This window comes from Epinephelus lanceolatus, chromosome 7 (assembly GCF_041903045.1).
Source record: "Epinephelus lanceolatus isolate andai-2023 chromosome 7, ASM4190304v1, whole genome shotgun sequence".
Classification (NCBI taxonomy): domain Eukaryota; kingdom Metazoa; phylum Chordata; class Actinopteri; order Perciformes; family Serranidae; genus Epinephelus; species Epinephelus lanceolatus.
In genome coordinates, this window is record NC_135740.1 from 7046923 (window position 1) to 7119011 (window position 72089).

At 41.2% G+C, this 72089-nt stretch overlaps 1 protein-coding gene across 4 annotated transcripts; it reads right to left on the reverse strand.

The window, feature by feature from the left end:
- Nucleotides 1-33356: 33356 nt before the first annotated feature.
- pcdh10b (protocadherin 10b) lies at nt 33357-55290 on the reverse strand. 4 transcript variants are annotated; one of them, XM_033633745.2, is made up of 5 exons: nt 52260-55290; nt 51520-51578; nt 51236-51342; nt 37866-38023; nt 33357-33518 (listed from the first exon to the last, which is right to left on the reverse strand). In XM_033633745.2, exons 1-5 carry the CDS (start codon nt 54771-54773, stop codon nt 33465-33467), a joined length of 2892 nt encoding a protein of 963 aa, XP_033489636.1. In that variant the 5' UTR covers nt 54774-55290; the 3' UTR covers nt 33357-33464. The 4 variants fall into 4 exon arrangements, with proteins under 4 accessions (XP_033489636.1, XP_033489634.1, XP_078025302.1 ...); XM_033633743.2 differs by having other exon boundaries at nt 37661-38023; nt 52260-55288; XM_078169176.1 differs by having other exon boundaries at nt 52425-54924.
- Between the last annotated feature and the right edge of the window lie 16799 nt (nt 55291-72089).

Here is a 72089-nt window from a genome sequence, read left to right on the forward strand (position 1 = left end):
ACTGCCATCTGCTGGTGTGGAGAATTATTTCTTCTCATGCAGACGCATATCGTACGTGTTTGTTGGTTGTTGGCTGTAGTCTTTGCGATGTGCTCATGCACAACTTTTAGGCCGAGACACAGCCGACATGAGGCAACAAACAGTTGGCTTCTGTTGCGGCTAGTTCTTTGAAGTCAGTTTGTTGTGTCTTGGCCTTAAGACTGCATGGGACTTTTGGATTGAAAGTCCTAGTTACATTTCTAATGTTCCTTTTCACTTTTATTTCTGCGGGAGGGGATTGGTCTGCAACACTCACCATCATTATTATTGTATTTAACATTGATGAGTGTGGGAGTATGCTACTGTTTCGTTATTGTCCGGGTTGTCTTTGTTGCTTATTTAACCTTTTTTTTTGCATAACTGCCCATACTAATATAGCAAGGAAGCTAGCTAGCTATTTAGGGAGATGACATCCTTATTAATCCTGTCTACAAAGGTCTGAGTGGTGGACTGTTTCTTTAACTGATGCAAATAGCCGTCAGTAAGATCTATTTGCAACAAGTCAGACACGTGGGCGGCGATTCAGAGGTCTGGACCCAGGCAAACTCATAAGTTGTTTGTTGTGTAAATTATGTGGATAAATTACTACATGTAACTTTATATGCTCCTAAAAACACGTCCAGACCTTGTTCTTTCCTGTTAGTGCTAGCCTTAAGCTAATGCCACTGCTGTTTTTTTATTGTAATGTTAAAAGTTTTGACCACTTTTGTTTTTAAATTTGGGTCAAACGTTTATTTATTGTGGATGCTTCTGTCTCTGCCAGCGGGGAAAGTAACAGGATTGTGTAGAAAACTGGATGTAACAGGCTCAGGCAGCAGCTCAGGCCGAGTCACTTGTTGACTTGGTATTTGTGGTTTGTTTTAACAACAGAACATGCTCTGTGACGTCTTTTAACATCATTTGAGTTCTGAGCTGAGCCAGGAACACTCCCAGGTGTGAACAGGCAAAGCTTTGATCCAAAGCCAAACTTCACAACATTTGGCTTTGCTTCCTGATGAATAATTTGAAGCAGCAATGGACCATACAAACTGCTGCTCTAATGTACTTTTACACCACAGTAAGGTGGTTCTTTAGCCTTAATTTCCATTTTTGATGGGAACAGGGCCACTGCAGCAGTAACTGATTGGATACAACTGCACAAATGGAGAGTAGCAATTTAATATGCTGAAAGCTAGGTATTTATTTATCATGGGAAAACAAATAATGAATTTACTGCATTAGTGCTGGGTGTGCAAATACAGTGTTCATGCAATACACATGAAAGTTGATAAAAGAGTAGAAAACCATAAACATATAGCCTTGCTTCTCTCACACGATCAGTGGTTGGAGTTGAGGCAGGGGTCGTTCAGGGTCAGGCCTAATTGCTCATCCAGGGGAAAACAAGCAAACATTTTCCTTTATACAAAAAAAAATTGTCTTTTTGTTGTTGTTGTTTGACCCAACATAACACTAAAGAGTGTTATCTCAAGGCAATTGAATCGAACGCAACTGGACTTGGTTTTGTCTTAGAAGACGTTTCACCTCTTATCCAAGAGGCTTCATCAGTTCATGCTTGTCTGACTAGGCTGGAACTAGTCTGACAAACTGGTGTGGAAGCACCCAGGTATTTAATCTCTGGGGAGGTCTTCACAAGGCCAATGATGTCACTGGTTTGTTAGTGCTCCAATGGTGTGTCAACGACAGTCGTTAAAACTCCTGCTGCAGCGGTTGTCACTGGAGTCGTTAGAGTCACATGAGGCCATTTGTGAACGACCGTTGTTTTTAGAGGTTAAGGAGTTAAGCCTCCTGGGCAAGGATGAAAGGACAGCATTATAGGTGGGGGATAGGTGGTGTCGCAGACCTCCTCCTCTATTGAGAGATGGCTTTTCCAATTTCACATAGATGGCTTCTTTTACACCTCTTTCAAACCATCGGTCTTCCCTGTCCAAAATGTGCACATTGCTGTCTTCGAAGGAGTGTACTTTCTCCTTGAGGTGTAGATAGACAGCTGAGTCTTCCCCTGACGAGTTAGCCCTTCTGTGTTGGGCCATGCGTTTGTTTAGTGGTTGTTTTGTTTCACCAATGTACAGGTCTGGGCATTCCTCACTGCATTGGACAGCGTACACTAGGTTGCTCTTCTGAGTGCGTGGTGTACGGTCACTAAAGAGTGTTATGTTGTTTTGAACACTTTCCTCCTACTCATATCATTTTCAAGCACATTCAGGGTCTTTATTTTTTATTGTCGAAGATACTTTACACATCTAGCAGCACAGATGTAAATTCTGCTTTTCCAGGGAAAGTAGGAGTACTAGGTCCTGGTAGAATTTCCCAGAATGAAGACGTTTTCATTCAAGTGTAAATTATGCCTTAAATTCAGTGTTTTGCATGTAAATGACCAGCCCACTCTCATTCCTAGGTTGTCAAATACCAACGCTTTGTCACAGATCTCGATGTGTGATACGGATGCTAATGGCACTCTTTAGTGTCTTTATGAGACGCACTGGGCTTTTAAATCACTGGCCCATCATTAAGCGGGATATGCACAGATTTTGGTGCATTACTTTTTGTAGAGATTCATACAAACAAGGCATGAGAACAGCCTAAAGACCTTTGCATACAGAATCTGTTTTTTTTTTTTTTTTTTGTCCAAAATCATCGCATATGTAAAAATAAATATGACCTCACATTGGGTCAGTCATGTTTGCACACTAAGTCCGACACTTTGGTCCGTCATAAAAGTTTTCTGAACAGCTTCAATTTCTGTGTTTTTTGCATCTGCCAAAATTCTTTAGAGATCTGTTTGACCAAGGATCAGTGAAGAAAATGTAGCAGCAGGACACATCCATGACAACAGAGAGGAATGGGCCACGGTGTACTTTCATACCTCAGATAACCTACGTTCAACAGGTCAGATAGTAATATTCAGGTGGATAATGATGTTATGGAGGAGGATGTGGACCACACACACACACACACACACACACACACACACAGAGAGAGTGAAAATGTGAAGATGGAGAGGGAGGACAGCTCAGCCCTTTTAGCATGGTGGGGAGAGTCTGGCAACAGATAGGCAACACCAGTGGAGAGAAGGAAAAGTGTCAGGGACAGTAATATGCACTCAGTGTGCAAGTTTTCTCCTTAACATTTTTTTTCTTTCTTTTCAGATGACGGATCAAAAAAAAAAACAAAATGGACTTAGTGTTTAAAGGCCTTTACATGCTTAAGGGTGGCCTGTGTGTTGCACTTGAAGATGCTGAAGTGTATTTGATCACCTAGCAATGAGATCAGTCTGCAAGGACATGTTGACTTAAAGTACTCATGCATTCACTGTAATTTCATAAGAATACAGCATGAAAAAAATCACAGCTTGAAAACTAAATATCAAAAATAAATACCAGAGGGTGTGCTTTTTTCTTTCTCCCTGAGCAGTGTGTTTAGGCTGTGTCCAAAAAAAAAAACCCACCAACCCGAGGGCAGCTTGTAATGTTGTTTTCCAGGGCAGCCGTGAGCTACCACAACCATTTGTGAATGGTTTTCCACAGGACAGCACAGCAAGGTAACAGACGTTGTTTATCACGATGAGAGCTTTTTCCGCACAAACCACAGTAAAAGCCTGTCAACAGCAGCTCTTCATCCAACAGCTCACTTATTTGATTGCTTGCGAAGAGCCTTGCTTCTCTCACAGGATCAGTGGCTGTGGTTGTAGTCGAGGCAGGGGTCATTCAGGGTTGGGCCAAGTTGTTTACTCTTCACTTAATGAAGGTCTGTGGAAGAAAGTTCACCAAACAGTAAATACATAAATGAATCCCTAACAAAGCTCTACTAACTCAGAGATATTGCACTTCTTATAGCTGCTAATAATACAATAATTAAAATTAAACCTAGTCCGTGGAGAACAGTGAATGCATTCTGATTGGAAGTTCTGCCTAAGGGTTGAAACTCAGGTTACTGTGAAGGTTTTTGAGTGTAAGTTAACTGCTGAATTTAGATTGCATTCTCTGGTGGGTTATGATAGCTTGAAAGTAAGAAGACACTTTAATTTCACGACTAACAGTTTTGTGGTTTGTGGGTCTCAAAAACTGGTCTGCAGCTTGCCGGGTGTCTCGCCTAGGTGCCACGCCATCCACCATTTCCTCCACCTCCCAATTACAAAGTCAGCTCATACACAACGTCACTTTAGAAACATTGATGTGATACATATGAAACATACAAATGTAATGTATCCGTAGTTTGGGGAAACATACAATGACAACATTTTCCTCTGGTATCTGGATTTTAATGATTCCCTTGACCTCTAAGTATAAAACATAAAACAGGGGTTGTATAAAGTGGAGAGGACACGTCCCCACATTCTTGGGGGAAATTACACCCCTGTTTTACACCCTTGCTATTAGCATATGACACTGACCCATTTGTCCTGTACTGTATATAGGTTGGGTCAGCTACCTCATACTCAGATTCCATTAAGAGTTGGTCGCTCTGGAATCAGTTGTGTATGTAAAATATTCGTCTTTCTCTTTGTCTGGTTCGAAAGACATTGGTAAAATGTGGGTATTAACACTGAATGGTCTCAGTGAACCAAATAAGTTGGATAATGGTTTTAGTCTCCTGGGTCAGGGTTGGGGTCAGGGTTAGGGTCCCTCTTTCTTCCTTTTCCCTGATCACTGTCATTGGGCGTCAGAAATGTGGAAAACTGCAAAATCTGCAAATACTGTTTTGACCTGTTTGTTTGTGTAAAGATGTTTCTAATATTTTGCCCTCCTACATCATGTAAACTGAGTGGACTCATAGAATTGTTGCGTGTGAACCATTGACAGGAGTGAGAAAAAGTAGCTGCTTGCAGTTAGTAAACTAAAAGAAGAAGAACAGCAGCTGAAAATGTTGGCAAGTTGGAAAATGTTTGTTATTGCCATGTTATGCCATTGTTACTGTTTATATATAGCTGCCGAGGTGTATGTTATATGTCACACTGATGCCGCTGTTGCTTGGTCCTAGGAGGCACAAAGAAGGAACTTTGTAGCCACCCTATAGCGCAATCTCTTTTTAAAAAGGGCAAGTGAAAGCACAGATGTCTAACGGTGCCCTGGGTCTACAAGCACTGCAGCTCTGGCTGTTGGTACACCTTTCCATACATCTCCTAAAACCTTGTAATACACCACTGTTATACCATATGAAAATAAATTACAAAACTATCAGCTGTGCAAACAAAATCATCAAGCTACCAGACTTCAGGGTTCTAATGTTAGAAAGCTGAAGTTAGCAATTATGATTTTATAAAATGGTTTTACAAAGTAGCCAATATGTTTTGTCATCTGTTGAGTTTTACAAGATAGCTTCGCTGCCTTACAACAATAAATACTCATTTTAAGTTAGCAAACGATAAAAGTGACAGTCTTGCAGAGGAGCAAATGGTATTGTTTGGACTGCCCCCCCTCCAATCCCCTCTTCACACTACCTACCACTCCACACACACACACACACACACACACACACACACACACACACACCTCCTCTAGTGTCTTTGTTTATGGATCACCTCCACAGTTGTAGAGTGTTGTTCTTGGACTGTAGTCTTTTGTTTTGGTATGTTCTTGTGTGTGTGTGTGTGTGTGTGTGTGTGTGTGTGTGTGTGCGTGAGTGTGTGTCTTACTGGTCCCACTCCTCCAAATGGCTATGAGTCCCTTTTGAGTACCCTATGTGAGTCCCTATGAGTACCCTCACTGTCTGAGAGCTGAGAGGGATCCACACAGAGCAGGCTTACTTTCACTGAGGTCCTCCTTTACTCTGCTGAAATACATGTACCCTTTCATTTTTATTGTCATGTTTGTGTGTGTGTATTCCCAGTGTATGTACATCCTTAAATCTATAACCACCCACACCCCTTTATCTCTGTAGGGAATCTATCAACCTGAAACAGAAAACAGTAGCTGTAAAGGGCTTGGTACGGTCCATTAATGTTTATACAGCCTGTTCAGTGATGTCAGCGTCAGACACTGATGCACAGAGTTACCTTCCATGGTGGTACGATCGGCACTAGCAGTTTGCAACGCCGCCCGCAGCTACTGTAATATAAAAACCAAGAAAGGGTGTAGGGTGGCTGAGAGTGATGTTGGATGGGTCAAACAGACTCAAGACTTTAGCGCAGCAACCTGCTGTTTGTTTCCTATGTTAATTCAAAGCCAAACCATGATATTTTTTCTAAACCTAACCACGTGCTTTTGTTGACCAAACATGAGGAAATAAACCTAGAGTTTTTTTACATGACCACTGAACACCTTTGATTTCCACTTAACTACATAAAGAACAGTTCTTGCATTGGTACCACACATTGGCACTGGACGTGAATTATGTTGTACAGAATTGCCCAATATGATCACCGAAGTTTTTTTGCCTCCGTGCCGGCAACAGCCATGGCCAGATGCATTTTTGGGCTTATTCTTAGGTTGTCTGTCCATCCATACATAAGTATGTCAATCCGTCCATCCATCCCATTCTCTTGAAGGCAATATCTCATAAACGTCTTGAGGGAATCTATTCAGATTTGGCACAAACGTCCACTCGGACTCAACAATGAACTGACTAAATTCTAGTGGTCATAGGTTGAAGGTCAAAGTCACTGTGACCTCATCTTTTTCATTCTTGTGAATGTGATATCTCAAGAACACCATGAGGGATTTTTTTTCAAATTTGGCACAAACATCCATTTGGAGTGAACAATGTACTGATTAGATTTTGGTGGTCAAAAGTCAGTGTTACTGTGACCTTTCATCCATCTCACTCTCATGAATGCTAAATTTTAATTCTTGAGGGAATTTCTCTCAATTTGGTACAAACATCCACTTGAACCAAAGAATGAACTGATTAAGATTTGGTGGTCAAAGGTCAAGGTAACTGTGATGTCACAAAACATGTTTTTGGACATAACTCAAGATTTCATATGCTTATTATGACAAAAATGTTATACAGATTTTTAGTAGGTGATGAAGTAATGACATTTTCGATCCAAAAGGTCAACTTCACTGCAACATCATAATGTTCTGCATGAAACATTTTTCTGGCCGTAAGTCAACATCATATCTCAGGAACAGAACGGGAGACATTTGGTCAGATACCGAGTTGGTGACACTAATCTTGGGTGCCCACCCTGAAACTGCACTAATTGTAAAGATCTTCTGTGTGAAGCATTTATGTTTTCACAGACATGGATGTAAACTGGAGGTGCAACTGAATGGTTCATGAAAGCATAATTCTAGTTTTAAAGAATTTTGGATTTTCTCCTCATTTTTGTATTCATCCTCTTTTGTTGTTGTCGATTTCTTTGTTTGTCTGCCCTCATTCCTTTTCTGTATATGAATCTCTTTAATAATTCTTGGAAATTAGATTCTTTGTTGTCTTCTTCCAAATGCAAATACAGCTATTTTAAAGATTTTTATAGAATAATGTCCTTGATACTTTAAGCTGATCTGATCATATTTTAGTAACTTGTGAAAGGAATGTGCTTTGCAACTTAACATGGGGGAATTTTGTAAAGGTTACACTGCCTGTTTTTTTCCCCTGCATTAATAAAGAGTAATTTTCCAAGTAAAATCTGCCCTTTCTTTAAAACATCTAAGGTGATGAGGCCGAGTAATTTATGTTCAGGTTTTGATCCAGAAACAACCTGCTTTAAAACCATCACAGACAGCATTTACTGTTGCAGACATATGAGGTGTAAAATACCCAATTTTAATTTCTCTACAAACTGTGAGCATCGATCAACAGAATGATATTAAGTGAAATGAACATTGGCTATGCAAGTCATTTATTTTCTCCACCCATCTTATTACTTTTCAGCTGTGTTAAACACATCCCATTAGTTTTATTCTTTAAACAGCAATGGGAACAGCACATTTGTGTCATGAGGGGGAGAGCAGAGAAGCTGAATTTACTCATTCTTGTCCTTAAAAGAAGATGAACAATCTGGCTGAAGGAACTTATGTACTTTTACTGTAACAACTCCCACTCAGTCAGTCAGACACCACCAACTGCAAAAAGTCAGAAAACACATTAGATTACAGCCTGTAAATTACAGTGTAATTATTTTTTTACGTATGGGGTACCAATGATAAACTTACTGTGTACCACCTGGTAGGTACAAGGGACATCAGGTACAGGGAAGTGGGTAACAAATTATGCTACAGAAAATGATACTGTGTGTATTTTATTTTATTTTATTTTATTTATTTTTTTTTTTTTTCCCATGAAATAAATACTTACAGGGTACAGAAATGGTGGAGGGCTTAGAATATACTGGATATCTTTCAGTAATCATTATAACATGAAAACAATGAGTAGCACTTTTACAATATGTTAAAAAAAAACTGGGAAAAGGTCAACAATCTTTTTTTTATTGACTACTATTTCTGGTATGTGATGAGGTCGGAGTGAGAATGTGTTGATATAGTCTGAATTTTGCTCTTTTTTAAGGCATGCATCAGGAAAAATTAAAATTGACATCTCATTTGTTGTATTTATGGATAGCACACTATTCTATACACTATAAATTGTCCAGTAAATCTTAATTTAAATAAAAACTATTAGCCATAGCTAAAGGCACACTTTCCCAGGCCTATCCTTATGTGTTAATCCCCAGCAACAGCCATAATGCACTGTTATAATGATAAGTGCACCATATTTGGAAAGCTACTTCTTTTGTAAGTATATCAGAATTTTAAATGAATCAAACAATACCATAAATAATCTAATTCATTTATCAACTCTGTCAATTTGTTCTGCCTTGTTATCCAGTAATTACTTTATTAAAGAGGTTTGTAATGTCATAATGACTTACAGTGTTATTTATAAGACTCTCAACGGTGTTGCCCCCCTTTTCCAACATTTTGTCTTCTTCCATTCTACTTACATTACCTTATAAAGTATTTATTTTTACACCATATATTCCACATAATGACACTGTCATCTATGGGGTGTAATCCTATGAATGTATAATAAAATCACAATTTTAAGAGCAGAACAAGGTACAGCCTTTAAAATGACCATAAAGGTGAATTAACACCTCACTAAAACACTTTCAATACAACTTCCATGAAGGGAAGATTTACTGCAGGGGTGTTGTATTAGACTGTTGCACCTAATAAACTGGAGACTGACCAAAAAAAACCTACATGTTTTGTTCTTGCAAAAGGTTTCACTCTATTAATTATTTAATAATTAATTTCAGGATCTGTCATAACGGACATTAAATATTTGTCCGTGTTTGTTGGACCCACTTAGCACACCTCCCTCCCAACCAACAGTCTTTCGCCGCATTTACTTTTGTTGTTACTGCTTTTCCCCTGATGCCAACGAGTGCTGTTTAACTATAATGGTGACCATCCACATATCACCTTTTTAAATATGCAGACCTTACTTTCTTGAACTGGATTTGAAATTAGTATGCTAAATTTATCATATTAAAAGTTTATGTGTAAATTTAGTTGAAGTAGGGATCACAGGAGTTGTTTCAAATAAAATGATCAAACCAATGGACATCAGGATCAGAGTTATAACAAGGTTGCTGATGGTATCATTAATCTAAATGTTTAGCACTCAAGTCATAAAACATGTTTGTTTTACAACATAGTCATTTTGGATGATGCGCTAATATTAATGTCATCCAGTTAATTCTGAGATATATCACTTCTAAAGGCCATTAAACCATTATAGCCTACTAGGAAAGGTTGACAGACTTTTGATGTGAAAACACCTGTTGAGGAGTTTTTAGACATTAACATAGACTAGTCCATACCCATTGGTAGCTTTGTCACCTTCTACCTATGCCAATCCTCAGTGCCTATGTGCAGTTTCACATAGACTGACCACGTCAGTGAGTAGAAAAACGTGGGACAGACAGAATGACTGACGGACAGAATGACACACTGACAGTTTACATGATTATGTACAGCATACCATACCATGACTTAGTCATACCAAAAATTAGAAAAAAATCATCAACATTGGGCCACAGGGGGAGCCACAGCGATCGGTCGCATTTTAGCCATTTTGAAGCATTTTTCTGTTGTTATAGCTCCACCCAGTTGCCAATTAGAGTTAAATTTCTCCAGTCACCTTGAGGCGTCCTGTTCTACATATCTACCAAGTTTAGTAAAAATCGATACGGCGGTTAGGCCTAGATAAGAAATTAGCTCTCTAGCGCCCCCTTTTTGTTTGATGGGGTCAATAATGGAGGGGTCCCCTCAGATTATGTGTGGTCATATGCCTACAAAGTCGCGTGGTGATCGGTGAAACCCTTGAGATGTTATACACCTTTATGTGATGAGCCACGCCCTCCGCAATATTCATTGCCTTATAGAAGCTCAGTTTTAGTAAGTTTTCCAACTTTTGCCAAGAGGGAACTTTAGATATTGGTCCCTAGATTATGTTCACCGAGTTTTATGCAGATCGGTCAAACTTCCTAGGAAGATATCATCTCTGTGCAAAGTTTCATGTCTCTACGACATACAGGGCATGAGATATACCCATTCAAAGTTCGCAATTTTAATCGGTTGCTATAGCGTCCCCCTTTGGCCAATTGATGTAATATTGCTTCATTCGCATCCTCCCATGACCCTCTACCACTGTGCCAAATTTCACATGGATTGACCAAGTCAGTGAGGAGAAGAACGTGGAACAGACACACCCACAGACAGAGTTTTCGTCATTATATGGTAAGATACAAAACTTCACCGAAGCTCGCCTCAGACATGCATCCCTTAATGTTAATGTGATTTTAACATGGCAGTCTCATGTCTGAATAGTGACTCTGATCTCTACTATTAAAAAAATGAAAAAACTTGTGCAACCACAGTAATGATTTGACCACAGCTCTCTCCATATATTTTCTATGTCCCTTCATGCCGACGACTGGATGAATCAAATGAATATCTGGGGCAATGCTTTACATATAGCATGAGAGCTAAAAAAGAATATGCAAGACGTCATGGCACATTGCATTCTGGGAAGTAGCATTCATACTTAGGACAAACCTCCTAAACAGAGACACAAAACAAGAATGGATCGGTTATTTGAGCTGAACAAGGAAGCAAAGGAGCGCTACTTTGCAAAATCAAAGGAAATAAACTGCCCCGTAAGAACAAGTGATGTGGTTGGGGTGGTTTGCGTAAGCTTGTTAGAAAATATCGCAGTTTTCAGGCAGATAGGTCCTCAAGTCATAAAGCAGTGTTCTGAGTAAGATATCAATAATTTGAGAGCTGTGCAATAATCCAACTTCGACCTTCGAAGATCATTTAATAGACCTACAGTTAAGTACAAGCAACAGAAAATAGCAACAGAAAATGGTTCCTGGATTAAAAGTACAACCTTTCTTTACAAGACCCTTTCAGTATCATATGTCACAAAGCGCTTCACAATAATTGACCTAATGAGGACAGTCTCCCAATGGCAGGAAGTGAGGCAGAGGGACTATGGGGTGTGTTAGCTGGCTAATTCTTGTCTCATTTACTGTCTGATAAACAGTAAATTCATCAAATTCAGAGCCCCATATATCTGTTTTTCAAGCTACTGTAGCTGTCTTTTGTGGGACCCATGTAAGTGCTGCCTCCATAATTTAGCTGTTGAGGGCCTTCGTTATACAGGTACAGGCATGGTGTCACCTAAAGTAAGTTGGAAAAACTATAGACTCGAAGTGGGCTATTTGCATTGTTTTTTTAAACGTTTAGCTTAACATCTGACCACCTCGCTTAGAGGTGTCAGATGAGTTAGATTTACATTTACGTTCAACATGTCGATACAGGTTCAATATTTAGATTTAGATGCAACTGTTAGATTTAATAGTTAGATTTAATAATTGATACTTGGATTTAACAATTAGATTTACATCTAATATTTAGATTGAACATTAGGATTTAACTTTTTTTTTTAAATTTCGATTTAAATGTCATATTAAGGTTAACATTTAAAATTAAGATATAAAGTCTGAATTAAAATTAAACATTTAAATTTCAAATTAATATTTAATTTACAAAAAAATATAGATTTAGATTCAATATTTAAATTTACATTTTTTTACATATAAACATATTGTCAGAAATTACATGTAACATGTAACATGTTCTCTTACATGAGTTTCTGGCTTAAATGTGAGGAAAATGACCTAAATGTGAGAAAAGTGAGTGTAATATTGGCTAGAAAATTGTTCCCGAATTTTTACATTCGGTGGCACATATGGGATGACTCTGTTGTTATATTGTATAATTAAGTGAATTTCTTAGGACAGGAAAACAGGAAAATAATCAAAGTACTGTTGAGTTTGTATTAATCAAGGAAGAGGGAGAACTTAAAATAAAGGGCTATCTCTATAATGGGTTATAACACATTGAGTTAAATGTGTCACTGACATAAAAAAAAAGGCTCATTATTTGTAAACGTGTAAATACCGTGCAATCAAAAATCTTGGTGAAATGCTTTTGCAAAAATGTAGCTGTACTGCATAAACCCTTCACAATTTATCTGCTACACATAACCATTCTCTGGAAGTCAGTGCCTTTAAATGAGGAATGTAAAGAAACGGAGATGAATTTTGCTAGCTACAGCGTAAACCCTACAATAACACAGCACACCGGGTTGAAACCTGCCTAATTTGCAGTAACAGTAAATGGATCTTGTTAACATCCAGGCTCCATAAAAACCCAATGTGTTCCTCTCTACAGTGTAAGGTTGAGTGTTTTTTTAGCTGCTTATTTCCACACCATTTCTTCCTGCAGCATCAACCCCCCCCCCCACCCCCACACACACACACACACACACACACACTGCCTTCAACTCTGGCCAAATGCTTCCCCAACTGTTGAACCATATGGCGGTCAGTCCTGAGGAATGACTGTGAATATGTGTGTGTGTGCATGTAAGGATTGTTTGTTTGCAAAGGCCTACTGACAAACTTGTTAGCAATTAGATGCTGTTTCTTCGCAGGCATGTAACTGCATGCATGCCTGCATGTGTATATGCATAGGGGGGTCTGTGTTTGTGTTGAGCTGCGGAGGAGAGCACACTGTGACTGATGACAACTCATCAGATCGTCTGTTATCAGAGAAAGAACGGAGGGAGGCAGTAACGGCTGATGGAAGCCAGACTCTATGGCATGAAATGAAGAAAGACAGCGAGATGGGAATGCGATGGAGTTACAGATGGAGAGGACAGAGTGTTCTGAGGTGAAGGACACCTTGCTGAGCTGTGAATCGTTGCTGAGATCTTTCTGTCTCGTGGAAAAGTCTTCTGCAACTTTAAAGATAATATAATGACATTTAAACAGTTTTTTTTGCCACAGTGTGCTTTAAAAACCTTCTGCTGTATGCAAATGCTGCACGACACAGATTGATGACACACTGAATATACCTTTTACACACACACACGCACCTTGTTATGTCATTCACTTTCACTAAAAGTCAAGAAGGTCAGACCTTTGACATTTGTCTAACATGTCAATCCTCAGTCAAATGCCATCAGAATAACAGGCCCACAGCTAGTTCGATAAAAAACAGCAACAAAAAAAACATTCTAACTCACCAGCTTTTGCTAGAGCTTTCAGCGGTACAGTAAATGATGCATTTATAAAGCGCTTTTAACCAAAGTGCTTTACAATTTTTGTCTCTCATTCACCCCATCACACACACACACACTCAGACAAACCAGTGGCAGCACAGCAATGGCAGCAGGCTACCATGCAAGGTCACTGGCTAACCATCAGAAAGAAATCGGGGTTCAGTGCTTTGCCCAAGGACACTTAGACTTGTGTGATGGTCAGCCCATAGACCTTATAAAATAATGGATGAAGCCACCGTAACATCACCCTCTGGCTTGTGATCTCCCTCTCTGAAGCTTTAAGTTTGGCATTTTAGGTAGGTTACCAAGGAGGAAGTAGCTGTATTTTCCTATATATTCCTATAATGGCTTTTTGGGTGATAGGTGGGTATAAAATAAACAACTAGAAAGAGAGCTGGGTATACCTATAAACTTGCGTATATCCTCCACTACACCACTAGGTGGGACTATAACCCTAATGCTTACTGCTACCTTAGTTAGCATGGTGCATTTACAGCTGTGGGTAATTGCAAAAATGCTAATGTCAATGCTCATTTTCGCTAGCAAAATATAGGCTTTAAACCATTGAAACAAAATGTCCTTACCAGAAAAACTGAATATCCCATTCCAGTAACTTTCATGAACTGAAAACACACTGAAATAGTAACAGCTACAGCTATGCCTACATTTTATGGATCTGGGGTTACACCATAGCAGGTTGATATTAGGCGCCATTCATGCATATCTACAAAAAGTAATGCACCACAATTTGATATAATCAACCTAACCACAAGCCAGTAATTCCTATATAACCCACGCAATTGAAAAGGCTGCATTCACTTGACCAATGTGCTGATGGGAGTAAAGAAGGAAGAAATATGAAGACAGAAAATCCGAGAAAAGAGGCATGTTGGGGTGGCAGATGTGTCAAACAACATAGGACTCTCCCTAAGGAGACCGGGGAAAGTTTACTTGGTGAAACTATTATCACCATGTTTCTTTTCCTACACCTAACCAAAGTAACTTTACTTGTGTAAACCTAATTGACGTAACTTTATGTTAAGTATGTAACTTTACTTGAATTTGTACATAAAGTCATTTGTGGGGCGCTAATTTCTATGTGTGTAAGATATCATATGAACCTTTGTATGAGATTTTGTTGTCCATGTTACCTAACCAACGTTGTTGCCCTTGAAGTGACTTGTCAGCAGTTGGCACCCACCTGTCAATTAAAGTGGAAGGGGGACAGCCCTCCATTCCGAAACACCGCCGTTCTGAAACACTGCCGTTCCGAAACACCCCCACTCCGAAACTGATTTTCAAGTCCATAGAGAGAGAGAGAGAGAGTCCAGAGTTTTCTGCATCAAACCCTGCCATCTGCTCTCCGGCCGCACTCGCACAATTCTGAAATTTTGCTGTAGGCCTACTACAAAAGCTTGAAATGAACGTTCAACTCATTGCTTTTTATTGAAAATACCCCCCCCCCCCCCCCCCCCCCGGTCAGACAGACTAGTGATAATCAAGCTTCTGGTTGGAGTAAATATATTAAATGCATTTATAAAACGGAAAGGTCAAATCAGTCAATCTGATTGTTTCTTAACTGCGATATAATGAGCATATACCCACGGCTATAATTTTAAAACCCTTATCACAGCATATCACCAGCTACAAGCAACGATGTAGGCCTATCCATGACAACAATAAGCCAAGTAAATATTCGGAATAGCGGGGCCTTTAGAAAAAATGGGAAACCCCGCCATTACGAAGAATGGAGGTCTATTTTCGGAAAGGCTGGGTTTCGGAAAGGAAACTAAAGTGGCCAGGGCCTTAAATATGCATAACTTTCACACCATGTCCTAATTGGATGTGATTGTCAGATTATCCCGCTGCATTTCATTAAGTCGGACACTCTTGGTCTGCAATGGATCCGTTAAATATGGATAGCCATCATGTCTTGTAAACAAACCACTTACCTTGAAGCTGTGCACTCAGAGTACCCACTGAAAAGATGGGTGAGCATGTACTTCCTTATTGTTCATACTCACAACAATACTATCACAGGTGAGTTATAGATATGATTGTTGTAGCCTCCACAATGCATCACACCACCATCTCCAGGTAAGTATCATGTAGCTAATTCCTCCTTTTAACTTTGTGAATCAGCCGTTCCTCATCCACTGCAGCACTTTCAACACAAGCAAAGAATAAAAACAGAGACGGGGTGTCTGACAAAACTTCAGCTCAAAACAGCATGCCATGTCACTCGCAGGCAGTTAGGACAGCAGGAGAAAACAATGTAATCAAACTGATTTAGTCGCTAATGCTCGCTAGCATCACATCCAGTTAGGACAGGCTGTAAGCTTTAATATAATGTAAATGAGCGGGTTGTATAAAAATTCAGCTACGGTACAGTTGTCGTGAATGTTGAAATTGACTACAGAACTCCAAACCGTATTTTGTACCAGGCTGCAATCATGCTTATTTCTGTGTAAAGATGGGCAAGGTGGTCTAAGGGGACTGGCTTGCTCTTGGAGCCAGCCTCAAGTGGCCATTAGAAGAACTGCAGTTTTTGGCACTTCCACACTGACTTTTATGTGTTTATGTTTTTAGACCTGCAGGCTGACGTTTCACTCTACCCCCTGATCAACAGCTGACTATGTAAGTTCCTCCTTTGAAGATGTAGGTTGGATTGTAAAGGGGACATTGTGTGGGAGTCCTGTCAGCTTCAGCCCACAACCACCAATACATAAAACATACCAGACCATGAAAGGCAATCAAAACCTCTGGGAGAAAATATAATAAGTCATATTAAGTTAATAAGTCATGAGAAACTGTTTATGGGCCTAATTAAATTTGCTGAGAAAATTCATGTCAGATGAGTCTGTAAAATATGTTTTTGTGTGTTTAATTCCCTCACACTGTGGAGCAAGGGAGCAGAAAACCTAAAAAAAATACTATAATCACAAGCTCTTAACTTTCACGCATTATGACTGTGCAATATGAATGAAGCAAAAAATAAGTAACATACACAATATGAGCAAAAAGGAGTTAAATGAATTACAACCTAATACCTTGTCATGTTTAACCCTTACATGAGTTCAATTTTTAATGTACTCTGTTTTTCTTTTTTGTATTTACGTAGTTTTGAATGCAATTAAATCTACCTACTCAATTGTGTTCATTTATTTACTGGAAGGGGGGAGGCACCAACCCCCAGGGGCTTTCTGCTCTCCAGCTTCAGAGTGTGTGAATAGTATGAGCGAGTCAAACACAGGTTAACTGTGTTTATTGTGTGGTGCCAAACACAGGCTTGTGTGTGAAAGTTGTAGAAGAGTGATCTCTTGCACCCAAAGAGCCAATTTCTTGGCAAACTGCGGTTATCCTGCAGCAATTTTTGAACACATAAAAAAAGATAATTATAATGCTGTCAAATGAAAATGTAGCTTATCCAAGTTTGATCATTTTCAGAAAAAAACCCCTTCCTTTTCAGATCCCCATTAGATAGTCTCAAAAATGCATTGTCATGAAGCTTATGATCATCAAGATTGGTTTTCTTTAGCCCTTTTTAGATAGGAATTGCGCAAATTTCCAGGAAAGCCCAATCAGTCTTTTTTCAGCATTAGTATAAAAACAAAATCGGGGGGTGCGGAAAATTGCCGCCTACCTACTTTTGTTTATACAGAATGCGCCTTTTTCGGGGCAATGGGGGACGTGAGCAAGTAACAAAACATGTAGCTCAGCGTGTGACGTAAACAGTAACGTACTCCGAGGGAAGCTGTGGCTGGTCAGTTCTCTCGTAAGTCAGCCAGTCCTTCACCGTCCCCGTCACATGACGGTTAATGGCCTCTTTGTTTGCAAGGACAAGGAGGGCGCGATATTCCTTGTCTCCCCAGTTGCTCATCTTTACAGTGTCTGTCAGGTTTGTGTTTCCCTCTTGCTACTAGCTGCTCACTGATTCCTGCTATCAGCTGTTTCCTGTTTATCCACCGCCAGTACAGCGTCATCAACAGCTCCTCCCACAAGTCTTCGACAGCCCACCTTTTAGCCCTAATTTAATGTAAATAGGTGAGTTATACAAAAATTCACCCCCTGTGCAGTTATCATGAAGGTTAGCTACAGAGACCAAAACAGTTTTTTGTCCCAGGCTGGAAACATGTTTATTTCTGCTGTAAAGTTGGACATTTTAACATGAGGGTATATGGAGGATTGACTGGCTTCTGAAGGCAGCCTCAAGTGGACATTAGAGGAACTGCAGTTTTTGATACTGAAGCCCTGGCTTCATTTTTCAGCCCTGAAGGTTGCCACTTGGTAGACACGGGTCGCAGACTCCAAATGTATGTCCTGCATGTGATGAGATGCAGGTTCAATGTGGAACAATGGAATTAAACTGGACATGTAAACATACACATCATACACATATCCATGCAAAATTAAAAGAATACATCACAGGAACAGCATATTATTGTAAACATGGGGCTTTTAGGGGCCGTGGCACATGGGGGCCTGTCCATTCTAACCGACGACTCTAAACTAAGGTAAATGGTCCTCTTGCACCGTGAAAGTATCTGGATCTGGTGAGAATCTTTAAGAAATTAAAAATGAACCTACAATTAAGAATAAAGTCATAATAAAATCAGGTAGAAAGTTCAAGACAGAATATCCAAATGACTTTTGGTTGACTGTTGAATTGTTTTCTAGGGACTCACTGTAGTTCATCCATGAATACACACAGTCTGAAACTCTTATCTGTATAAAACAAAATATAAAAATAAACCCTGCTAAAGCCCAAACTGAACAAACTCAGTTGAAACTGAACAATATAACGTTGCCCTCTGACTGATGTATTTGTGTCTGTATAAGTGTGTGTGTGTGTGTGTGTGTGTGTTATCACTGTGACACTAAGCAGTCTCCATCCTTGGTGGCTCCGCTCCCCCGACCCCCTGCCCTCCCACCACACTCTCCCTGAGGGCAAGTTGGCTGGAGCCAGTGCAGACCGTGCAAGTCGGGGCAGCGGAGAACACATGGGGTCAGTGGAGAGAGTGTGTGGAAGTGTGTGTGTGTGTTTTCTTTTAAGTTGGGGGGTAGGGGGTAGGGTGGTGGTGGGAATGATCCACAGATAATATCAGCGCCTCGGGCTACAACTGCTGTGGTCATCTGTTACTGATTGCTGTGTGTGTTTGTGTGTGTGTGTGTGTGTGTGTGTGTGTGTGTGTGTGTGTGTGGCACAAGCAATGGCAGTTTCACAGCCCCTCCTTTGTAACTATTTTAAGTGTTTTTTAGATAGCAGTGGATATATATATATATTTCACATCTTTCTCAAAACTTTTCATTGAACACTCACTTCAATTAAAGTTTGTCATCCTCGAGGGAAACTTTGCACAATGATGCATAAAAAACAGCACAATAAGGCATATAATAAAAAATCACCACTGTACAAACAGTATGTATGGAGGAAAAAATATGCCAATAAGACTTTTTCAGATGTTAATTCTAGTTGATTATTTGATTTATTAAGTTGAAAAAAAATCACAGGAATTATACCAATCGAAACAACATAAAACACATTTGTGAAACATTAGTTCACATAAAGATATGATTATATGTGATGTAATTTACATATATTTGCCACATATCGGGAAAATGTTTATGTTAATATTGTCATGTTTATTTATAAAGCCACAAAGACCTTAGATAAATGGTTGATTATATTCTAATTGAATTCAAGTAAATTAAAAAATAATATAGTCAGTGTATGTGCACAGAAAAAATATATATCCACAATAGAAACAAGAGTACTGATATTATATTCAGTGTTATGATATGAGAGTATTTATAAAATAAAACATAAAATGATGAATAAAATAATCAAAAATTTATTTCAAAATAATGAATTTATCCATCACTTTGAACCTGACCAAAAATGAGTAATTGTGCTGTGTTTTCATCATAAGTAGTAAAAAGTGTTTGTAATGTAATGCTAATTGTTAATAATGATAACCTAATTAATTATTGCAGTGGCACAAACCAGCCTCCATGCAAAAAGACAGCAAAAACACTGAAGTCATAACTTTTAATTGCTTTAGCTCACTGAATGTGATTAATAATTTATTTCTCCTATAGTGGAACAATACAGACTCAATACTGACTACATCATCAGTGGGCATCATTAACACTCAGAAAGGTGTTATTGCCTTTTAACACAGGTTTAACACACTGACGACTGTGTTGAAGGCTCGCGGCTGATTTGCTGTGAACAAACACACCTGCAGTAGAGCTTAACAAAGAGCTGCAACACAAATCTGGCAGCAGTTTCTGAATCTGTCATATTAGTCAAGTGCTTGAGCCTAAAAGAACAATTTCAAGACACATGGACTACAAAAAACAAAAAGTGCTCACCAGAGCTTAGGGGGTAGAGAACAACTCATTAACATTACACTATCAGTAAAATGAATAGTTTCTTCAGCCTGCTGTGTCACAGTGTACTGTAGGTTGCCATGGGCAGCAAACATATTTATCATGAACCTACCAACTCTTCTATATTTTACTAACTAGTCCATACCCATTGGTAGCTTTGTCACCTTCTACCTATGCCAATCCTCAATGCCTATGTGCAGTTTCACATAGATTGACCACGTCAGTGAGTAGAAAAACGTGGGACAGACAGAATGACTGACGGACAGAATGACACACTGACAGTTTCCGTGATTATGTACAGCATACCATACCATGACTTAGTCATACCAAAAATTAGAAAAAAATCATCAACATTGGGCCACAGGGGGAGCCACAGTGATCGGTCGCATTTTAGCCATTTTTAAGCATTTTTCTGTTGTTATAGCGCCACCTAATTGCCAATTAGAGTTAAATTTCTCCAGTCACCTTGAGGCGTCCTGTTCTACATATCTACCAAGTTTAGTAAAAATCGATACGGCGGTTAGGCCTAGATAAGAAATTAGCTCTCTAGCGCCCCCTTTTTGTTTGATGGGGTCAATAATGGAGGGGTCCCCTCAGATTATGTGTGGTCATATGCCTACAAAGTTGCGTGGTGATTGGTGAAACCCTTGAGATGTTATACACCTTTATGTGATGAGCCACGCCCTCCACAATATTCATTGCCTTATAGAAGCTCAGTTTTAGTAAGTTTTCCAACTTTTGCCAAGAGGGAACTTTAGATATTGGTCCCTAGATTATGTTCACTGAGTTTCAAAAAATTCAAAATATAAAAAGTTAGGGAAGTTATGGGTTCTTAAGGCAAATGTGTTCCTCATGAGGAGAGGCATCTCTGTGCAAAGTTTCATGTCTCTACGACATACGGGGCATGAGATATGCCCATTCAAAGTTTGCAATTTCAATCGGTTGCTATAGCGTCCCCCTTTGGTCAATAGATGTAATACTGCTTCATTTGCATCCTCCCATGACCCTCTACCACTGTGCCAAATTTCACATGGATTGACCAAGTCAGTGAGGAGAAAAACGTGGAACAGACACACCCACAGACAGAGTTTTCGTCATTATATAGTAAGATACAAAAACACATTGCATGCTGGGAAGTAGCATTCATACTTTAGGACAAACCTCCTAAACAGAGACACAAAACAAGAATGGATCGGTTATTTGAGCTGAACAAGGAAGCAAAGGAGCGCTACTTTGCAAAATCAAAGGAAATAAACTGCCCCGCAAGAACAAGTGATGTGGTTGGGGTGGTTTGCGTAAGCTTGTTAGAAAATATCGCAGTTTTCAGGCAGATAGGTCCTCAAGTCATAAAGCAGTGTTCTGAGTAAGATATCAATAATTTGAGAGCTGTGCAATAATCCAACTTCGACCTTCTCTTCCCCTCTTTGGTCTCTCACACAGCAAGCAGCTTTTTTCATCAGTGCTGCTGTGCTCATGTTTTTCATTATTCATCTTTTGACCAGGAAAATCTGTAAAAATCTGACATATTCAAATCTCTCTGGTTCTAATGTCCAGTATAAATATTTCCCTCTGCAAATATGTTGGCCTAATGCTGTGTCTTAACAGTGAGCAAGTGCCTCTCTGTCCACAGTGAATCTGTTAAATATGCACTTCTGTAACATCATGTAAAGAAACCACTGTACCGATCAGCTGAGCACCCATGGGTGAGTACTTGCTGTCTTCCTACATTTGTCCTTTTCAATTAGGAAACACATTTAATATTGTGATATTTATTAGAAATTACATACAACATAACCAACAGCAAGAGGTTGTTATTAGCGATGGTCATTACTTTCAGCTGCAGTTTGCAGATTTGTGGTTTGGGTTCAGGTCATTGATGAATGCATATGTTTACAGGGCGGGTGGAGAGTGGTTATGACAGTTGATGTTCCAGCAAACATTAAACATTCCACCCTGTTTTCAAGCTGAATAAAGGCAGATTTATCATTGTGTATCAGCTCTATGCAGAGCTATACTCTATGCACACTGTAGCCTCCGCACGTGGCCTACACTGTTGTGACCTCTTATACTGTGACCCACGGCGGTGGGGATGATTCAAAATGAATCTAAAACACACAGTAAAAGTGGCTTAAAATAGCAACAGTAATAAACACAAGTACACAAATTGCCTTCATTATAACTCGCAAGAGTCACAGACAAAACACTTGTCTTTAGCTGGACACAACAAATACAACATGCTATAAATTAGCCTAGCGGCAAGCAGAATAGACCCCTAATAATATGAAGCCAGGGACAACAGCAACATTTAACAAAAGTAGCGTTGAAAAATTCCGCCTCAAAAACAATTCACAAGGTTCACCCCAAAACAACTGTCTTGACCTAGGCGTGTTTTCCCCACACATACAACATGCTAATGTTATTAGCCTATGACATTTTAGATTGTATAAATTAAGCTAGTGACCAGCAGAGTCTTTCTCTACTCATATGAACCCAGGTTAAATCACATAAGGAACATAAAATGCCATTGTGTGGGGGCTTTATTGTCTTCACAATTTATTGTTCCTGATCTGTGAACTACAAGTAAATGAAAAGCTTCATTTCCACTGTGGGAAATGGTTTCAGCTTAGAAAAAAACAAACAGGAGGTCTGCGTCATCATGGCGGGCAGGCACATTTCTGGGGAGGTACAAGTCAGGTACAGCGTCAATTCTAAGCAGAAGCATCCCCCTTAAAGAAATAGCGCACCCAAAAATGAAAATTCAGCCATTATCTACTCACCCATATGCCGAGGGAGGCTCAGGTGAAGTTTTAGAGTCCTCATAACACTTGCGGAGATCCAAGGAGAGAGGGGGGTAATAACACAACTCCACCTAATGGAGGCTGACGGCATCCCAGATTCAAACGTCCAAAAACACATAATTGAAACCACAAAATATCTCCATACTGCTTGTCCGTAGTGATCCAAGTGTCCTGAAGCCCCGACATAAAAAGTTGAAGTCATTTGAACTCTGTTTTTAGCCTCATTGTAGCCTGCAGCTTTAACTGCTTCTCTGTGCACCGCGCTCACGTGTGCACACTTTCGCGAGACCGTGAGACATGGGCACCGCGTTCATGTGTGTTCACGTGCTTTGACTGGTCTCGCGCGCAAGCAAGTGGCTGAATTTTCATTTTTGGGTGCACTATCCCTTTGAGATACTTGGTCTCTACCATAGGTTTTGTGTCCTAAAGTCCCACAATGCTTTGTGTTGCTCACTAATGTTCATGTCGTGATCCTATTCTCTATAGGAATTAAACAGGAGCTACACTCTAACACGCTGTCATTCGATGTTTGTGCACAGTCTCAAATTAAAAAACAGGCAGCATAATCTTAAACAAACATTAAATGACTAAAACAAGGTGAAAATTACAGCAAAAAAAGGTTGAAAATCCATCAGCAGCCAGTGAGAGGGCTGAAAACCTCACTATCCTACTCATCAATGCTCGATCTGTCTCTGCTGCACCAGGTGAAAAATATCAAGCAAACAATGACCTGTCATGTCTGAATGAAGCCAAAAGGACCATTAACGTAGAATACACCTACTGTATGTCTGAGTGACATAAAGCCAATACTGTAACAGAAAGATAAAGCCAGCAATGTTACATATTCTCTGTCTGAAATGAAGTCTTTAGGAACTGTTAGTTCTGAGCCAGAAATAACTGCCAGCTGCTACATGTTTTTCACTAATGACATGACCGTCCAAGCTGTAAAATATTTGTGCTGAGGATCATTACAAATCTGCAACACATTAAGCAATATAAATAAAGAACGATGAGGAAAGTAGAACACATTTTTCACTCTGGCCCCACCATGTAACATCTCTTTCATTCTGCTTTTATTTTAGGCTCATCTGTTTATAAATGCCACTGACACTCTCTCTCTCTCTCTCTCTCTCTCTCACACACACACATACATACACACTCACACTGAGGAGCAGAGTAGTGTCTAGAGGCCTAAAGCTGAACACGTCCTCAGAGACATGTTCGACAGCTCCCCGGAGCAGCACCATCCCACCCCTCCCTGATCCCAGCGCTGGAAGGGGGAGGGGGGGGGGGTGCAGAGGGAGAGCTGTCCTGTGCAGCGTCACCCTCCTCTTGCAACCCAGGTGATAAGAGCCCAGCCGACAGCAGGACAAGAAGGAGAGAGGTCAGTATGTGAGGATGGGTCTGGGAGAATGTGTCATGAGAAAGACTTCAATTTTGTGAATTCTTTTTTATCTTTTATAGGCCACATAATTCTTTTGGAAGGGATATAGAAGCTGTTTCACATTATTTTGAAAGAAAAAAAAAAAAGTTTTGTTAAAGGCCTGTCCGTCATAAAATTGTTTGACTGCTCCAACATTTTATATATTTTAAAATACACATGAAGGGAAAGAGCAAACACTCTGTAATGACACCCCTCCCCCCCCCACCCCTTTCTTTTCTGGGTTTTTTTTTTTTTTTTCCATTCTTGGTCATGTGGGGTGATCACAGATGTGGGTGATGACCTGTAAAGAGGGTGTAGTGGGCGGGTAGGATGGGATTGGGTTATAGGGCACTGGGTCCTCTGGTGAGCATGTGGTAGGATTCACTTGGTGCTTTCATTTCTCTGGAAGATGCTCTTTTTCCTTATTCTGGTCGACAAATGTTACATTAGGATCGTTTTCTTTTGCACTTCTGCACATCCTGCTTATGCCTCTGCAAAATTAATAAAAAGAATATTACCATGGTAATAGTGTCTGTGTGTGTGTGTTGTTGTTGTTTAACCTTAGCATAGAAGTGACAATGGAGAGTAGCAGGTGGTTTCTACTGTGTTTAGTAAAGTCCTGTCTCTCTTAACTTGTGTAGAGTAGCTGTGTGCTAAGCACTGTTTCACGTACTTGCTGTAAACTGTAGCTGGCACTAAAGACACTGTGTCATTATGGAGAGCTACAAAAATGAATGTGAATCTTGGTATACCATGAAGCAGCAATCAGAGTTTAAGTTTGCACGTAATTAAAAAAAATTGAAAATAATTTAAGTCAACACCATTTTTCTGATACCTATTTTCCACCAAAATTAGCGCATGTTCCTGGATTTTTTTAAACAGAGAATAGGCCATTGAGTGCTTTTCATTGCCAGTAGACTAGTAGACCTTTCTGTTTTTCACTGGTGTGTGATGTCTGCCATCAAGGAAAAACCAGGCTTGTAAACAGTAGAAAACAGCATGGAGGCCAGTGAAGACACTACAGTGCTTACATCTTTTTATATTTGTTGCATATTCAGTCTCCCTTTCAAATCTGGTGCCGACTAAATTGGATTGATGTTTGTGCGCTGCTTTGCCGGAGACAGACAGTATTTTGTGGTGACGCATCATTGCATCTCACTGGTCATGGGGCTAAAATTAACACGTTCACCCGGGTGTTGAATTTTCCATCACTGCCGATCAAAGGTGGAGCTGATAAATAACCGTGACTACTGCAGAGTCATTTGACCGGGGTGTAAATGCTGATTGTTACCTTTCCCATTACATTAAAAAGCCAGATGTTAGTGGGTGTTTATGGGTTTTTGGTACAGTGGAAAATGAGCTTAACTGAGACACTTCAAACCAATGACAAGAGCACAGACAAAAACACACTTACATATTGTTGTGTAATAACCAAACTGTTTAACTGTTAACTTTAATGTAGGATCCCATCACTCAGAGTAAGATGATTGAGAAAATATGTTTTCACAGACTGTGAAATTCAGAGCATATGAGTTGTCTGCATGTGGTTTTCAACATGGAAGTGGCTGACCTAGCGGCTAACAGCTAACAGTGCCAACTCCATAAACAGCACTAAACAGCGGCGACAGTGCTGACAAAGTTAACAGTGTTCACCAGAGGGGAACCAGTACGCAAAATGCCGTCTCGCTATCAGCAGTAATCGCTGCATGAGTGCATTGCAGAGCAGCAGCGATGAGCTAGCCAGCTAGTCATTTGCACGTGCACTAACATGCACCCATAGCCAGACCGGCTTACCACAACAAACCACAAAGAAGCTGGGATTACAACACACACTGAGGTAGCATGACTCAATGTTACGCCACTAGATCTTCACTAAGGATGAAAATGGTTAACCGTCAATTAAGAGTATTTTTTAATGGTTATCAATGTTGGTCTGTGCATTAATTCTGACACCGCACACTACTCAGGCGTGGTGGCAGCTAACATTAGTTAGCAACATCGTGCATTCGACAATTACTGCTTGTGTTGTTATCGAAATGTTGGGCTCTCCTGGTGTTCCCCCCAGGTCACCCCAGTGAGTAACCCCCTTTAGTGTTAATGATTACTGTTAGGTCTGTTAGTGCTGTTAGCACTGTCAGCACTGTAATTGGTGCTAACATAGTTAACAATGCTAACAAGGTTTTATAGCTCAAGATTAAGCTGCTTACTCACTTAGGTGACCTATGGAGATCAGAGGGTGGTCAACTCCTTTCCATCACGGGACGGTGTTACTAGCAATAACCACCGAATGAGTGGCAAGCTATGAGCGAGCTAACTTCCACCCAAACCTGGTGGTGCGCAGTGCAAAGGCTAATGTTAACTTACCAGTGGAGAATGGAGCGTGGGCCATGGGTGCTGTGTTTCTGAATGCTAATGCGACTAGCAGCTGTCTGTCAACATAGCCAACAGCAAACTCTCTAAATGTACAGTGCTTTGAAAAGTGATACTGAAGCTCATTGAGTCAGTGGAGCACTGGACTGAAATAAATGGCCTCTTGTATTGTACATCATTTTACTTTTTTTTTTTTTTTTTTCTTAGAAATTAACCAGTTAGTTACTGGTTAATGAGTGACACTGACATCACTAATCTTCATATAGCAAAAAGGGATTTGCTACTTTAATGTTCTAAATGTCGCATACAGAACTTTGAAGAAACCCAAAATGGCAGCATAAGACAGTTTGCTCTCTAAGTTTCCTGTCCTGTCTCTCTTTCTGAGATTTGTTCAAAGTCCGTCACTCAGTCATCCACATCTGAAGGGCCCATAATCAACCTTCACGCACACCATCCACACCCGCCTGCGGCTTTATTTCCCCCCGCACTGACCAGCGGGGAATTCAAGCACCAATTCACCGTGATGACGCTTTTTTGTGTGTCTGGTGGCATCTGCAAAAGAGGAGCGCTCTGACATGAAAAGTTCAGCCTCCTATAATCCGCTTTGCCTTTGTGAAGTGAGTGACTTTGAAACTCGCTATCACAATTACCCCCACCACACCCCTCCTCCTCCTCCGCTCTCCCTCCACCAGCTCACCGGAAATAGAAAGAGAGACGTTGCTCTCTCTATTTCACCGTCCGTCTCTCTTCAAATCCTCCCATTTGTTTGGGGAATTGTAAGTCTCTCCTTTTTTTTGTTCTTAAATTATCTTTCATTATACTCTATTGGTTTTTCTCATTTGGAGCCTGGTGTGCATAAACGCACATGGAAATTAAAACTTTTTGGTTTGTGACAGAGATTAGCGTCGAGTGGAGGTCAAACATAATAGCTTCCATTTAACAAGAAAATAGATATGATTATACTGCGCTTGCTCCCCGTTCAACTTTTGTCCTCAATCTAAACGGTGCTGCTCCGATAGCTCTGCCCTCATTACGCAGCGACAAAAGGGCCCGGGCCGATGGTTCACACCGCTGCTCCTTGCTATTTGTCATCCTATATTTAACATCAGAATGGGATTCTGAAGCCAGAAAAGAGAAAGACGGAGACATTTCATCTGTGCTTTTTTACCCCTCCTCTCTGTTTGCTTGTAATATTTATAGTGCGCACCAACAAAAGGCTTTTGTTGGCATCAGATGAACAAATCGATGAATATTCAGGGTGTACCGGAAGATTAAGCAGGACTACAGATGATTTAGGATGTGTATCTGAACTCTACCGCATTATTGGTTCATCACCATCTGCAGATACCATAATCTACCTCGGATTACAGCTGCAACATCTACTTCAGACAGATAAAAACACACAACAAGATCTCCTAAATCTACATGGCTGGTGTAAAAAGGAATGAGTGGATTACAGAATGTGTGTCGCCTCGACAGAGGAGACGGCGAAGGGCGATAAAAGATTATTTTTTCTTCTTGATTTGTAACTCAACATACGGAACATATTGAGGTCATGTTCGCCTATTATCACATGTTTTGGGGAAGTAATCACAAGTGTTCATTTCATGCTCAGATTAGTCTGCTGCAAGGCTTTAATCACTCAGCTCAATCAATACACTGTGGTAGCACTGATAGAGAGAATCAAGTGTTTTTATTTTTGCTACCTTGTACAGAAAGCCAAAAAGCTCTTAAACCTGCTGCTTGACTGGAAGGCTCCAAATAAAATATCAATTTGTACAAGGTTTACAGCATTGAAAACCTCCGCCGTATAACCCAAACGACAAGTCTGGGCCTGTAATAAAAGTGCCATATGTCTGTCTCTCTGGTGTGGTAAATGTTGCAGAGCACTGCGATATCATCTGCCAAAGAGCCAGCGCTTCACCCAGCACCAAAACTGATTTGTCTTGCACATATGTCGCCTCATATCTACCAAACTGTACTTTCATATCGAGACTCAATCAGAGTGACCAAGAATACACTGCACCAGCTTGGTGACAGGAATTAAAATCATGACCTCATGGGTTCAAAAAATACATTTTTCAAATCAGAAGATTGTTTCTCGTTATGCTGAGGTGCTGAGACTTTTCAGACATGAATCAAATCTAACCAAGCATGGTAAATATTAATTAAGTGCCCTTGAGCAGCCACAGCTTTAAAATGCTGCTTACATGCAACGCACACCTCTCAGAACACGTATGTACTTTGGATGTTGTCACATATTGAAATCAGAACTTTTACTTGAATATGTCTGTGTACATCTTCCACCACTACTACTGTTTTAACAATGCATTATGTTTTATAAGCTCATATGCTTTGTTTGTATAATCTGGATTTAAGATGGCAGAAAAAATACAAAGTACGATAGAATGGAAATAAACAAGTGAAGTGCAAGTATTGCACAGAAACTAGTAAGTAAATACTTGCGCTCAATATCTATATCCAATATCCACTATTTATGGATGCACTTTTGAAATCTGTCCTCACAACCAGCCTGAATTCAATTTTTGAAAACTGCAAATTGTATTGAACCTAAAGATAGTCCACAACATGACCATATGTTTCAAATCTCTTCATTTGGTCATGTGCAAAGAGTATAATATAAGAACAACTTTTGCCATATTTGCTGAAACTGTCACTAGATCTACATAGTAGCACATGGGACAGATAATCTGTGGAAAAAAGTGGTCCTCTGCCCTTCTAAAAGCCCTTCTAATGGTATTTTCTAGAATCCACCACAACTTACAGAAAACAACCAATCAGAGCTGAGAAGTCTCTAACACAGCTGTCCATTATGTCAGTCTCTGCTTATGAACTGCAGTCAAGCTGTCAAAATAGGCAGCGCTTTTCTCTCCCCTCAAATGTTTTCAAAAACATATTTTAGTGTACTGCTTGAGGAAGTTTGAGGCCTATGTTGAAAACAGCGAGCTAAAACGAAGCTCAGCACACCGCCCGTGAAAAACTTTCTCATTTTACAGCTTAACAGTACACTTTGAGAGCGGAGGTGCCACAACAAAGCAAATGGAAGGATACAATAAATACGATCTAAGATCTAAATGGAGATGATACACCACAGCATTAGAAGCAACTATTTGATGCAAGATGGAAGAGAATGTAAAAAACAGGTATAATACAAAAGTGATAAGGTAGGGGGGAATGAAGGGAGAACAATGTAAGAATTCATGTATGCATGCAATATTATTAATATTACAGACATTTCTACTATATTATTAATTTTGTTTGTTTTTTTTTGTTTGTTTTTGTTATTTGAGATGTGGGGATCGTGGGGTGGGAGGGATGTACAGTAGCTATGTAAAGACTGACACTTCCTTTTTTCTTCCAACTGCTGAAAAGGACTAAAATTTTGATAAGTAAAGAGTATTTAAAAAACAGTACACTTAAATATGTTTCCTTAAACATCTGAGGCCTGAATAGGCAATGCAGTAACATAATCTTGATCATATTTGATCAGCGCTGCCCAGTTTTACAGTTTGACCACAGTTCACGAGCAGTGATTGACAGCTGCGTTAGAGACTCCTCAGCTCTGATTGGTTGTTTTCCAACAGCCTCTGTAGATTCTAATGAGTGCCATTTGAGACATTACACGGTGGAGGTGGGACTTATTTTTTTATCTATCTGTCTCATGTAATACTGTCCATATATAGTGACAGTTTCAGCATATATGACACAAAGTAATTTTCATAAACCAAACCAGATGTAGCTTTATATTCCTGTTGAGCACAGTGCACACAGTGGAATTCAACTTCTTCAAGTTTTGCCCAGAGACCCAGAAAACAACCAGTACTCCTATAAATGAATCATGCTGCCGTCTTTGTGTGTTAGTTTGTGGTCATTTGATTAAACACAGCTTTACACACACACACATTAGGTTGTAAAGCTGGACCTGTCTTGATCGATATTAAATCATGCAACTTCCCTGACCACTTGGCGGTTAATCAAATGACTAAAGAACAATTGTCACACAGTGTAGCAGACGCGTTTGGGTCCTGGAGGACTGGGGCCCCAGGGTAGTTTCCCAGTTTGCTCTGGGGTATAAAGCCATGACTGTGGAAACTGTGTCTCAATTTGCATTCTTCCGCACTTACACTTGCTATTCTGAGTGCATAAGTGCGTTCACACTGACAAGTAGGCCTATGGCAAAATGCAGTGCACTATGAGTGCCCGGTGTACTCATTAGAGGATGAAACAGAAATAGATTTTCACTCCTTTTACACCCACTCCCACAATCCTGGAAAAATAACTTGTGTCCTACCCCTGTTGTGTTTTTGAATAATAAATAAAATGGCATTTAATCATAGTAAAACGCCACATTTATATATAGAAAGTCAAGCATACTGAGTAAACAACCTCATAGCTAGCATAACTGCTGCAAAAAAATTGTAGATAACTAGTCTGTTAGCCTGATGGTAACACACAATGGAAATAACCATTAACACGCTAACAGAAATTAGCACCTTGATCGCGATAATATTACCTTAACAAACAATCCATTTTACTTCACAGGCTTAATATATGCCATATGCTGCATGTATGCTCTGTGGAAACTAATGAACAAAAGTCCTTGGCGATGCTGATTGCTGATTGGCTGTCGCATCACGAATCGGTCACTGCTCACATTTTCCAACCCTCACAAATTAGCATATGGCGTGAAATCAGGCTACTCACTTCATTTGCACAGCTTAATTCACAAATTTAGCTTTGCATCCATCGCACCCCCCAGTGTCGAATTCACGTCTGATCGCGTCTTTACATTGACCTTACATGTTATTCACATAGGAGCTGCTGACTGATTTCACATTGTTGGCTCAGTACTGTTACTATGATTCCTGGCCCGCCCAGTCCCATTAACTTTGTTTCCTGTCCAGTGCCAGTCATGTTATGAAAGGTGAAATTGACTCATCCCGTGGGAGTCCAACAGGAATCCCACAAGAATCCCGAAAAATGGTCAGCCTCTAGTAATCATAATTATCCAAAAGCTGATTGTGGAACATTGGACACCCTAAATGGTCACCATCTTGGCTACGTAGATGAAGGGGAAGGTCCACCAAACCTTTGAAAATGGTTGCCAAGGAAGCTGCAGTGGTTGTGATTGCTTTGATGAACAAGCAGACAAGCTGGCAGATATTTTGGTGAACGACAGTTGCAATTTGCCATTTAAAAGGAGAACTAGAAGAAGTGGTCAAATGTTGTGATTGTCATTTCCGGTAGGTGCACAGCAGCCGTGTTAGATTTGCGTCAACACTACCCTGTTGCAATTTATGCACCATGCTACTAAGTACACTGTGTACACAGTGCACTACATGGGCGTGTACTAACAGAAGTATGCGAATTGAGACCCAGCAGAATTCTTTAAATCAGGCCACCTCCAGTCTTACTCTTTCTTGACCAGGTTAAACATCAAAATAAAAGCACATAAGACCTTCCTTTTCACCATTTTTCAGTTTATTGTTGGCATATTGGTGTGTTTGTGTTTGTAAATGTGTGAGAAAGAAATGTGTGTATACTCGATTCCACTGCATTGTGTACAACACCTCTTGCTTTTGGCCATGTTCTGTTTCTTTATAAATGGACCCTTAAAGTTTTGGTTACAATGACACAGAATTACCATGGATTTCAATCTAAATTATTACCTCCTTTTTATTTATAGACATGATCTTTATCAATATCCAAAAGTGGAAGAAAACAAAAAAAAAAAGAATGAAATAATGTCAAACAATGAGAACTTGAGTTTTACATCTGCTAAGGCTGTTCTGTCTCTCTTTATGTCTCCCACTGTGGGGAAAAACAAAACAAAAAAAGCCTTTTTCAGGGGCACTTAAACAAGAGTCGGACCTCTGAATCAGAATGTGGAACCCAGCAAACGGATAGCACGCCTTCAGAACAAGTAGATATAGATAGATTTATATATAGAGTTTTATATTCAGCTTGAAACTTTAAAAGATTACAGTAAACACTTCTCACACATGATAGAAACTACTTGACGTCTCAGAATCAGAAAAGTGTAGGTCAAACATTGTCCAAGCCTACAATGTGATGAACCAACCAAACCCAAAGCTGAAAAGAACAAAACATGAAAAGAACCCAGAATAAAAAATAAAACATAAATAAAAAAATATCCTGCCCACAATCTTTTCTTACAAAGTTTGAAGTAGATCGGAATAGAGACACCTGACCACACGAACAGAATAGAAAAATCTAAAACAGTGGTATTGCATTTTGAAATGCACAAAGATTCTCCTGTACAATTTGGCGTCTCTCTGCGAGTACAAACGCCTAAAGGGCTCAGTGGCGGTTTTATCGGGGTGGCTCTCGTTTTCGATATCCGTACACATATGTAGTCTTCGTCTTGTTTTGTTTTTCCTCAGAGATGTATACATCAGTGCTGTAAACAGGCACACGCAGATTGGAAAAAGAACGGAGAGATCAGTGTCCACTTTCATCTCTCCGTCGCCGCTGTCCTTCCTCCTCCTCTGTTAGTTTCTCAGTCCTGCTGAGACAATGGGCTCCTCCCGGTAAGGCTATCCATCTACCTGCCCACACCCATCCTTCCCAACCCCACCCCCCCACCCCCCTCCCCTCCCCCGTGTTCGACTGTCTCCTAATCCCCAGAGTGGGTTGCCTCCAAAGCCCGGCAGTGCTCCAAGGAATTCCAGAAAGGGGGTCGTTCCTCATTTAGTGTGTAGTCGAGTGTGTTTTTATTTTCAGATTTTCGCTGGGTGAGGAGGGATGAGGGCAAAAATGGGTTGAAAACTTGATGCTTTTTTTTATAGCCTCAGACGTCGGGGAGTGATTGTGCAAAGTCACGCGGTCTCTGGTATGTCCACGCGAAAGGAGCTAGCAAACCCTTTTCCTCGCTGCAAGAAGCAGAGAAAAACACAAAGTCTGGTTAGCTGTGTGTGTTTGTGTGTGTGTGTGTGTGTGTGTGTGTGTGTGTGTGGGGGGGGGGGGGGTCAAGTTTGTCTGAGAGGGATGACAGAAAACAAAAAAGAAAGAAAAACAGCATTTAAATGGCCTCATTCACACAGAATTTGAGGGTTCACACATGCACAACAAGGGGGTAGGAAGTGTCACATCCCTCAGCTGGGCCGTTCCAATTCACCCTTGTGAAATGGCTCATGGATAATGTGTGTGTGACTATGTATGTGAAGTGGGGTAGGGTTGGAGGGGGGCTGTTATGGGAATAGTGACATTGGAGGGGGGGGGGTGAGCTGGTGAATATTGCATGGCCAATTTTTTTAGGACAACAACAAAAGAAGGAGGCTCAGCTTTAACAGGCGATGTCTCATTCATGACCCCTACTCTTCTCTGCCCCCCCCCCCCCCCCCCCCCCCCCCCCCCGCATCCATGTTGTCTGATGATGGTAATCACTGAGCTCTGGCTATCATCCCCCGTCTCTCTCCTCCCCTCTGCACCCCACCCTGACCCGACCCTAGGCCCAGGCCCAGGCCCAGGCCTGCACCTCTGGGACAAAAGCGTCTCTGTGTATCACTGGCTGACTTGATCAGATTAGGGAGCTTCAGCCTCTTGGCATCATCATTCTATCCCTTCCTCCACTCCCCTCCTTTCCCCTCTCCTCCCCTCTCCATCTCTCTGACTGTTGTTCCCTCTTTGCTATTATCCACCCCCCCCGTCACCACCCCCGCACTCATTAGCATAATGGCCACAGTGATCTACTTTGAGAGAGGAGTGAGTGGCGGTGTTCGTGGGAAACGCAGCGATATTGGGAGCCCTTCACTTGGAGTGCTGCATCATAAGCGCATAATAAGCACATCCATGGTAACTATTAGAAGCCGAGCGGCACACAGCAAACACAATGTGCATCAAATTGAAGGCTGAAAAGCATGAGGGGAGAAAACACAGAAATGAGAATCATTTGAAACTTGTTTAATGGTTGTTGCTTGATGTTTGGTTGCAGGAGAAGTTTTTAACAGCATGTCTATTACTGGAATATCAAACAGTAATATTAAAGCCTGAATGGTTTGTGCTGCATGTAAATATCCTGTTTTGTTGGTGCTTAAGTATTTTAAGATTAGGTTTGCTTGCCATTTAAATAAATAAATCCTTGACAGTAATGTGTATATGTTTTCATAATTATGTCATTAGGGTTAGGGCATTTGACATGTTTCTCTTCTTATGCTGATATGTGGTGTTGTACTTTGTCTTGCTTTATATTACTGCAACTAGGGATGTTCCAAAAAAGGTTTCTTGACCCCAATCCAGGTCTGAGTCATTCAATATTGAGTGCTCCAGACCTTTTAACTTATTAAAATCAATCCAGTGTACATGCTTGACAACTGAATAGCTCTGCAGTCAATTATGAAAAAATCCCTGCATCTAAGGTGTTCCTTTTTATATATAAAATAAAGTATAAAATGACAAAACCTGATCTTTTTGGCCTTGTCGCTGTCTCGAGGATATTTCTCTCCCTCTAAGAGAAAATTCTCCAGTGTCTGTTGCTTCAGTGTAGCCTGTATCTGAGTTACCTGAATCAAGTGTATTCTGTAGACTGTTTATTTTTCATCCGTACATCTTTTGCTGTGATTACATTAACAAATGACTCTTATTGCCGTCTCCAGCGCTGCCTGTCCTCCTCCGAGCAGAGCGGTGAACCATCATGACCATAGACAAGAGCAAAATGCAAGAGACTGTCACACTAAGCTGAAATTAAACGTGCTGGCCTTACTTTCGGTAAACAACAAATAAAAAGTCTTACTTTGCATTTTGCTGTCGTTTATGGTGTGTGGTGTTTCAAGGCAAGAGAGTTGCATAGTTGATGATGGCTGTACCCATTGTGTTCATTCTGTTCTCATGCACTGTGCATACATTTTGCCACAAGAAGTACTTCACCAAAATTCATACATATCCCTAGGGGGCATCGCACCAAATTTTGGGCCCCATGGATAAGCAGTCTCTGTGGACCTCCCACCCTTCTTCTCTTGATCCATCTCTCTCTCACATTCCTTTTGATTTTTTTTAACTGTTTGCCATCTTTCTGTTTCCTGTCTTTTTTCTTTTCTTTTTTGCAACTGCAATTTCCCTTTCTCTGGGAGAAACATGACAGTTGATGTTGGTGATCCAGCAGCACCAGCAGTCACTCACTCGGCTCTAGCTGCGTTTAGACAAATCCTAGCACAGGCACGGACTAGTTCGGATTTCATGTACTACATTTCCATGTAGTTACAGCTGCTGTGACAGGCAGCGAAACATCATTTCATTTTATAGTTATTGTTTACTAATGTATGTAAGACTTGCCACAATATGAACAGTGGTTATATGAGTCTCAACATGTTTCTAGCTCCACCCTTTAGTACCGGATGTGTGTGCTAGGTACCCCAACAGAGGGGTGACCAAAAATAGGTATGGTTAGGAACAGTTCTATTGGTACCATCCACAAGTGGAAATGGAAAAAATGCATCCTAATCTAAACTGAACTGTACTGGACTACTTGGTGGAAACAGGCTTTCTGAGAACATCCATAACGACAACTGTTATACTTGGTTGATTTTTGTATTTAACAGTTATAATCACTGATTCCTTATTTTCTATTTCCTCGAGACAGAGTGCACTATTAGATTACTGCTGTAATAACCTCAATCCTCACAACAATCAATATAATGTTATTATAACCTGCTTGGAATGTAGTTCATTTCATTGTCAAAATGTATTATTACTGTATTTTTTATACCATTAGTTTATTCAATATATTCTGTTAATTTTATGTTCATTTCGACGATACTTTCATGATTCTTATTCAGCAGCATCGCATTCAGTCCTCAACACTGTTATTTTTATATGTATATATATATATATATATATATATATATATATATATATATATATATATATATATACAGTTTTAATCACTTGTTCTTTATTCTATATGTATCCTATACTTCTAAAATACATTATCACTGTAATTCTTCGTTGTTATCAACACAATCTAACAATAACCTGCATGGAAAGTTCACACAGTGAGTTACAAGACTGCCTTTTGTAAAGAGCAGTTCTAATGAGAGTAATTGGTAGCCTGCTCGACATAACTTTTTGATCCAGGATTAAACAAAAAATAAAAAGCATAGCAAATGAATAAAACATTAATTAAAGGGGGAAAAAAACATTTTTCCTGCTGTTCCTAATAGCACACTGTGGTTTTAAATGATGGCGCTGGGGAAGCAGCGGTGCTCTGACAGTTTGATAATTCCAGCTAGCTGTGTCGGATGATGAGAGAGGGGGCCTCTTCAGGCGCTGCTTGACAAAATTATAATTAAGCATTATCACCAAATTGCAGTGATTGAGGATGTATCTCTTTGTGGCCTTTGAATGAGAGTTTAGAAACAGTAATTCCTTGGGAGAGGAATTTTCCTTCCTTTTTTTTGTCCTCCTCAAATATCTAAAACTGTTTTTTGATCCGCGGCTCACAACGCATTGACGTCTGAGAAGAGATGTTAAGCTCACTGCCTGCTGTTTTTCTTCTTCACTGATTGAAAACAGCCATTTTTTCATTGCGGGGCTTCGTGAGAGGGGGCCAGTGCCGCTTATATTCCTGCAGCCACTTTTCCATAATGAGACAGAACTTCCTTAATGCTAACATCTCCACCCACATCAAAGCAACCTTATAGATCATAATTGCTTTTGGCATGTTTAATTTGGAAAGGCCCGCAGGCCAATCAGTGCTGGAGGTTTCTAAGTGTGTGTGTGTGTGTGTGTGTGTGTTTGGGTGTGTGTAGGAATGAATTGAAACGGTAGGTGAGGGCAGATAAGATCATCACAGTCGGGAGATAATGGAGATGCCTGAGAAAGAGGGAAGAGTTAGTTAAACACTCTGACAGGAGGGCTGGGAGAACAGGGGTCAGACCTGAAATGAATTTCACGCTTCCTTCCGCCAGCCAATCCAGGGAGAAAATTGAATTTGGAATCTTTTTCTTTTTCACCTAATTCGATCACCAGATCAGAGAGCGGGGCGGGCACTTAGGCCGGAGCAAAACACAATACTCACTTAAATAAGCTGGGTTATAAGGTGCTCTGGAGCTAGGCAGAAATGCTTCCAACTCTTTCCTCTCTAGGGAGCCCTGCTGGTGGCTGAGGTGATGGTTTTTGAGAAGGTGGTGGTGGTTTTGGTGGTGGTGGAGGTGACTGAGAGGCGTCTCTTTGCCAAAGGTGGAGAATGACTTATCGGCCGTTTGCTCAGGGCTTTCAAATACCTCTGTGTCCGGGACTGAGTCCATGCCGGGCACGTGGAGGTTGCTGCGGTAGTCTGGGCCCTGGCGCCCATCAGAGGGCACGAAGCTGGGCATCCAGCAGCGATCGGAGTGGCCCAGGGCCTTACACTCCTCCGTGCAGTTAGAGAAAAGATCGGCGCCTGGAGAGGAGGGGGGGAGAAGGAAAGAGAGGGGAGGGAGGGAGGAGAAAAACACAAGAGAGGTGTTTAAGTCTTTAGCATTTCTTGAACAAGCAAGACAATCAGGAAACATGATACCTGCGCACACACACACACACACACACACACACACACACACAGAGCAGGATCTGACGTATTTCTGCAAGACTTTAACAATATGTATTTATGCAACCTGCTCTTTGATTCATCACGTCAGGGCTTTCTGTTTCACCATAGTTAAGATCAAAGCCGCCTGCACAATGGATAGAGAAACCCCTCAGCTAACACACACAAACATATACACACACACAGAGACACACTTACAGTAAAAGGCTGTGGAAGAAAGCGACTCATGGGACTGCTGGTTCTACTTTGTAAAAGCATAAATCCTTGTAATAAAAAAAAAACAAAAAAAAAAAAACAATATACAGTATCTGCTTAATTTTGAGGTACATGAACTTAACTTGAATATTTTCATTTGATGCTATTTAATACTTCGACATCACTACATTTCAGAGGGAACTACAGCGCTTTTTACTACACTGCATTTATCTCACAGCTACAGTTACTAATTACTGACTAATTTAAGCACAGAGGAGAATGGGGAGTGACCATCAAAGCAATTAAATATAGCCAAAGCTGCGTCGTGGCCACTCCCGTTTAGTTGATTCAAACAATTGGCTCTATATGATAACTGTTCTTTATCTGATTATTTTCATCTGATGCTACTTTAAACTTGTAGTGCACTCTATTCTACTACATTTATCTCACAGCTACTAATTACTGACTCACTGGCTTACTTAGAGGAGAATGGGGGGTGACAATTAAAACAATTAAATATAGCCAAAGTTGTGTTGTGGCCACCTCAGATAATTAGCACTGTATGATACTTTTCTTAATTTGTTTATTTCATTTGATGCTACTTTAAACTTGTAATCCACTCTACGTACTACATTTATCTCACAGCTACAGTTACTAATTACTTATTTCCTTACGTACAGTAAGAGCATAAGAGAATGGGGAGTGACAGTTAAATATAGTCAAAGCTCTGTTGTGGCCATTTCCCTACAGGGAGCTCAGACAATTCGCACTATATGATAGACTCCACTAATACTTGTGCGTCAGCTCTATGCAGAGCCTATGCTGTAGCCTACCCACATTGCCAAAAAGACAGGAGTCTGCTTTGCCAAGACATGTAATTACATTTCTGGGTAGGTGCATGTTAACACAGAGCCTATGCGACATAGTATAAAGTATAAATCCTGCTTTATCTCACAGTTACAGTTACAACTTGCTTAGTTTTATATGTATGAACAGAGGAGAATGGGGGAGGGGCAATGAAAACAATAAAATATAGCTTAGGACATGTTTTGGCCATTGGTTGGGACTATAGATCCTTTTTTATTTGATTATTTCCATATTATTGCCACTTTAAACTTGTAATCCACTGAACTGCATTTATCTAACAGCTTCACTTTGCAGGCTCACATGTTAAATACAAAACATGATCAGTTTATATTATTAGCAACCCTCTGTTTCACTCAGCAAACCCCCCGAAACACATTTATTGTTATGCAACACTGGTATTACAGCAGTGTGACAGTCATTTGGTATGCACCGTCTATTCTCACACGTCAGGCTGAGCTACAGCGGAGCTCTTTTTTAGTTGTTTTAAACTTTTCAAAGCGCTAAAAGCATAAATTTTACATGAGTAGCATTACATTTTAGTAAATGCATCGGAAGCAAAGGGGTTTAGAACGGCTTCACTGCTGGGGAAAAAAATCTTTCTCAACAAGTCATTTAGACTCATTCAGCATTCAAGACCTAATTTAATCCAAAGCAGGAATCCTTCAGCCGGTGAGTGAGAGCCTCGACTTGTTTATGGAATGTTCGGGAAAGTGTCTTGAAACAGAACAGTGCAAAGCCTGTTGCAATAGAATCAAGACAATTAATTAATTAGCATTAAAAACAGGCACATTTGTTACACTTGTTTAAGAAACAGACATTTGTTGTTGAATAATGGACTACGTGACTGGTTAGGAAGAAGATTTGTTGCCTTGAAACTGTTGAAAAACCTTTTTTTCCTCCTCAAACTGTTTCAAGGTTCGACTGTTAACAGACGTGCTCAGGCACACATTGTGAAGTCTTTGTTGAGGAAAGGGGCAGAGGAGTGTAAGGGCTTGTCATTCCTTTTTGTTTCTTGGTGAAATTTTTCAGTGCACTTTGCAAAAATATTTTTGGGTTTTTGAGAAGTGATTCAATTTCAAACAACTCAAAGAATCCCAGTTTGTGATGCTAATGAAGTCAACAACCAGAAATACTTTATCAACCTGGGGCACGCACACACAGTCAAGTAAAGACGATTGTCTTTATAGCACCCAAAATTGCAAAGGACAAATTTGCTTTGTATCTGGAGAGTGTGACACAATTAACCCTTAGACCCTCTGTTTAGATCAGGAAAAACTCCCCAAAAAACCCTTAAATGGGGAAAAAAGGAAGAAACTTCAGAGAGCAAGAGAGAGAGCAGGGACCAGGATTTACAGACCTACAGAAAAATGATTTCAATGAATACCATTAGTGGTATTTAGATCCTTCACTTGAGTTGAAGTATTAATACAACAATGTGAAAAATGTTACACATAGGAGTCCTGCATTACTTGTTAAAGTATTAAAATGTCCTATGTGACTGTTATACTATTATATCATTACACTTTTATTACGCATGCATAAACATGAGAGCAGAATTGTGTTGTTTTACTTAGTTGAGGTGAAGCTGTTTTCATTATGGATTAAACTGCTGATTGATCAACTCAGTGTTTTGTGAATTAACAAAACAGTGAGAAATGCTGTCCAACCGACAGTCTAAACCTCAATATTATTACTAATACATTGCAATTATTGCAATTATTTAAAGGCTAATCTTCACACTGGGAAACTGAAAAGCATTTACATGAAAACAGTAACATTTTGAGTGCAAATCTGTAAAGTCACCAACAACTGAAGCTGTAAAATAACTGTAGTAAAGTTAAAAGTACATTTCCCTCTGAGATGTAGTAGAGTAAAACTAGAAATTGGTGTGCGAGGAAAATACGTGAGCAAAGTTCAAGTGCCTTAAAACTGTGTAAAAGTAAAATACTTGATTGAATGTACTTAGTATGTACTTTAGTTGCAGAATTTAAACTCCCCCAAGGTTGCTGCTAAAATTCCAAGGAAAAAAAAAAAGGCCCTGGAGCCAAGCAGCAAACAAAGCGCTGAATCCGTCTTCAGTGTTTGGGTCTCCAGACAGATAGCCCCTGGCTATGACCTCACACATATCTACAATCAGATACAAAGCATCAAAGGTCACTGGCTGTTTGTGTGTGAGCTGCAGGCGTTTACGCGCACCAACATGCATCTGTAAAAAAAAAAAAAAAAAGTTCCCGTGGAATGGGTGGGTGAAATTAATATGACAAAGTGAGAGCGTGTGTGTGTGTGTGTGTGTGTGTGTTTGAAGGGGTTGAGAGGTGGGTGCAGTCTTCAAAGCCCTTGCCAACACACTGCCCGTGCTCCCTTTAGCCCCGCCATTAGATTAACCAAACCACAAACTCAATAGTATTGGATTACCCAGCTCTGCCCCTGTCCCGGGCCCTCAGTCTCACCCCATTTACTAAACCTATTGTCCTCCATGAAAGGCTGGCTGCAGGTACAACCGAAAACTACTTTGACAGGCTCGCTTTCATGTGGAGTAATTATTTGTGAGGCTTTTTAATGGCTGGAATTCTCCGTGAGAAAATCACCTTTTGTCAGAGAGCAAAGGGGAGCCGAGTTAACAGCAGCGCTGGCTGTTCAGCACAGCTATTTAGGCCGAGTGTAAGCCTTAAGCCAAATTGTGTTTTCATTGCCCCATATGTTTTTTGCAGTAGGGCCTAGATCCTGCGTTTGCATGTATTTTGAAACCTAAATCCGCTTGTTGTGTATATGTGTGTCTGAGTCACTGTTTGGGGCTACAATCTGAACTGTCCAGCTAGGGCTATCTGCTACTAATCCCTCTGAATACAGACTGATTAGACTAAGGTCTGCTGCCGTCCCAGTAAGCAGAGTGTGTGTGTGTGTATGTGTGCACGTTTTGTTGTGTATGTCTGTCGCGGTCAGCAAAGGGGGAATTTGCTTTGTTACAAAGCGGATTAATTTGGCTTGCCGTCACTAACAGCTTGGAAAAGTGCCCAGTCTCCTAACGAGAGGGTTTCTTATTAAATATTAACCAACATGCCATAAATACACCATCACATTACGTTTTAATACGGCCTCTTACATGGGAGGAAAACGACTCACTGTACAGCTTGATGGGGGGGGGGAGCAACCAGAACGCACGCTGGGCGCTGACATACTGTATCAGTGCACCTGGACGAGCGGGGAGCACTGCATTGTGGGCAGCACAAAAAAAAAAAAAAAAGTGGAAGGAGGACACAGAGCTCTGCTTCCATTACAAAATGGATGCTGAGTTAATTCTCAAAATGGGAACGAGAAATGTGGCATTTAGACTCTGTCAGAGAGATAAGACTCTCTCACTCACACACACACACACACACACACACACACAGAGAGAGAGAGAGAGGAGGAAGGAAAGACAGAAGGAGAGGGCGAGTAATTTCAGCCACAAAGCCAGATTAAGACATCTTGATATTTCTTGACATTTTGGCAAAATTAGATGTTCCCCTGGCACATTAGACAGTCTCTATCAAATCAGGAGGATAAAAACATTTCAGCTGTAAAATTGAACCACACACACACACACACACACACACACACACACACACACACACACACACATACACGCACACAGAGCCTGAGCCATGCTTAAAATGTGAATAAAGGTTGTGGGTAATGCCCTTATCTCTCCACTACGTGGTCCTCCAACAATTTTCTCAGAGCAAACAGTCGGCGTGAGTTATGAGGCTTCGCCCGGCAGCAGAGTACAGTATCTGCCCTCCACTTCAACGCCGGATGAAACAGAAGTGTGTCAACATGTCTCGCACTAAGCCAAAAACAAGCAGAGAGACCGGCGAGGAGACCGAGGGAGGGGAGCGTAATGCCATCCAAAAGCGCGCTGACCCTCGTTACTTTCAGCGCCTCATCTCATCTTAGCATTCTGCACGGCGCTCGCGCAGGGCAAACGCAAAGTCTCCATAATAACCTTCATTTGGTAATTGGTATGCAGAGGTCTGAAAAATGAATTACTGATCAGCGAGCTGTTACCACGGTGATAACATGAACCACAGGCCTAAGGAGGAATTCATCATGGCAGCGCGGAGAGATGGGAGTGGAGTGGGGGTGGAGGGTGGAGGGGTTGGGGATGGGGGGGATTGAAAAGTGGATAAGCGCCTTGACTCAATCTTCTCCAAGTGTGTGACATTGGCTATATTGATAATATGTACTTTACACATGTAGCACGTCCGGAAATGGGGTCCTTGAGGGGACTCCCGGGGCCGCAGAAGTGGTCCTGGAGGGTCCGGCAGTAAATGAGGAGCACTTTAATTCCACAAGAAAACGTGCCCATCACAGCATGTATAGAGTGACCTTTAGCTCAGAGTGCAGTCTCAGAGTTGGCCGATATCAGACAGAATTGTCAACTTGTTACACTCTGTTTCCATCTTTAGTCTTACACTGCCTCCATTCTGACCGATTTCCTTGCCGGAGGGGGATTCAGTTTTCCCTAACTAATCACTAGACACTAGGGCTGAGTGTTGGTACTCGATACCTTTAAACTGAGAAAAGCTAGGCCGAAGGAATCCAGTACCAAGAAGTATTGATACTTCTCCAGTCAAGCGATAATTGCATACAATCTGAAAAATCACTATTTGTATGGTTTTGCTTGCAGCCAGTCACTCCAAGTGTTCTTCAGCTTGAGGCGACATACGCTTGGCCCACTCACGCACCTGCTTCATCCCTACAGTCCGTGATGTAGTGAAGTTGAACGCAGTGTATTTTACAGAGTTGGCAGTTCGGCATGTTGAGGTGCTACCAAAGTGTTTGAAAGTATGGTTATACCAATTGCCCATAGTGTCATTTTATGCAACTGGTTGCTTCCATGCACATGATGGTTATCGGATGAAGCACGAAAAAAGGTATCAAATAAAGTACTCTACTGGTGTCTGTATCACTTTAAGGGTACTGGTATTGTGATTTTTTTTAACAATACCCAGCCCTACTAGCGATCAACGTATCCACCTAAATCTAACGTCATATGAAATCCACACTGGAGCCCATACTGGTTTTGCTGGGATTTTCAGAGCAAGGAAAAACAAAAACGACGATGTCGAGCAATATTAAGAGGACATGTCAATTTAGAGCAGCCTCGATAGCAGCGCCTATCTTGTCTAAAGTGTCACCATTGTTGTTATTACTCCTTAGTGGTTTGCTTGACAACAGCTTGACAACGCCATTGGTCCTACCCATGGCACTGATTTATTTATTTAATGTTTATTTGAATGAGAATAAGTATGTACCGTAAAACGATGCCACACACTACAGCATTTGTAGCATAAGATAAATTGCAATACCGTCCCTCGATTGGCTAATCATTAACTGGCTACCCTTGCAGTGCTAACTGAATTGCTGCATTGTAAACCAAGAAACCACTGTTTAATGTCACAATGCCAGATGAATCAGTTGGATTCAAAGGTATGGACCCAGGCAACTCTCAGAGAACACTAACCCAACAACAAAAATATTTCAGTTGAAAGTGCCAGAACAGTGTTTAAGTAGACTTCGAGTTAAGATTTGTTTTTACTTATTAAACAAACCTTCAAGGTCAAGAAGTTTGACACTCAAAAGTCAACCCAAAAGGGCTTCTAGCACTGAATATGATAAATAAGGGTCCCATTATTTAGAGCTGAATTTAGCCAGTTTTTCAATAATCAGATAATGAACCTGTGACAGTTTTTAGAACTGATTCATCATTGAAGTCATTCAGTTAAATTAGCTGGCTGCAGTCTCTGCTCGGTGAAGATCTGTACAGTACTTGAGAATAATTTTGAGCCACTTTAATTGAGTATTTCAATCTAGTTGTACTTTTGTTCTCTAGTTGTACCACTCCCACTACAGTAAGTATTGTACTTTTTACTCAAATACTCTTATTTGACAGTTTTTTGTCATTAGTTATGCTGAACACGGAGATTTTACATACTGTTTTAAACATATGATGGTTCTATAAAGCATGATACATTGTTAAACCGTTAATTCAAATATGTTCCACTTTGACCTGCTACAGCATTAAAGCGATTAGGGAGGCACGATAATCTCGGTAAGTTATCGGCATTATAAAATATATATATTATACATGTAAAATGAAATATTGGAATCAGTCAACAGGCTTTTTCTTATTTTGCACAATGAATAAACATTACATACATTAAAAAGCATTCTAATTCATGTCTCCATCTGCTGGTGGGCCATTACGATAAGAGTATGCATGCGTAATATGATGTTTATTCCACTACAGCAGAGACTTGACAATCACTTAAAATTATGTATGTTTGCTTATATGTTATGCTTATCACATGATATATTTGTCAGTGATAATTCAATATACTGTACATGTGGTGTAATCACTGCACAGTAACCTCTCGCTGCTTGTAAATGACCTATCATGTGTTTCCTCTCACAAAATAATTCATTTTCTTACATACGGTACATGTAGGCACATCTATAAAAAGACATACACATGCATAAAAGTACTATACATGATATGAAACATATGTTCAAAGTTAAGATTCTATAAGTAAAAATATGTGCACTGCACATAAGAGTGAAATATCTTAAATAAGGAAAATATATGCATGTGAGGGTACAATACATATAAGCAATACTTTCTTTTATATTGTATTCAAACATACATGCATTTCCATCTATATCCATATATTCTCTATAATATTAAATGAGTGTGTCAGCAAAAATACATGGGGGTAAAAATCAAGGTCTGTAAGGAGAGCAGTGACACAATAATGATATATGGACGTGAAAGAACAATTAACATATGTGAGAGGCCCTGAATTAATCATGGCCTGCGCAGCCACTCATAGTTCTGACTAGCGAGTGACAATGCAGGAATTTTACATGTAGTGGAGTAATTTTTTTAAACAATATGATATTTCTATTTTACCTAAGTAAAGGATCTGAGTTTTTCCACCGCTGCCATTCATTAAAGAATCCCTCTGGGTCTTTTGACTGTTGGTCAGACAGAATCAGCACCTTGTGAGGCACATTTGTCATCACTATGGACATTTCATAGACTAAACAGTTGTATTATTAAGTACTCAGGAAAATAAAATTAAAAAATCAGCTCTTCTAGAATGTTTTCATATTGTTTTCTACAGTTGAACGGCATACAATGTTAGGTTTTCCAGCAACTTGGAAGATTTGACACTTTCTAAGGTAGCGCATTATGAATGTTTTACAGCAATATGTTAATATCAGCAGTAGTAGGTGTGATAGAAATAATAGCAGCAGTTAGTACATAAAATGCTAAATTTATGCATTTCTCACGTCTTTCACCGCACTAAAACATGCATCCTCGATGAAATTATAGGGCCATCACATCATCACTGCCATAAATCCGCACACATCTGCACACTGCAGTGTGTAATGGCATATAATGTGCAGTATTTGTTCATTTGAATCCTGCTTTTGACCTTTAATGCAAATCCTCTGCGCTCTCTCCTCCACACACTGAAATGCCTTGAAAATAATCTCAGCACTGATCTGGCCAATATGGAGTTTGTTCCTCGTATTGGATTCCGACTGATGGGAATGGTTCTGAATTTAACAAGAAAATAAGACATATTTTGTAAAATATATCATATATTTGTATTTCATCCTGTTCCTGTGTCCTTTACAGGTGATTTCCGGACTCTTTGTGACTCTTTAAGTGTGTCCTTGATGAGGAAAAACGGAGCGGTTTTGATCAGGGAACAACAGAGCACACAGCCTGAAGCAGCAGAAAATGTTGGCACGACAACGCAGCCGGCAGCAGGAAAAGAAAGAACACAAATCACTATGTCAACAATCTCGTAGTGGTGGTTGTCAAAAAAAAAAAAACAGTGCTACGGTTAAAAAAAGAAGAAGAAAAAAAAAAGACAAGTGATGGGGCAAGGAGGGTAAACAGCCCCATCCTCCTCTGTAAGGCCTGTTTCCAGAATGTTCAACAACACATGAGCATTTATCTGTCAGTGTGTAATGTTCATGCTTTAATTCATATAATTCAACAAATTTAGCCCAACATTAAAAACCAATATGCTCCTATGAATCTGATTACATGGACAAAAACATCTCCATGGAAAAGAAAAGAAAGCTGAGATTGAATTCCTCCCCCCTGACGTCCGCTGTCAAAGTCAAGAGACGAGGCTAACACGCCATTGTGATGGATGACATGGACACGTGTTTATTTAACATTAGCATTTATTAAACACTGATGCGCTTCGAGTGTACCCTCGCTGCTGACAAACTGAATTAGCACGCAGCGAGTAAAGCTTGTGCTCTTTTTTTTTCAGCATTGTAGGAGCTGAATTGCGGGACGCTAAGCCACGCTATCAATTATCCTAATCAAACAAAGACTTAATGCACGGCAAATAATCTGTTTAAAGGCACTAAAGCGGCTGATAACTCTGCAACAAAGTAACTGTATCCTATTTGCCACACCAAGGGTACTCAAAGTCAGCTGAAAAGTGCCACTGCATCACAACTGGACATACAGCACAGCGTACACTGGTACATGAGAGAGAACTGTGTGTGTGAACAGGCAGGCTGACAATGAAATGCTAACACACTGGAAATAGGACATAAAGCAGCTGGCTGGCTCAGGCCCGCCCGAGTGGGAATAAAAATGTCCGAGAGCGGCGAAAAAGACAAAAAAAAAACATCAACTCAATACTTTTGTGAAATGTGTCCATAGCACCAAACTTAAAAATCCGTGTGAACGTTGGCGCTGAATGTGTGGTTAGATTTGTACTTCTGTCATCATCATTATTGAAATCAATGATTTCAGCTACGTCTGATCAGATTCATACGCTTGTTAAAATATTCTTTAGTCCGACACTCCCTGACTTAAATATAAAATCATCCACAGCGGTGACAAAGAAAAACTGATGCACTTGTGCTGAACTTTAAGGCTTTTTTTGGTAGCGATGGAGATGTGACAAATGTCTGGTCAGATTAAGAATCTTGTTTCAAGGATTGATTTCCAACCTGGCAAACTGGCAACTGTCCTGGAGCCTGAGACCCCCAGGGGCCACAACAGCTTCTGTGGCACTGAGCATGCGGTCATTTGATGAACTGATAAATATAACCTGAAATGAAACATGGATTTAAGACAACTCCAGCATTATTAACTAATATCAGCACTGTGTCAAAGTCTTTCTATCATGCTCACATGGTGGGTATTTACTCAAATAAATACTGCTGCTTTGTTAATACACTGTGTTATGTAATGCATTTTTGTCATACCTAATTTCGCTTTTGTGGATGTGTTGGATTTTGTCATCCTGCAAGGGTGTACGTTTTGTTTCAACATTTCGGGGGGTCACACATATGAAAAGGAGAATTTTCCGCCAGAAAATTTTAAGCATCAAACAATTATTTTCCTGCCTTATGTTTAATTTTTACGCATCAGTTTGTGTCATTTCTGCATTCATTTATGGTTTATATGTCTGAAATTTTGTCAAAACAAAAGTCTGCTACTTTAATGTTTTCATATGTGGGGACAAATGAACGTTCTAAATATAGAGAATCTACACCTATGTCGTCCTGTTTGTGCTGGACGCTGCTATTTGACCCTGTCTTGACGAGGGTTTCATTTCACTCTGACTACCTAGTTAAATAAAGGTTATTTATGGTGAGTATTATTCTTGAATAACTCTATATTCAATCCAATTGTAACCAAACTAAGGAGCAGAATATGACTTAATACGGGCCCACAGGGCAAGTGATCGTATGGCTGCTTGTGTATGCGCAACATCTTAACACTGGAAACCTTTGCTTCTTTTGTCAATAGAGAATAAAGTGAATTTTCTACAGCTTTTTCCACACAAAATCAGGGTGTCTACATGTATCAGACACTTTAATTTGGTGCTTTTTAAGACCTTTTCAAGAGAATTTAAACACATTTAAGGCTGATTTTCAGACAAGTCAGATTATTCTTATTCAAGCACTGCAAGTCAGCGCAAGAGGTAGGATTTATGTTAGAAAACTATTATGAGATTGAGTTGGGTTAATCTACGTTTTCCCAACAGGTAAGTGCAAATATAAAGTAAAAAGATGAGTATGAAGTTCAGGGTTAGGTTTAAAGATTTGTACCATCAGAAATGTGAACTTTCATGCTGAAGAGCTTGACTCATTTTGACAAAAAGAAATGAAAAAATAGATAAATGAAATTAGATAAAAAATGTTTGTGGCTATGAAGACCTCAGACATTCACATATTTAAGACTACTGGATGGCTTTTAAGGTCTCACATTTACAAAAACTGAATTCAAGACTTTTTATGGACCCACAGACGCCCTGACAGTGCTGAAATAGGACAACTGCATCCACACACAGCAGCCGGCTGAGGTGCCACAGTGCTGAAAAAGCCTTAACAGATGTTGGAACCTCGAAACTAGTGCTGACCAAAATGCAGCCATTACACAGAGAATCAAAATGTTGGTGTAAGACATCTGCTCGGAGTCATGGTTCTGTTTAGTTTTATCAGATTGATTGTCTTTAGGCAAAGCTCTTGTACAGCTGCTTATGTCTGGACAACATCTAACATTCGACTACTTTGGCTTCTTTTGTTAAATGATAAAAAGGATTTATATTCCTGAGAGTAAGGCATCAAAAAGCGTCCCTTCGGTATAGATACAGAAACTCAGGTACACATTTCAAATGCTACTCAGCCCTACTTTTATAACACAGTGTGACTATTCATGACAGAATATGAACTCTGGCTGGCAGCGTTCACACGAAATGCTAATGCACTCAAAATAGGACAACTCCATCCACACAAAGCAGCTGGCTGCCTCAGTCCTGATTAGGAGTGAAAATCTTGCACGCTGGTGAAAAAGCAAAACCTGAAGCAGTTGTGAAGGTCTAACTCAGGGCTTTTTAGAGCTCAGACAGGGTTCAGCTCCGTGTCTTTCTGTTTACTGGGGTCTGTCTGACCCATCCAGGCCTACTGGAGTGACAGTGGAAGTGGCAGGCAAGCTCCATTTGGCACGGCGAGGAGGGCCCCCGCTGCGGCCGACCAGACACGATGACAGGCTCCGTCCACAGAGAGCCCGCACCGAAGAAAGCTCGCCACTGAATGAAGACATAAAACCGGCATTCACAACTCAGTGGGGCCCTATTGTATGAGCACAGATAGGAAGGGAAGATTAAAAACGAAGAGAGGTGGTCAGGGAAGAAAAAAGAAGTGCAGTCAGAGAGTAGCTGCATGAATGAACGCGTTAATTAATTTAATGAACGGATGAATCGTCTGTTTTGTTTGCCGCGGCCGCAACCTATTTGGTCCGCTTCCCAGCACTCCAGAGCGAGCGCGGCCTCATTAAAAAGCCTGTCACGTCTCGTCGAGTGGTCTCCAGCACCAAGTGACCGAGCTCACAGGGAGCTGGCTCCTCATTAACACCGCCACATATTTACAAACAACAGTGCCGGGGCTCGCTTCCTGCCCGACAACATTAAATCATCACGTGTCAGGAAAGACATATTAAGAGACGTGCTCCCATTGAGGGCGAGCACTTGGAGGCAGCTCACAGGGACAGGATCTGATTCTGTTTTGAGCTATCCTAAGCTTTTTCTTTTTCTTTTTCTTTTTTTTTTTTTAGGTATAACAGGAAATCACAAACCACAGTGTCACCAGAGAGAATGTCTCAGAGTACAACACCATCAGCATTAAAGCTGATTGCCGGACACAGTGCTGACTCTGGCCGTGTGCGATGCTAGCTCTAATTAAAATGAGCTTTCATTTTTTCACCCAACACAACTGAGCAAGAAGATTTCCAGCACTGGAGAGACAGGCAGCAATCTGCTGCTGGACCCACATGGCATAGTAACCACATGCTAATCAGCAAAGCCTACTCCAGTTCTATAGGAGCCAGAGAGCCATCGATTGGCCCTTTGAACATGCAGCTTCAATCAAGTCAACCCGTAGCGAAGAAAAGAGGCAGGTCACTGTAGCAGTTCTTACCGGAGGAATGGCCTCGGTTGGTGGCGTCGTGGTCGCTGTCTCCCTGCTCGCTGTCGCCGTGGCCGCTGTCTTTAGAGCTGACCATGTCCGCCTCCTGGAATGCCGAACTAAAACCAAAGAGGACATGAAATCAACTTCTGATGTTTTCAGCTGACAGCGGTTTTTCCATCTCATCATCATCTAGAGCATCATCACAGTAATGAGAGATATTAATGAATGAAGTCATATAAGAGGTTTATGTGAGCAGCAGAGAGGCTGCGGCGAGAGTCTCGGTCCATATTTACCTGTTGACACGTCTCGGCCTGTCAACCAGGTAGCTGAGCTCAGCTCGCTGGTGTTTGGTCTGAAAGAAAAGGGGGGCAATTTTGAGTGTTTTGCTCGAGCAACTTGTGTAACATGATTAGCACAGAAAAAACACCACTTTCTAACCAGAAATGATGCAAACCCACACAGTTGATGTCAGTTATGAAATGAACCTGAGCTGTGATCAACACACATCACTCATATCTGGCGAGGAGTGTGTGTTTGAGGTGTGCTTTCTCTTCACACACACACTCACAGATGCACCCACAGCAACCAGCAGCCTCTGAGCCACCATACACACTTCTGTTATTCTGATTTTTTAGATTTTCAAAGACTTGACATAAACATGCAGTCATTGCTGTTTCAGGGCCGACCTCCCTGAGGACTGCTGAAGGCAACATGTCAGCAACCGCTACTCTAATCATTGTGCTTGCTTTGATGCCTTTTCCTGAAATAAGTCAGAGGATGTTGCGGCATACTGTGTGTATTAGCACTCAATAACAGCCATTTGTAGACCTGGCATGCCACTGAACTGAGGAGGGGAAAATTAGGAGATGGAAATGGCTCCTGTATGAAACATTTTGTGTGTCATATATTCAGATAGTATCAAACAGGCAGGCTTCATGTGTCTAAAGGGGGGTCCAGGAATCAGGTTTTAGACATGCTGAAGGTCTTTGAATAAAAGGGGGGGTTATGCTGTAGGTATGAGAGGGACTCTTACCTCGTTTGATAAAATGCTGCCGTTTGATATGATGTCAGGCTGCTGGTCTGTGTACCCTGTCACTATGGCCCCGCACGGGTTGTGATCGGTGTCTGTGCTCCTAGACGGACTACACGGCTTTAGGAACATGAGGTCGGTTTTGGCAGACTCTGGAGTCAGACATACCTGGTAGCAATAGTTCTGGTTTTGATGGTGAGAGCCGAAGCTCCCTGACTCCTCCACGGGGACTTGAGCTGTACCGGCCCCACTGACGTTGCCAGCGCTTTGCACCAGCATGATATCCGACTTGCTGAGCTTTTTCTTACGGGCACGGCCCTGCCGTGAGCAGCAGGAACTGCAGCCCAGGCAGCACTCGCTGGTCAGGCAGGTGTAAATGTTAAGCTTTTTGTCCTTCTGGCAGCGCACGGCCAGCACGATCATGACCAGGAGGAAGATGAATGAGACAGAACCCAGGGCGATGATGAGGATGAGGGTGAGGTCCAGGGTGCCGTCTTTGGCTTTGGCTGTGCCTCCCCGCTCCCCACCGCCACGGCCTTCAGCCACGCTGTCCACCAGCATCACCAGCACGCTGGCACTGGAGGACAGCGGCGGCTGGCCGTGGTCTCTCACCTCAATCAGCAGGTCATACAGCTGGTGGGGGTCTCGCTTGGCCGACACCCGCCTCGCCGTCCGAAGTTCGCCCGTCCTCCAGTCCATCCTAAACATGCCGTTCTCGTTCCCCCTCTGGATACTGTAGGACAGCCGGGCGTTCTCACCATCATCAGCATCCATAGCAACGATGCGGGTCACCAGGTAGCCCGGCTCAGCTGATCGGGGCAGGGGCTCCTTGGCTGTGCCGTTCTTCCCCAAGGGAGCCAGCACCAGGGGGGCATTATCATTCTGATCCACAATTATGACTTTGACTGTGGCGTTGGAGGAGAGCTCCGGGGTGCCCGCGTCTTTGGCCTGGACCATGAATGTGAAATCCTTCAGCTGCTCATAATCAAAGGACCTGAGTGCATACAGATAGCCTGTCTCCTCATTGATGGACACATAGGTTTTGACTGACATGCCCTGAATGTCACACTCTAATATGGAGTAACTGATGAGCGCGTTCTGCCCGATGTCCGGGTCCAGAGCCGTCACAGCGTGTATGTACGCCCCTGGCACGTTATTCTCTGTCACATACACATCATATATGGGCTGCGTGAATGTGGGCGCGTTGTCGTTCTCATCTGACACCTGGACTCGGATTGACTTACTGGCAGCCAACGAGGGCGTCCCTTTATCCCGCGCGACCACAGTGACGGAGTAGGAGTCCGCCTGCTCCCGGTTCAACGGCCCGTCGGTCACTATGGTGAAATAATTCCTAAAGGACGATTTTAATTTGAAGGGGACATCTCCGAGGATTTCCACGTGTATCTGTCCGTTCTCCTCTGCGTCCCGGTCCGTCACACTCAGCAGCGCGATAACGGTGCCGGGAGCCGCCTTTTCGCTCACTGACTCGGTGACGGTGCTGAAGGTGATCTCCGGTGCGTTGTCGTTCACGTCGGTGACTTTGACCAGCACTTTGCAGTGCGCAGGCACGGCGTTTGGCCCCAGATCCTTGGCCTGAACGAAGATTTGATACAGGCTGCTCTCCTCGAAATCCACCTCTCCGCGCACCTCGATGCGCCCGGTGCGCGGGTCTATGCTGAACAGGTCCTTTACGCGGTTGGATATGTGGTTACTGAAGGAATAAACTATCTCCCCGTTTAGTCCCTCATCCATGTCGGTGGCGTTTAGTTGTATGACCAGCGTGCCCACCGGTGCGTTCTCTGAGAGGCTCACCGTGTACACGGGCTGGTCAAACACCGGCACGTTGTCATTAGAGTCCAGCACTTTGACCACCAGCAGCGCGGTGCCAGTCCGGGGAGGCTGACCGCCGTCCACCGCGGTCAGCACGTACCTGTGCGCCGCCTGCTGCTCCCGGTCCAGCGGCTTTTCCAGGACCAACTCCGCGAACTTGTTTCCGTCCGATTGGGTCTGCACATCCAGGTAAAAGTAGTTGTTAGTGGTGATATCGTACGTGCGTAAAGCGTTAGAGCCCACGTCCGGGTCGAACGCGCTCTCCAGAGGGAAACGGGTGCCCGGAGTGGCGCTTTCTGAGATCTCCACTGTGATGTCTGTCTCCGGAAAGCTGGGTGGGTTGTCGTTAATGTCCACCACTTCGATTTCGACCCGAAACAGCTCCAGTGGGTTCTCCAAGAACACCTCCATGTTGAGCTGGCAGCTGGCGCTCTGCTTGCAGATATGCTCCCGGTCGATTTTTTCGTTAACGAATAGGACGCCGTTCTCCAGGTTCACCTCAAGGTACGGTGTCCGAGAGCTGGGCACCACCTGGAAGCGGCGGGAGGCCAGTTTGGTAAGGTCCAGTCCCAGGTCCTCGGCGATATTCCCCACCAAGGTGCCATGGTCCGCCTCCTCCGGCACAGAGTAGCGTATCTGAGAGAGCACTCCATCCGTCATGCACAGGACAATCAAAAGCACAATCATCGCCGGAAAAACAAGTGCACTTGGGTAGAAAATATTATAAACCTTATTATCCTCTGTTAATGGACAAAATGTCCATTTCCATCACCCATATCAGTCGAGAGACAAAAGTCTCCAAAATGCGTAAAAGTCTCCAAAAATGCGTGAGGCGTCCGGGAAAATCTGCCCCATTAAAAGAGAGGCATTTCGATATTTTTAAAGGACCTTTTCTGACTGCAGAAGCTCTTTTCTATTCTATCTCCGTTGTCTTGTGTTTCAGACGTGTCCCGGAGAACCTACAGCGCACATTCCAATGAAGCGCAGTGATGCTGGTGTGATGAAACCAGCCTGGAAAGGAGTTGGGGAAAACAGAAATCAGTATCCATATATAAAAAGAAAAAAGAGATTCGTTTTCTCTTCTGTGATGCTCCCTAATCAGAAAATAAATGTCAGACTTGTCCTCCTGTTTTCTGGCTCTGTGTCTCCTCTTGGCACCCTGCTCCCTCACTGCGGTCCCCTCCACTCCACTCTCTACTGACGCTGTTCACTCAACTATTTGCTTTTTTTCCCCGCATCGCGCCTCCCCCTCTCAGCCCCCGCGGCTGTAAGTCACGCTGAGAGCTCTCTCCTGATTGGATAGCGGGCTTGCCTGTCAACGTCTGCCCGGCCCACGTCTCCCTCACTGCTTCTCTATGTCGCTCTACCTCCCTCTGGGTTTCAACTGGCTTTAGAATACCTGATGCAAAAGAAAAAAGGGGACAGAGAGCGACATTTATGACTTCAACCCATAAGCTGCCAAACCCTAAATCACACTCTCTACCTGTCCGTCATGTAAAGCGCATCATCCACAGAGCCATCGAGTGACGAGAGTGAGTGGAGGACTTGTTGACTTGGTGGCAGGGCCTGTGTGAGCCTCAGGACAGGCTGGGCGAACCGGGTTAATGCATGCAAATGTTGTGATATGTATGCAGGGAATCATTCGCCATTCATGCGCTGTTCTTAAGGCTGTGCGCTATAATTACACCCAGTAGTTGTAACGTTATTAACTCTCCTCCAGCCACACAGCAGCGGGACAGAGAGGCAGGCAGAGCGGCACATACGCGGACCTCATACGACCCCTAGCGGTGTAAACATAAACCAGAATCTGATTCATATCAGGGATCATATATATATATATATATATATATATATATATATATATATATATAGGTAAAGTGTTACTGTGTGTGGGGACAAGTCAGTGATGGAGAGACTAGAGAGAGTTAGAGGGAAGGAAGATCGCTGGATGTTTTTTTAAACAAACTCTGGCTTGTAAATCTGCCTTATTCCTCTGTGCCATACAGCTCCTCTTCAGATCTCATGTTTTTTCCACTCATCTCACTCATCCCTTCCTCCACCTATAAACAGTGCTCAATGTTTATGTCAACTAGTGTCTCTATTGCATTTTTACATCTGACTGAGAAAGTATAAAATGGATTTTACCATCTCTGCTTGTTTTAACCATGTGCACACATGTGGTTAAAACAAGCAGAGAGAGCATCTATATACATGGGTCGAGCCACAAAGGATTAGTCACATATAGTCAGAGAGCTCTGGGAAATAAATGCAACACTGATGGTGGTGTTATAAGTGGCAGAGAATTTTAAATAATAGACTTATCGAGAATAAAGGAGCACCAAGCTTGAAAAAAGAAATATGCATATATCTGTATGCAGGGGCATCATAGTGGGGGTGATTACCCAGGGGGCCAATGGGAGGGGGGCCAACAAAAAGCCTGAAATGAAAAGTTTGGTTTTGTTAGCAATGTTTAATTTCGAAGTAATTAGCTCGATAACTAAACTAAAATTGGCTGAATGAATTGAAATGGTTGAAAGACTGAGTTTTGTCTAAAAATAACGGAAGCTCTTTGAGGCCCCTCTCACCCCTTAAAGGTGCAAAATGGTTTAGTCCACCCCTACACTCACATTTGTCTTTAAATGCAGTGAGAGCAGAGCGCCTGCTTATACCACTGGAGCACCAACACAGACTGCCGTGTTATTCCCGGAGAAAAGGAAATCAAGGTTCCAAGAAAGATAAGAAAGAAAGGAAACTATTTAAAAAAAGGAAAGAAAAATCAAAAGGTGCATGAGAGACATGGATCAAGAAAGGAAGGGCAGGGGGGCCACAGAGACTGCTTATGCATAGGCCCCAGAATTTGGTGCTGCACCCCTGCCCTGTTCATATGAGTATCATACATGTAGATTAGGTGAGAGGGGGCACATATGTCCCCCCACTATAAACATGAACGTTTCAGATAACTTTAATTTTGACTGAAAGACATTTACACTATAACCTGATGCAGAAAATGCACAAATGAGTGCATACAAATTCATCAGAATGCAGGAAATTAAGTGTTTGATTGCGGATAACCCCCCCCCTTGCCCCCTGTGTCATATGTGCCCCTCCCCCCACCACTGTTGAAATGAAACATACCCTCTTGATGACAAGTTTGGAACTCTCTTTTGCAAAGAAAACTGGGCCAAAACTGCAGCATAATAAGTTGCAGAGAAAAAGACAAAAACAAAATGAGACGATAGATAAAACAATAATAAAAACAGACAGTAACACTTAAAGTAGGCTGGGAACAGACACTGTTACAAAAAGAATAATATAACAATGGGTTTATAGTCTTGATTTCAGCCAGAGTCAGATTCAGCCATTTAAATTCAGTTTGCAAACTATTCCAAGTGGCTGGAGCAGTAAACACTACAGCTATCTTTCCCATCTCTGTCCCTACATTAGATTATTAGCACTGCACAAAGGAAGTCATTGCACAGTCATTTTTACCATTAACTGATTATTCATAATTAGTTTATTAAAAATGGAGAAATGGGCACTATTTGTGTAAGCTATCCCAGAGCTATATACCTAAAATTAATTCTTAATTTTGACACTCCTTATTCGTTAGTGTTTGCAGTTGTTGCCCTTTGCTTCTGTTTTATTCCTTTCTAGTCTTTTGAGAGTCTAATGTTTTACAGATTTTGTTAAAGTTGCCTTCACCAAATGAACTGGATGGCAGTTTATAAATGTTTTCCATTCACCAGTTCATCTAAATGTTGTTGGATCGTTTCTCCAGCATCCGTGTTGAACTGTGATGCTGGTCCATAAACCTGATTGGTAGACCCAAACCTTGTAAATAAATATATCAGCAGTCAGGCAGATTGCCTGCAGAAGATTTTTTCCATTTATTTTATTTTTCTTTATTGTTAATTGTCTCTGGTCTCCATAAATCATCTCCTCCTCTCGTCCCATTTCTGTGAACTGACACCTGACCTTGGTCATAACAGGAGATCTGTGCCCTCAGTGCATCAGTGGGTGTGCGAGTTCAGCTGAGTGAAGGAGAGCAGCAGACCAAGTGCTCCCCCTAGTGAACGACTACAGCACTACAGCATACACACTGCTGTGGCACCCTGTGCGGTGTGGTCTCCCCTCTCCGCCCTTATTCTGTCTGCTGTGCTGGAGTCCAGAATGCCCACAGATTCACATCCATGAGCTGCAGTGAGTAAAACACACACACACACACACACACACACACACACACACACACACACACACACACACACACACACACACGGTGGCATAAGTGCATGATTCATGCTGTCTGCAAACTGTCAGAGCTACACAGAACAGGCCACTGGAGGAGAAACATGAATTGGCTCCAAGAAGAGATTTTCTAAATCAAGTTCCATCAAGCCAGTGGTGCAGTCAGACATGCATCACTGTCTGCTCAGATAGCCAGAGCGGAGAAGGTGGGGATATATCAGGGCTTTCTGCATGTGCAAATGCACACAGTAATCCAGGGTGAGCACTGACACAGAAACCATATTCACAGTCATGACTGATTTAACTACACAAATATGATTATGGTCCTCTCATCACTCCCCACGCACTTCACCACTCTCACACATAGACACACTAAAACAGCAGCAAACCGTCCTCTTATCCTGATTTACATGGCCATAACATTTTATTCTCGAGTCACTTTAAGGGCTAAAAATACAGCATAACGACCAGTAATTGCTGCCTTTTGGTGGGTAAAAATAATGTCCGTCTCGCACATCAAAAGTTTCCCACACATTGTAGCGGGCAGATAGGGGAGAAAGAAAAAAAAACTGAAGCGTCTAAAAAGGGTGCCCTAAAGCTATCCCACCCATAAGATAATTAGAGCAGGAGAAACAGCATGTAATCATCAAGTGTTATAAAGCTACAGGGACCAGAGAGCATCGTCTAATCGGAAGCCGAGCAGTGTCTCTCCTCCTGTTAGCTTTAACAAGCACGCTATCAATTAACACACAAGTGGAGTCACTCCTGCGGTGTCACACTCAAGGTAAATTTAGACGTTAGGGAAGACAAACAACTTTTGGCCACATAAAGGACAACAAAGTCTGCAATGTTCTGTGGGAAATGTACAAACTGCAAATTGTCATTCCTCTGTGTGTCTTCCACACTGCACAGAGGTTTCTTTTTTTATTTTTTTTTTTGTAAAAGTCTGACATTTAAACAGCTCCTGGTACCAAAGACCAAACAGTGTTTTGGATGTGACAGGACTCTGACTCTACACTGACAGTACCTGTAAATCAGAGCTGTGGACTCAAATCTTGAGAGTTGAACTGGAGTCAGAGTGCAGTAAATAAACTCAACATTTTCTTGACAATGCATGTACTTAAATCAGTCTCACAGCAGCCAATCACACTGCACACGCAGGAGGTAAAAGTGTGTTTGTCAGTGCAGACCAGCAGACTGACAACAGATAAACCTCTGATTATCACATTTGAGTGTAAAGACTGCTAAAAGAATTCAACGAAGACATTAGAAATTATAATTCTTGAGAATTCTTTATGGCAGAAAGTACAGAGGTGTTGAGGACATAAGACTAACGTTCTGGTGTGGAATTTTAATTGCATGATATGCTTTGTTAACATTATCACTGTTGGCATGCTAAGGTTGCCATTTAGCTCTAGCATGGCTGTAGAGTTGTTGATCCTCTCTATCACAAGGTTCTTTGAACAATCACATTTTCGCCATGCTCTTTTTTTTAACTACCAGTTATAACCATGATGCATTTGATCATTTTGCTTTTACATGTGATGAAGTATTTACAAATAGCAAATCCTAATTTCAAAAAGCATGATTTCTGTAAATTTCTATAGCACTGGCCCTCCTTTTAGCATTTCTTATTGCATGAAATTTGGTGGGGTCATACAATGAGGTGTTTAGTACCAGAAACACAAGGTTTAGAACTTGGACTCAATCTTGACTTGGAACTTGATTTGGGACTTGTTTTGGATTTTGGACTTGTTGTTCTTAACTTGGGACTTGTTGGACTTGATAGGTTGGCCAAGGACTTGATCTCGACTTGGATCTTGTTCTTTAATTCAGACCTGCTAGTCTTGATTTGAGACTTGTGCTTGATGTTGGAATTGCTCTTGACTTGAGACTTGTACTAGACTCGGGACCTGGACTTGATATCAACTTGGAGATTGTTGGTCTTGACTTGAGAATTGTTCTTCATCTGAGACTCGTTCTTGACTGAAGACTTGTTCTTGACTTGAGGCTTGTTGTACTAGACTCGGGACCTGTTGGTGTTGATTTTGGACGTGCTCCAAACCTGGAGCCTGTTGGTCTCGATTCAAGACTTGTTCTTGATTTGAGACTTGTTCTTGACCTGAGACTTGGTCTTGACTTGAGACTTGTTGGTTTTGACTTTGAACTTGATCTCAACTTGAGACTTGTAGGTCTTGATTCGGGACTTGTTCTTGACTTGAGACTTGTAGGTCTTGATTTGGGACTTGTTCTTGAGTCAGAACTGTTTAGTCTTAGCATGCTAATGTTAACATGCTAACATTAGCTTCAGCATGCTGGATTTGTTAGTCTGGCAGAGGTCATTATCATGAATATGACAAGGGTCTTTGAACAATCGCATATTAGCCATACTAATTTATTTCTCCTATTAATGTTTCTCTACATTGACTTCAAAAATCACAAACTGATGAATAAACTCCACTAACTGACAGATCACACAGACCATAGATTTTCATCAGAGCAGAATAAAGAGCACAGCGCAGTGTCTCATCGAAGGCTCTGAGCGCTTCTTTGTATTATCACTTCACTGTCTTTCTATTTTCAAGGTATCTCTGCTTCCTCCCTAATGTGTGCGTGACCTCGAGTAATTTCTAGATAACCTGTTAACTTGAAGTGATGCTATTAGAACTCACAGCTGAGAAAACTGCTGTTTGTCAACCTTGAATTACTCCCCTCTCATTTGTTAAAGGCACACAGCGGACAACTTGTCAGAAAACTAATTGCATTTAAAAGGAGTGAGGGCTGAAGTAATTCACACTTCAGCAGGCTGAACTCCACCCTGGAAAACAAAACCAAGTGAATTTGCATGTTCTTCAAAGTCTGAGAGTTTAAACAGATACCAAGGGCAGCGTGTTGACACTTTGTGAATGGGTACATATTGAGGTACAAATGTACAAAAGTTTTTAGAAGAAGTGGAATATGAGTTTATCCGACTGATGGTTTTTGGAGCTGGGACACAGTGCCACAGGCCGACAGCATTGTCTGAGTGCTGTTAAGACTTGTCTACTCCCCCATATTTTCCCTGTCACCTTGACTCATTTAGCCCCGCTCTCAATCCTGCTTCACAGACTGCATGTGACACCTCAAAGACACACGCTTCCAGGTGCTTTAATTTTTAATAAAACCAGCACAGAGGCTGCTTTCTATGACAACAATAGCCACTGTCAAAGACTCATCTGCTGCTCCAGCCACATATGTGCTAACTTTGCAGAAAAACTTCCCTGCATGCCTGCACACACACAGATACACACACACACAGTGTCCAGAATGGTGCTGTCACGGTGGCATCACTCAAGCAGTGGGAGCTTCAGTCAATCAGTCAGCTGGCGAGAGGCAGACGGTGTGAAGCCAACACGAGCCTCCCCACAGCGAGAGAGAGAGAGAGGGATGAGAAGACAGACAGAGGCAAGTGGAGGAGAGACAGACAGAGAGGAGTGGACAGATGGAGAGAGAAGCATGGAAGGATGGAGAAGGAGCAACATGGGCGTCAGACAGCAGAATCAGAGCGGCCAAGCCAGCCTGTCTCACATCAAACACTGTAAACTTCAGAAAGTTTGAACTGCAAAGTGGTGCTCAGACATCAGTTCACACATTTAACCCCATTTCAAACAGGTGATCAGTATGGATCTGGATCTGGATTTACACCTGCTATTAACGTGTTCTTGTTATTTCAGTTCTGCTGCATTGTGAAGGTCAAAACTTAAACTGGTTCAGGTCACTGATTTTATTTGGCCTTGGCCTATACTACTTGTTTTAAATAGGATTTTTTTTAAAGTAGTTTCCACAAATGACTGCCCAGAGCCTTGGGTACAGTGGCTGACAAGGACAAACACGCTACAATGGTACAAAACATTTCCATTAGGAGAAATGTGCTGCAGCTTCAGAAATGAAGACAATTCAAAGTCATATACAAAAACTCCAAAACAAATATAACTGTGCTGCAAAAGACAACTAGAATTACCACCTCATGGTGGTATATCTCTAGGAGCAAGTCAAGTTACAGTTAAAGTTTACATCCATGTCTTTGAAAACATGGATGCTTCACACACATCTTCAACCCAGCAGCACAGAAGATCTATACAATCGGCACAGTTTCAAGGTGGACACCCAAAATTAGTGTCACCAATTCAGTATCTGACCAAATGTCTCCCCTTCTCTTCCTGAGAAATGGCACTGAGTCATGGCCAGAAAAGTGTTTTTGTAGAACATTTTGATGTAGCAGTGAAGGTGACCTTTGACCTTTGAGGTAAAATATCATCACTTCATCATTTTGACCTATTAGACATTTGTGTTAAAGTTTGTCATAATTGGAGCAGGAAGTCTTGAGTTATGGCCAAAAACTTGTTTTGTGAGGTCACAGTGACCTTGACCTTTGACCTTCAGTCACCAAATTCTAATCAGTTCATTACTGAATCTATGTGGATGTTTGTGCCAAATTTGAGGTAATTCCCTCCAGGCCTACTTGAGATATTGCATTCACGAGAATGCGATGGACACAAGGTCACAGTGACCTTGATCCTAGACCACCAAATTCTAATCAGTTTATTCTTCAACATTTGTGCCAGATTTCAAAGGATTTCGCTCAGAGCGTTCTTGAGACATCATGTTCACGATAACGGGATGTATGGAAGGACGTATGGACGAACAACCTGAAAACATAATGCCTCCAGCTTGGCTATAGCTGGTGCAGAGGCAGAGCAACTGCAGAGAGACAAACAAATACATTAATTGCAAACACACTGCAAATACAGAAACAATGCAAAGGCAAAAACACACAAGTTCATGCAACGAAGATTCTCCAGGCCTCTTGGGGGGACACCACGTGGAACAGCTTGATTTTCAACCTTAGAGAGACCTGATTAGAGAGCATTTTATTTTTAATTTTTTTTTATTTAATATTTTTTTAAAGAAGAAAAGTACAGAGGCAACATAAAAAGGTATTTATTCTTGTTTACATTTGTAAAAGACAAAGCTCAAATATTAAAAAAATAACGTATCTTTTTGTGTCGCCTCTTTGGGCACCCTGAGAGCCCCATGACTGTTGCCTGCATTACCTGGTTGGTCATCCAGCCTTGGTGGTGAGCAGCAGTTTTCCGGTAATTTGACCCCATATTTTTTTTTCATAATCATGGATTAAAAAAACACAATGAGAGCTCCCAAAGAATGTGGGTTTAAACTTTAAAGAATGAATAAAACTGAAAAGATAATTTGGGGTCTAACAAATGGGGTCTTATTTTGTCAATTTTACCATATCATTAGGCCTATAGTAACCGGGGATAAGGCAGTACACCATTGTATATCATATCAGTGCTACCCACTGAGTTAGACTGATCGGTATTTGAAGGGGGTGGGATTTAAACTGGAAGGGGGTGGAGTTTAACCAGAAGTAGATGGACCCTAAGTGGTAGTTGATATTTAAGCCTGAAATTGATATGGGTTGATCAGAAATTGATACATTTACCATTTAATAGAAACTACTTACAGAATAGAGTTTGAAATTATATTAGATCACAACAGATAGAGATTAAACGCAGCTATGCAAATGAGGATTTTCATTCATCACCAGTGCAGATATAAACATGTTACTCAGATGATACTCATACTCGTAAGCAGTACACCATCCATATCAAACTGAGTATTTGGCAAAACAATTATAATTACATTGTACTAACTATGTTAATTGCTGAAATCTGAGAGCACAGTAATATCACCATAATGACATTTAATGGGGCAGCAAACAGGAAGTACACTGACCAGACAAGGTTGTAAAGAAACCAACAAGTTAACAGTTAAACAGATTCAGTGTGTGGTTAGCCTGCGTTTTTAGGCTTATGGCATCATCATCTTAACTTTTGCAATTATGCAATCATGTGGCACACTTAGATTTAATTAGCTGTTTCCTGACACCTCTGTCAAGCTCTCAGGAACAGCACGGGGCTCTGAAGCCAATTTCATATGGAGGCCAAAATGTGGAATCACAACTTCAACCGGGCCCAAAAATACTTTTCCCCACAGACTTACATTGTGAAAGAGACGTCTGTAAATCAGTGGATACTTTTTTGAGCATCACAACCCCTGCATTAATATTTGTTTCAATATCGGAATTGTATCCATTTAGTATGATAACATTTTAAAAGTCTAAAAGAGCCACACCATTAAATTAAAAAAAATAATAAAAATGATTTGATTATTATATGAAATATAATAATTAATAAATGAATATTATATGAAAATTATATGATTTAAGTAGATTAATGACTTCTACCTGCACCTGAGAAAGTTTTTAAACTGAAAGCTTGAATGCCACCTTCAATTCAATTCAGTTTTATTTATAAAGCCCAATATCACAAATCACAATTTGCCTCACAGGGCTTTACAGCATACGACATCCCTCTGTCCTTTGGACCCGCTGTGAGGGTCTACCGTTTTTTTCCCCCGTTAAAGGGTTTTTTTGGGGGAAAAAAACGGTAGAAACCTCAGGAAGAGCAACTGAGGAGGGATCCCTCTTCCAGGACGGACAGACGTGCAATAGATGTCGTACAGAACAGATCAACATAATAAATTAACAGTAAACCGTATGACACAATGAGACAGAAAGAGAGAGAGAGAGAGAGAGGGAGATGCAGGACAGATGGCAATGACAGTAGCTTACAACAACATTAATGAAAGTAATAATATTATGAGTATAGTTCTGGCTACTGTGGTACAATATGTTTAAAGTATGTATTAATATCTGATAGTATACATATGTGACAATAATCATATGTGTATAATATATGACTAATGATGGCAGCAGCAGCAGGAGGCATCTGGCAGGACCACGGCAGCAGCACAACCACACACGTCACACTATCCAGGCACCGCTGCGATATGAGTTAATCTGAGAGACAGTGGAGCACAAAGGCTCCGGAGAAGAAGCCGAGTTAGTGACATCCAGAATGGCCGAGTTAGCAAGATGCAGTAATAGGATGAGAGAGAGAGAGAGAGAGAAGGAGAGAAGGAGAGAAGGTGCCTGGTGTATTATAGGGGGTCCTCCGGCAGACTAGGCCTAAGTCAGCCTAACTAGGGGCTGGTCCAAAACAAGCCTGAGCCAGCCCTAACTATAAGCTTTATCAAAGAGGAAAGTCTTAAGTCTAGTCTTAAATGTGGAGACGGTGTCTGCCTCCCGGACCGCAACAGGAAGATGATTCCACAGGAGAGGAGCCTGATAGCTGAAGGCTCTGGCTCCTGGCTATACCTTTATTGCTATAACTTGTTTATTTTTAGGTAAAACTGAAAAATCCTATCAAAAAGATATTAGAGGAAGGCATTTTTTTAAAGGTTTTTATCTGGTGAGATTTTACTATGAGGCTCATCGTCTTTTCTTAAATGTTTATTTGTGCATTTTGTAATTGTTATTTTTATTCCACCATCTTTTAGACAAGGTTCAGCTAATGCAATTCCTGCAGGCATCACTGAGTTAATAAAATGCCATTTAGGCTATCAATATGTTAACCTCCAGACTTCTATTTAATTCCCAGATCTCAGCAGGTAACTTGTATCCTGTACAACATTTTCACAACCAACAGGAATGATCAGTGAACCTACCAAAATAAGCCCCACATTGTGATAAACTGGAATTATCCTTTAATGAATATGACTATGATTCTAAACGTTTTGGTGTAAAAATGCCATTATTTAAAAGAAGAGAATGACTCAGTACTTGAAACTAGATAGATAATCCATAATTCCATAATATCTAAGAGCAGACAGCGCTTCTGTGTGAAACACAATAGTTCTATGTGACTGTCTTTAGGCAGACAGAAAAGCCAGCCAGCTCACTGCTGTGCATTACAGTACACTGCAGCCATTATTTCTTTCTTTGTAAAAGTATGTGATTGCAGTGACGTCTGCACAGCATGGAGGGGCATTTAGATTGTTTGAAATTCCGTTTAAAACTTCAGCCAGGTATACACTCTAGTTAGAGCAGACAGGCATTCTGCAATAATCCTGAATGAGAGTAATGGTGTGAGTGAGTCACGGCTGGATTGGATTGGAACATAAATAGAATGGCCTGCTGAAAGGCTCCATCTGTGAGGCAGGACAGAGAAATTCATTCTTATTCGCTGGCTGAGATTTAAGTTTGCTGCATCATTATTTAGAGGAGAGAACGAGACAGAGGACAAAGGAGATGGGATGGATGGGATGTGTGCGTGTGTGTAGATGTGTGTGTGTGTAGGTGTGTGTGTGTGTGTGTGTGTTAGGCTACCTGTGGGGACATATTTTAATTCTGGACTAAAGACAGATTAATTGGTGACGGTTTGTACAAATGGGGACAAAATATCCCCAAATGGAAAAATGTCAATTTTTGGGTCAGTGGTCAAGTTAAGGCAAGTATTACCCCGCCAGTCCCCATCCCCCTGACCAAAATCATGATGTAATCAGCTTGGGACTTTTTCTTGTTTGTCTGGAAAGCTCCCCACTTTGAAATCTGAACTTATTTTCTGCTGTTTTCAGAGTCCTTTACTGGTTCATAATGTTCACGTTGCTATGTATGTATGCTGCATATCTTCTGTTTTCAAGGAAATCTCCTGCATAGGATTATGAGTTGCAGCATTTAAACATGTGGACAAACTGAAACCTACCCTGCACATTTACACACGACCACTTTATCGCTAATTTCTCCTCCGCTCCGATCGGCAACAGCTGTTTGCTCTGAGCACATGCACATCTCTCCATCTCTCTCTTGCTCAACCACACACACACGCACTATGCGCTGAGGTCTACGGGGTGAGGGTGAGGAAAGATAATGACAGTCACTCTGCATGTTCCGTAGCATGGTTTGTACACTACTGGAAAGCACTGGTTGTTTTTCTTTCCATCCCTGTATAATATCTGTCCACTCTGCAAAGCTACAGACTATCTGTATATGAACACCATTGCTATTGTGAAAGCACAATGTGTGTACTGATCCACCATGAGAATGATTCTGATGTCATTAGTTCTACCTTGCTTTCTCCGCTGGTCGTCTCACAGTTTTAGGAATGCTGATTTAGGTTAAGGTTTAAAGATCCCAGGTTATGCTTCTTAGGTTCATACTTGTATTTTGGGCTTCTATCAGCACGTAATACCTGTGCACCCTCTGTCTGAAACACTCCGTTTATCTGCCGTTACAGGCTGTGTCACTGGAAAGACATTGGTACACAAAAGCTTGGGTCCATGTTTACTCCCTGCAGCTGCTGTTGTTCACATACACTGCAAAACATTCCAACTAGAAATTCAAAAGGACCATTTAGAATCTTTCTGTTTCAAAAGGTCTATATATTATACTTGTGGCATCACAAATTCACAGAAACCAAGGCACCATTTCTGAATACAAACTGTTCACATTTCTCTGTGGACTGAGCGTTTTGATACTTTTACCGTATTTGTATAGCAACTATACCAGCTTAATTTTTGAAAAGACAAGGGCATTTGACTTTTTAAAATGTGGGACCTTTAAGGTTGGGGTTAGGTCGAGATTAGGTTTAGGTAAATAGTTGCAAGGGTAAAGGTTGGAGGTTAACCCTCGAGGAGATACATATAAGTCTATCTAATTTCCCCAGAAGTAACCTGAGTAAATGTGAGTGAGTGAGTCAGTGAGACGAATAGGTAAAAAGACAGAGAGAGGGAGAGAGACACTGATGAAGGCATGAAATCCAAAACATGTTAAGATTTGTGAAATTTGCTTGAACTACATTAAATGAATTAGAACATTAATTCTAAATTGTTTCTAATATCTTACATTATAAAAATCTTACTGTTATAAAACAGTAAATCCAAACACCAAAAGTTTCCATAGGTGGCACCTACCTAAATTAAAAAAAAAAAACAAAACAAAAAAACCTTCCTTTCAGTTGCATATGTACAGTATGTATATCATTTTAATGAAATATAAAATATGGTTATAATCGGTCCACAGGGGAAGAATTGGTTCTATTTCATAAAGCCTATTCCAATACTCTGATGGCAAATAGACTGTAGCCAGATGAAAGCCCATTTAAAAAACAATTCATTCAACAATTAATTTTTTTTTTTTTTTTTTTTTTTTTTTTATCTGTCACTTCCATCACCTCAGTTTGGCTACTGTTAGTGACATGTTTTCACAACATGTGTGACCACATTTTGGCTGTGCAACCCAGAAAGTGTTAGCATTGTATATTTCTGCAAACCACAGATTTTACATTTTTTTATGTTATGCAGCAGATATGTAGAAACTCTACGTTTCTTTACGCTTCAACAATGCTGTGGTTAAAGAGGAAACAGATAGGATTCGTTTTTTTTTTTAGCTTGGTGCCACCTAGTGTCAGTGGTGTTGAGTCGCACTGTCACAACAACCAAATTGACCGTGGGGATCAGAGATAATCAATAATATGACTCTATTAGACTCTCTAAATTAACTAAAATGTAGGCTGTAAAGCCACCAGTATACCTCTATGTATATGTAGAATGAGAAGGTGTGTGGACACTCTACTAAATAAATGAGTAAAGAGACCGGGCAACAATTATCCAATTTATCTGAAGAAAAAACAAATAGTAATGCAAATAATTATACCAGAATGCACAGTACCAGTACAAACAGCTCACAGTAAATTATACCAATATGTACAGTATCAGTACAAACAACTCACAGTAAATTATACCAATATGTACAGTATCAGTACAAACAGCTCACAGTAAATTATACCAATATGTACAGTATCAGTACAAACAACAGTAGACACAGTGGAATTATACCAATATGCATGTAAACAGTCCCGATTCGAGAATAAACGGTACCGTATTCAATTCAATTCAATTTTATTTATAAAGCCCAATATCACAAATCACAATTTGCCTCACAGGGCTTTACAGCATACGACATCCCTCTGTCCTTATGACCCTTGCAGCAGATAAGGAAAAACTCCCCAAAAAAAACCCTTTAACAGGGAAAAAAAACAGTAGAAACCTCAGGAAGAGCAACTGAGGAGGGATCCCTCTTCCAGGACGGACAGACGTGCAATAGATGTCGTATGGAAAGGATGCGGCCAGTTGGAGCTCAAATTGAATGGAAAACAAAGTCCAGTGTTCACTTAGCTGGGCGTAACTTAGCTGGGCGATGTCCGTCGATAGCTGCCTCCGTGAGAAGAGAACAGAAGGAAGGGAGGGGGGTATCACTGTCAGAGGGCTGCCGTAGAATGGCAACGAGGATGTTAGCCGACCAACACTCGCTACCTGGTCCCTGGTTGCGGCGATTTGCGATGCTGGCCAGCTAAGAATTAACTAGCAGCCAGTATAGTACAGTCCTCTCTCGGCTAGCTAACATTTAGCCGTGTTACTTACTGATCCATTAGAAAGAAAGCTATCTGGACACCGGCGTTGAAGCCTCTTTGGTCACGGAGCTCCCTCCATCTCTTGAACGCCTGACTGAGGTTTACTCTTGTTTTTCCTCTTCTTTTATCACTCTCCTTTTTGCTCTTCGTTGCCTCCTCAGACAGAGGAGCTCATTTTCTTTTGCTAGGCCATTTTTCACTTGTCTCCAAACTTTGTCTGTCTGCCATTGTGCTCCTGACTTAACTATCTCATGTCCAGCTCCTCATAAGGTACATGACGCGTTTCCTGCCGTAAAGCAGATTTTTTCCGCGAAATTTCGGCACCAGTGGCAGAAGCTTATTGCAAATGTTGCAAAGCCACTAAGTAACCTATGTAAACGCTGATAGTCTGATTTTACTGTGGCCACTACCCTGTGCAACCCATATTATTTTCATAATGATATATTTAGGAAAGATGCTATCTGTTGCCTCTTTAACATGTGGTTAGGTTAAGGAACAAAAAGGAAAGATCACATATGGGCTTAAAATACCTGCTTTCTTTAATGGCACTTATCTAGCAGGAAACGCAGCAACATCACGGTAAAAAAAAAACAATTGTGTTTTGTGGCAATTGTGTAGATTCCAGGCTGTCCAACATCCCCTTGTCGTCCAGATGACAGCCCATACACTATGTTGCTTTAGAAATGTTGATATGATTCATAGATGTAATGTATTTGTGGTTTACAATAAAGGTGCAATCCACCATTTTCTCCTGGCAGGCAGGTTGAAATTCCCTCAAATTCCCTCAAAACAAAGAAAATGAAAATGCAGCCAGTGCTACATGTAAGACTAACACAGTTTTGTGTAACAGGGTTTACAAACTCAGCCATATATCTCCAGTGTTTTGATTTTGTGAGCAATGAGGCTGCTGCTCCACTGCAGTCAGTTGACTCCCTCCTGCTCGAGTTGGGTTAAAATAACACAGTGAGTCCACCTCAATACAACAACAACATCTGTTATCAGCCAAATCAGCACCATAGTTATTAACTTGAGAAACACTGACATTAACTTTAGCTGCAAGGCAGCCTGTGGTCTTCCTGCCTGCTCATAAATGGGTGTCGTGCATTTTCCAAATGCTTCCTAACATCTAATGTGTTACCCGTTTCAAAGCAACTCACTACCTGTGCACATAATGGAAGCACTGCGTCTCTGACTGTGGCCACTGTGCCAATACCACCACAACAGTTTCTTGATTTAAGCAACCACCAAATGCTTTGATATTTCTGGTGGTGAATCCCTGACCTTTCCTCCATCAGGCCCACATTTCTGCGCCTACACAAAACTGTGATGTGTTTTTTGGATAGGAATAGAGCTCAATGACAGCAGAATAACTGATATCAGCCTATGACTAATAACCACTATTGGAGTTGTCTGTTTTCTCTCCCTTTAACTTATTCTTTTTGAAGTTGTTACTGTGGTTTTCTTTGTACAACAGCACTTGATACTGTTCCAATCCCTGACATCCAACAAGATGATTTCATTTGTCAGAACACACAGGTTCTGCTGTACTTCTGTGTCCTCTCTCTTTAAATGTACAAGGCTTTTTTTCTGCCTCTGTGTTCCATTTGTCCTCTGACACCATTGTAAGTGGCTTCACTTGCTCTAGTTCTTTCAGGGCAAGAGGGGAGGGTGGAAATTGCCTCCCTTAATTGAGTTACCTTGCATATCTATTCCCTATTCCCACCCGATCTGATCACCCTCTCTCTCCCACTCTCTCTGTCTTTCTCACTCCATCACATTATCATTTGGCTTGTCAACAGATTTGGAGGTGAAGCCGCCTTCTGCTCTCCCAATTTCCAACTTGGAGTCTGCCTCATAGACAAACCTTCCATTTTCCATCCTCATAAACTTGAACATACAAGGGCAAAAATGAAGACATTTTCCAACAGCACGCATTTCAGATCAACCTCCCAATAAAAACGTCCGTAAAGGCCGTATGTTGACTTATGTCACTATAATTAATGAGTGTAATGTTTCACAATGTTTGCTAATTGGCATTGGCATGCCCAAACAATAAGTGAGAGATGGCGGGGGTAATATTTTGTACGCTTCTCTTTATAAGGTCAAGATTGAACTTTGAGCCTTCATGTTTGAGCCAACATGCAGGCCTGAGAGTAGCAGTAGTAGAAATTTGACAACAGCAGAAATACTATCTCCTCTACATGTAAGGTAGTGGTGCTATGATGTAGGGTTTAAATGCACTTTTTGAATTTGTAAATGGGGTGTGTCAATACGAAAAACAGCACGTTAAGTTGCTCTTTAAGGCCACATTTGGATTGACTTCAGGCATACCACGTAGGATTTTCCTAAAAAACACTGAGTGCATTTACATGGACAGTTTAATTCCCTT

What these genes read in the sequence shown, in the direction of transcription:
- pcdh10b (XM_033633743.2), bottom strand. Translation starts at nt 54,773, where the DNA reads ATGATTGTGCTTTTGATTGTCCTGTGCATGACGGATGGAGTGCTCTCT. An exon ending in GCAGCATTTTATCAAACGAG is followed by an intron (nt 51,579 to 52,259) that starts GTAAGAGTCCCT and finishes CTTTTCTTTCAG; the next exon opens with ACCAAACACCAGCGAGCTGA. An exon ending in TTATAACCCAGCTTATTTAA is followed by an intron (nt 33,519 to 37,660) that starts GTGAGTATTGTG and finishes TGCTTCTTGCAG; the next exon opens with CGAGGAAAAGGGTTTGCTAG.